This window comes from Nicotiana tabacum, chromosome 4 (genome assembly GCF_000715075.1).
Source record: "Nicotiana tabacum cultivar K326 chromosome 4, ASM71507v2, whole genome shotgun sequence".
Classification (NCBI taxonomy): Eukaryota; Viridiplantae; Streptophyta; class Magnoliopsida; order Solanales; family Solanaceae; genus Nicotiana; species Nicotiana tabacum.
Genome location: NC_134083.1, coordinates 136,585,287 through 136,657,375, shown reverse-complemented (window position 1 = coordinate 136,657,375; position 72,089 = coordinate 136,585,287). Strand labels below are relative to the sequence as shown.

The 72,089-nt window shown below is 39.1% G+C and overlaps 1 long non-coding RNA gene across 1 annotated transcript; it reads right to left on the bottom strand.

Annotated features, from left to right (window-relative positions):
- Positions 1-30,545: 30,545 nt before the first annotated feature.
- LOC142180231 (uncharacterized) lies at positions 30,546-54,870 on the bottom strand. The gene is made up of 2 exons (XR_012708399.1): positions 54,722-54,870; positions 30,546-30,793 (listed from the first exon to the last, which is right to left on the bottom strand). It is a non-coding gene; the product is annotated as an uncharacterized LOC142180231 (long non-coding RNA).
- Between the last annotated feature and the right edge of the window lie 17,219 nt (positions 54,871-72,089).

Below are 72,089 nucleotides of genomic sequence, written 5' to 3'. Positions count from 1 at the left end.
CATCTTTTAATTCTCAAACCCAAATTCTCAATTCAAGTTAAATCATGCCCCGTGCTTCTAGAGTGCGCTCATATGTATGGGAACACTTTGAGGTGGTATAAGAAAATGAATTAGTTCACAAAGTAAAGTGCAAGAACTATGGTCGAGTCTTAAATTTTCGTCGAAAGTGGGAGGGCACAGGCTGATTAAGGAGGCATATGAAGAGTTGTCTTGAGCGTCCTCCAGAAATTCGTATTTAAGTTGATTTGAGACAATTTATGTTATTTTAAAATTATTAGACTTATTTAAGATTAATGTTTTAGTTTGTTAGATTAATTTGAAGTATTATTATGCAATAAAAATTTGAAATGAAACTATGAAAGCCTTTGAAGTTTGATCCTTACATATCAAGTTATTAACACTCCAGTGTCCAATATGACATTTATACTATAAGTTATATTTTTTTCATGTTCATTGTATTATCTTAAATTCGTAATAAATTTTTCAAATATAACGCTTTTAAAGCCTTTGAAATTTATTCAAGCATTCTTTTTATACGTTAGTTTTTAATGTTTTATATTTTTACCTTATCTTAATATAAATTGCGATTGTTATACAATATATGAAAAAGAAATTAAATAAGCCCGGCCCATTAGGCCTGGAACCGTTTCGGTTAAATTTTGCACTGGGGAAGCCCAGAACCGGTAAACCCGGTAAAAAATAATCGAAACCGGCCCGGTAATGAAATCGGCCAGTTCCCTTTTCCTCTACCCCTGACCGACCAGGCCCCTTGACACCTATAATATTACCTAGGGTGACTCGAACAAGGCATCAAGACAAAGAGCAAAGGAAAAATGAAGAGTCAAATGCGTGGATCAACCTCACCCCTCCCCCCCCTCCGGATAAAACTCACGATTTTTCTTTGGATGCACGCTTAATGGACATAACAAGCACGTCCAAAATACATAACATGAATGCTACATTCATCGGCAGAAGTCACCAAGTACAAACGCGTCAAGTTATGGACCACTTCCCCTCTCACATTTAATTGTTGCTTTCTTTGCATAGGGCTAAGCACTGCCCTCATTATCGCATAAGGCTAAATAGGGCCTTTCTATGCATAGGGTTAGGCATTGCCCTCACTACATTGCATAGGGCTAAGCACTACTTCCATTATCGCATAAGGCTAAGCACTGCCTTCCTTGCATGAGACTAAGTACCGTCTCCATCACATTGCATGAGTCTAAGCATTGCCTCCACTATTGCATAAGGCTAGACACCACCTTCCTCCGCATGAGACTAAACACTGTCTCCATTACATTGCATGAGGCTAAGCACTGCTTCCATTATTGCATAAGGCTAAGCACGACCTTCTTATTCATGAGACTAAGCAGTGTCTCCATTACATTACATGAGGCTAAGCATTGCCTCCATTATTGCATAAGGCTAAATACTGCCTTTCCTTGCATGAGACTACACACTGTCTCCATTACATTTGCATGAGGCTAAGCACCGCCTCCACTATTGCATAAGGCTAAACGCTGCCTTTCTCTGCATAAGGCTAAGCACTGCCCTCATCACATACAAGGCTAAGCGCTACCTTGTTTCATTATCTCATATGATTAAGCACCACTTGTTCCCTATATCAAATGATCAAGATCACCACATCTTTGCATTTCATGGGCTGAACATCGCCACTTGTCTGAAGGCGTGATAGTCTGAAAGCATCATCCTCATAGCCTGGAGACATCATGCCATGGCATGAGGATCTCTCAAAACTACATATCATTATTCAAAGGCGTCATAGTCTAGAGGCACCATTCTCATGGCCCGAGGACACCATTTCATGGCCTGCGAATCCCTTATCATACGCTTCATGGCCCAGGACGTCATGGTCTAAGGACATCATCCTCATCACCCGAAGACAACTCTCATGGTCCGAAGGGAGTTTGCATCATGTTTAAATTTTCGCAGTAACCCTATATATTATTCGTGTGCATAGTATTTTAAGTTTTGTAGGTAACTCGGGAGGTAACCGTTCTACAAACGGGAGAAATTCTCGCTCTGATTTATGTTCTCAATGTCCACATCCTTTGATTATCTCAAATGTAGCCGACAATCAACAATTGTTTACTCTTTTCCCCGTAATCGCCCAAACATTCACCTCGAATATCTGTAACATTCAAATTTACATTCGTATCTCCACCTGAAATTATCCGTTACTCATGACATAATCCTATAAAAAAGATCTTTCCTCGAAACAGCCTATAATAACTCCATCTGTTTCGTTCGTCGTTGGATCCAGAACTACACACGGCCTAATTTCTATAACACCAGGGATATGCAGGCAAATCAGGAACCATGGTTCGACCTTTTCAAAACACATCATCCTCACTCATTTTGGACAAAATTGGTCATTATTTGCTTTACCCGATAACTCTTTCATCATTCTCGGGTAAAGAGGGCAGCTGTTGATACCCAATTTTGCCCTCATATTTTATAAAATATTATAAAAATACTTACAAAATATTATTTTGCATTATAACCCAATTTACAAGAGCCATATAAGCATTTTCTATATTATTTCCATAACTTTTAAAGCTTTAAAATTGATATTTTTGCATTTAAATTGTTCAAATATTTATTTAATTATCCTTTCAAATTATTTTGTGATGACTTAATCATCCAAATTTATTATTTACACCCACATATATGTTTTATAATATTTTTTACTTCATTTCACGTAATTATATTTGTATTTTTTAGCTATTTATATAATTTTATAATAATAGCCTATATTCTGTACATAATTACGTTATTTACATTGTTTATACTAAAATAGAATTTTTATATTGTTATAATGTTAAGCTATTATTTTTAATTATTTTACTACATAAGTAATATATTTATTATTTATAAATTACTTTTTATAATTATTTTAAATAAATTTTGTATATTTAATTTTATAGCCCAATGAATGGCTAATGTTCGGACCAAAACAGGCCCAAGACATCAGACCCATTCCCTTTGACCTCTTAGCAGCCCAACCAAACGACCTGTTATATTTGACCCACCCCATTTCCTATTCAATCTTGGCCGTTGATCTTAAATGATCAATGACCCATAATAAACCACCCCTTCTCCTTATATCCTTCACCTCTAAACCCTAGAGACATTTCCCCTAAATAGCCGCCCCCAAATCCTCATCTTCTTTCTTCAGAAACCCTAGTCGCCTCCCCCAATCTTCTCCGAATCCGATCAAATCATGGATTCCTTCTGTGATTTACTTCCATTTTACGCGTTACCTCGTTGTTACTTACAGGATTATGGTGTTACTTAGTACTTGCCCCATTTTTGGAAAATACCAATCTCGAAATCAAGGCAAATCGGCTTCGCCCTTCGATATTTGGACAATATTTCGTCTGTATACATCCATGGCAAGGCTGTGAGGGTTCGATTTACCATGATCTACGACCAATTTCTGACCTTTGTCAAACTAGGGTTTACCTGGTTTCTTCTCCTAATCCAATTTTAAAATGATTTTGCATGTTCTTCTTTCCTTTTTTATGTTCGATTGAATATATTTTCTTATTTGTGTGTTGATCTTTACTACTATATAAACCCCCTTTTCTCGTGCCTCTCTAAGGCTGAACAATCACTGAAACCACTGCTATTCTCTCCCTCTCACTTGTCTTATACTACTCTGAGGCTTAATCTCTTGGCTGGTTGAAAGCCAAGGCCACCAGAATTCAATTATTGGACCTTTTTCAGTATGAGCACTGCCTGGGGTGCATTCGAAATCCTTGGGAACTCTGACGCACTGAGATTCCTGGGTTCTACTGCTCATCTTGCTACTGACGATTGAGATAATGATGAAATTGTTCTTCTTGCTTACTTGTTGGTCAATTAGTAACTGGTAAGTCCTTTAGCTGTTGTAATTTCATCTTTTGTTTGTGAACCAATGTGTTACCCTATTATCTCTGCTTTCAACCCTATTTGCTTCAAGATTAGCTTGAGATTCTGAACTTTTCCTAACACTGTGACTTACCTAGTTTGGTAACCTGTATTTGGATTTCTTAAGCATCTCTTACTGTTCTGTGTATTGTTGGGTACTTATTCCTACTATCTGCTGTGAGTCTATCTCCCTACCCTACTCCAGACCCTCACGAGGAACTAATTCATTCCCTTGAATAACTGTTTCCCTTAGGTCATTCATGTGTAGTTTGTTATCTTCTTCAATGATCATGTAATTTCTGAATGTCGTCACTGCCTGAATCTCTAAAATAGTATGCCATGTTTTTCTGTAATTCCATTATGTGATCTGCTCAACTCTATATTTCTAACTGTTGCCCAGGGCTTTCTAGTGCAAACTTCAATGTTTAGCCTTTTCCTATATATGATTAATTGGCACTAGGCTTGATAATTACCTATCTTGTTACCCTAGGGTTGATACTTTCATCTACCATGAATCCTAATGTCTGTTTATATTTTTAGCCTAAGGTTGACATATTCTTTTACCTACTATGAGTTCTTAAAATTCTTGTGCTACAGTTAGTGTCCATGATGTTAAGTCTCATGATCAACTAAGTATGTTTGCAAATTATGCTACTAGTATGATTTTTATGCAAGGCTTTCATGTTAAAATCCTCATATGAAAATTGTACTCTACTGTCACGACCCAAAATCCAACTAGTTGTGATGGCACCTAACCCAACCCATTAGGTAAGCCAATTACCAACTATCTAATTTTAATAATAATTATTAAAGCAATTTAAGTGAATAAAGGTCTTAATCGTGTACAATCCCCAAGAACTGGTAGTACAAATCATGAGCTTCTAAGAATAGAGTATACAAAGCGTAAATGAAATAAATATATAGTCTGTTTGAATAATACATAAATAGAGATTTTATAAATCTAAGGCTACCCTGAACAAGAGTCAGCTACAACAGGAACGCAGGTACATGTTTAAGTCCCGCAACCATCGAGCACAACAACAACAACAACCAACATCTCCAAGCAATGTGCAAAAGTGTAGTATCAGTACAACCGACCCCATGTACTGAGTAAGTAACAAACCTAGTCGTAAGTTGAAAGTAATGACGAGCTTCCACCAAGGTCGAGTCCATAACCAATAGTCCACAACAGTCCATAATAACATAAAGCAAATAATACCAGAAGTAACTCAGAGACAAAATGCTCAGCCAAATCACGATTTCAAAAATAATAGTTCTTCCTTTCAAATACATCAGTGAAAACCCAAATCGTTTGCCGAAGTTGCCAATAATATGAATAGTTTGAAAATGATAAATTTCTCCAATAATCTTCTCAATAATAAATAATATGTTTCATTTTCATTCCGGATAACCCATGTAAAAAACATGCATCACTATGCCCATCTGTCAAAAATGTGTGAGAAATCATGAGGAAAAATACATCTCTATGCCTGTATGTCATGTGTGCATGCCAATGCGATGCAATTCAGTGATAAAAATCATAAATAGCCCCTCGGGAAGAACATCATTCATATACAGCCCCTCGGGCAAACCTCACAGTCACTCGTGCCACTCGGGCATACCTCACAATCACTCTTGTCACTCGGGCATACCTCACAATCACTCTTGCCACTCGGGCAAACCTCAAAATCACTCATGCCTCCCAGTCACTCAGCACTCGGCACTCGCACTCAGTAGGTACCTGCGCTCACTGGGGGTGTGTACAGACTCCGGAGGGGCTCCTTCAGCCCAAGCGCTATAATCTGCACGGACAACTCACGTGCTGCACGGACAACTCATGTGCTATAATAATAAAGTATGCTGCAGGCGGGCAACCCCGATCCACACTCATCCTCACAATCAGGCCCTCGACCGATATCAACATGCTGCGGTGTGCAGCCCGATCCCATAAATATCCTCACAAATCAGGCCCTCGGCCTCACTCAGTCATAACCCTCTCAAGCCACTCGGGCATTTCAGTAAAACATGGCATTCGGCCCAAAATATTTATATGCATCAAAATAGAGTCATAAAGCTGAGTTATGATATGCAATGAAATGAATATGACTGAGTATGAATTTTCAATTTAACACAATAATTCACAGCAATATGACCTCTGTGGGTCCAATAATACTGGCACATAGCCTCAACATGATTTTTAATATACTTTTCAGCTCAATTTCTTTAACACATAAAACCGCTGGGAAAATGCCAAGGTTATTTAACTATAAAATTCCACAGAAACAATTATGTCACAATTTCTATAGTGCACGCCCACACGCCCGTCACCTAGCATGTGCATCACCTCCCAAAAATTCACAAAATACATATATTCAGGGTTCATACCCTCAATTCCAAGATTAGAAGAGTTACTTACCTCGAACAAGCCAAATACAATGTCGAGGAAACTAAACAATGCTGCAGAAATCCCATTATGCGCGTATCAACTCCCGAACGCCTCAAATCTACCACAATTAATTTGATTCAGTCCACACAATTCATAGGAATTAATTCCATATCAAAATGCTAATATTTTCCACAAAATCCAAAATTACGCCCCAAAACTCACTCGTGAGGCCCACGTCTTGAAATCCGACGAAACTCACAAAATACGACAACTCATCCAATTACAAGTTCAACCATACTAATTTCACTCAAATCCGACTCCAAATCGGTATTCAAACTTGAAAAATTAGTTTTGTGACATTATAGAAAATTTCTTCTATTTCTCTTGAAGATTCAATAATCTTACACCAAAATGAAGATTAATTCATGATATATATTCACAAGGGAGTTAAGAACACTTACTCCAAGTTGTGTGGAAAATTTACTCTCCAAAATCGCCCAACCCGAGCTCCAAAATTCGAAAAATGGGTGAAAATGTTGAACCCTCGAATTTTAAGGTTCTGCCCCAGCGATTTTCGCATCTGCGGACAAAATTTGCGCACCTGCGCATCCGCTTGTGCGAGCAAAACGTCGCATTTTTGGACTCCACTCACCTGCCCAGTTTTCGCTTCTGCGTGCATTCGTCTGCATCTGTGCTCACGCAGGTGCGGAAGTTTCCCTCGCACCTGCGACCAATGCCTCACAACCCTCTGCCCGCATCTGCGCTCCTTCTCGTGCAGGTGCGATTCTGCACCTGCGAAGCATCTTCCGCACATGCGCACCTCGCTTCAGCGCACCCCTACTCGCACTTTCGAGCTCGCACCTACGACTACTTTTCCGCAGGTTCGATTACACTAGAAGGATTCAGTTCCAGCAGTCTTCCAAATTCAAAAATCAATCCGTTAACCATCCGAAACTCACCCGAGGCCCTCGGGTCTCCGTCCGAACATTCCAACAAGTTCGATAACATAACACAGACCTACTCAAGGCCTCAAATCATACCTAACAACCTCAAAAGTACGAACTACACACATATTCAAGCCTAATAAATTTCCAAATTTCCAAATTCTACAAACGACGCATAACCTATCAAATCACGTCCGATTGACCTCAAATTTTGCACACAAGTCACATTTCACATTACAGACCTATTCAAATTTCCAGAGTCGGATTCTGACCCCAATATCAAAAAGTCAAACCCTTGATCAAACTTTCCAAAAATTTAACTTTCAGCAATTCAAGCCAAATGCTACTACGGACCTCCAAATAATTTTCCAGATACGCTCCTAAGTCCAAAATCACCATACAGAGCTATTGGAATCATCAAAATTAGAATCCGATTTCGTTTACACATAAGTCCGCATCCAGTCACTATTTTAACTTAAGTTTTAAATCTTGGAACTAAGTGTTCTAATTCCTTCCAAAATCTCACTGGACCCGAACCAATTACCCCGGCAATTCACACAACAACTGTAAAGTATAATTTGAGAAGTAAATGGGGAAACAAGGTTGTAATACTCAAAACGACCGCCGGGTCATTACATTCTTCCCCACTTAAACAATATAACTCGGAGCCACAATGCGTGCCATCCGTGCACTAATACACAACAATTCAAATATACCCAGTCATCGAAAATGACTCAAATGAGAGAACTGCCCCGCCAGATTAACAAGTACTTCCACAACGAAACGCTGAAATTTCATCATACACCGTAGAATCATAACCCGATTCTAAAACGAGGTTCATATTATATACTCCGAGCCACCCTGCTCCGAATCAATAACCACGAAGAGGCAAATGAAAAAAAAAGTGCCACACAAAAACCTGAAAGAACATAACCATTACGCAATCGATCATGCAATACCCAAATACTCATCACGCTCAACTTCCACTATAAAGCTCAAATAGAACCGCACCATTTGTGCACATAACCAATGAATCACAACTCCTCGTAGCATAAAGGAGTAACTCACAGATCATTTGAGAACACGAATAAGTGCAACATCAACCAAATGACACATCCCTCAAAAATAGCAGTATGGAGCCAACCATTCTGGCTCGGTGTAGAATACACATCTTAATTGGGCCTACCTATGGACCACCAAATCAACTCGGGTTACCCAAAAATAGATAAAAATTCTTCCGAAAATCCATAATGACTGAATCATAACATATTCTATCATCTGGCTAGCTCCGGCCACAACTTCACAGTCCACAACCATGAAACAATCTGCTCCTGGGAACTCCCAATCTCCGAATCCATATAACAATCAAATCACCATATTTGATTCCATCTCCACCGCCCGAATGCCTAATACTTCTCTCATACAGGATCATCCCACGAGAAATACTTTAAAATTTCTTCTGTGCCAATTGACAAAATTTAAATATCAGCAGTCTATCAACCATGTGAGTACTACAATACTAATTTGTACATCCGTAAGTAAAAATACAATGTGCCTTCTGAAGTCCGCTCCTTTCTCATACAACACCAAGTAGTAATAGTATTCATCTAGTTATTTGAAACCGTCCATGTTGTCCAACATTCGTTACCTTCTCTTCAAGACTGTACTGCCACCTTGTACATGAAAATCTAGCTTTCGTACAACACATAACATCTATCTTGCCATCATGTGAAAAGCACAAGAATCTTATTATCAACTTTGAGTCACCAATAATTTACATACCATTTTAGTTAGAAACCTTTCTCTTGCTTCTTTCCAAGAGGAAATCACAACTCACAACACGTTCTCCATACCGGTAGAAATCATCAAGAATACTTTGGAATCCATTTGCACGTAATCAAGCCCTTAAAACTAAATTCCTCTAACTCGACCAAGCCACGCAAGTCGCCAAGTCTAGGTGTATTTCCACAAAGCACCTGTAGAAAACCCCCATATCATATGCACCCAAGGAACCGATCTTATCCATTACCAAATTGATCCAACCTACTACCCAGTTGTCCTATTTTTCTCCGAGCCCCTTCCGAATTTGTCTTCAGATTGATACTTCTTCTTGCTAAAATACCATGATCTTTAACCACAACTTACCCCACAAACCTTAGCATAGAACCACAATGCCCTACGGCCCATAAGCAACTGTATTCTTCTTAAGCACCTTCAAAAATACTACAACTATAATACTCACTCTATGAATACATTATGTGAATTTGAAATTGTTCTTCTTACCTCCCTTACACAAAATGTAGAATCCATAGTCTTATAGAATTTCCGCAAGTCCAGGCACCATCAAACGTAAATCTCTGATTTTTATCCACACATAAGTCCGAAAACATTCTCAATTGTTATATAAAATTCTCAAACCCACTGAAATGTTTCTCGGGAGTCACCCACTTTGCTCAAATCTAATTGCACCGCCCAAATGGGCCAAAAGACATGTGCCCATTAGCACAACAACACTCAAAGAAGTAACTCTACTTTAACACCACATATCAAATTCATACTCCGTGCACACTACATCATTCACCAATAACAACTCACTCATCCCGCGAATTTCATTTACTCATACGTGCAATATAATCCTTAACCAGGAATTTCCTTATTCGAGTCATCCTCGATCTCAACTTCTGCAAGTCATACCTAACCCACAAGTATGCCTCAGACCAAAACTAAAATTTAATATATAACTATGAAATTAAGCCGTCTGCAGTAGGCTCCCCCACTTGGCTCAAAGCCATAAATTGTATCACTCCATAACTCACAATATCCACACTCTACTACTGCCCTAATACTTCCGTCAGTCCAACGAAGAATTCTTCTCAAGCTCATACAACGCCAACCATAAAAATACCCCAAATCATCTGCTAAGCTCGCAATCCTTCTCTTGACACTCAAGTCAAATTTCTCAGCCAGATTCAAATTCAACTCTCCATACATACGCCCCACTGGCAGAAAAGAAACCCTCCACTCACATTATAAGGAACACACCTACATGGATTACTCTCCGGGAGATAACCTACCTCCCTAGCCTCAAAATGGCATCTTGTTATGTATTTTCGCAGCCACAGTTTCTACGCAATCACTAAATCTTTCCAAGTCCAAACTTATTAACAAGACATGAGAATTTGGTCTGTCCCAAAATCTAATAATGTGAAAGATCCTTCAAAATATTCGTATTCGAGACTGTACGTCACATCAAATCAAAAATCAAGCATCCAATGGACTTCCCTTTACACATAAAGGAAATACTTCTCGTTATGTTCAAATCGTTATAACACATCCCGCGGTCACATCACATCTATCATACTGCCATTTCACCACTCATCGAGCCACAAATTTCACTGTAGGGTCATCACCGGACATATGAGTCCAATTGTACAAATTACAACTGAAGCTACCGAGCTTAAGTTGCGATCTAAACTTAGCCTCAAGTCCTCCAGACTGGCCCCTTCACCCATACATAGAATACTCATCCCGAACTTCATTCATGGAATCACAAGCCGACGATGCACAGCTGATACTGAGCGCTCATGTGCGCATACGAATACGTGGAAGGAATTCAAAGAGTTATGTCTTAAGCTGAATCAATCTCGCACGATAAGGAAAGAAATATGGGAAGTACATATCCTAAATGCCCTGTAGCCTCTCGAAAATAAGTATGGACGTCATCATACCGATCCGCAAGACTCTACTAGACATTTGCTCATGACTTGTAGAACCTATGAACCTAGAGCTCTGATACCACCTTGTCACGACCCAAAATCCAACTAGTCGTGATGGCACCTAATCCAACCCATTAGGTAAGCCAATTACCAACTATCCAATTTCAATAATAATTATTAAAGCAATTTAAGTGAATAAAGGTCTTAATCGTGTATAATCCCCAAGAACTGGTAGTACAAATCATGAGCTTCTAAGAATAGAGTATGCAAAGCGAAAATGAAATAAATATATACTCTTTTTAAATAATACATAAACAGAGGTTTTATAAATCTAAGGCTACCCTGAACAAGAGGCAGCTATAACAGGAACGCAGGTACATCTTCAAGTCCCGCAACCATCGAGCACAGCAACAACAACTGCCAACATCTGCACGCAATGTGCAGAAGTGTAGTGTCAGTACAACCGACCCCATGTACGGAGTAAGTAACAAACCTAACCGTAGGTTGAAAGTAGTGACGAGCTTCCACCAAGGTCGGGTCCATAACCAATAGTCCACAACAATCCATAATAATATAAAGAAAATAATACCAGAAGTAACTCAGAGATAAAATGCTCAGCCAAATCATGATTTCAAAAATAATAGTTCTTCCTTTCAAATACATCAGTAAAAACACAAACCGTTTGCCGAAGTTGCCAACAATATGAATAGTTTGAAAATGACAAATTTCTCCAAAAATCTTCTCAATAATAAATAATATGTTACATTTTCATTCCGGATAACCGTGTAAAACAAATGCATCACTATGCCCATCTGTCAAAAATGTGTGAGAAATCATGAATGATGTGATGTTGTATAGCATGAGAAAAAATACATCTCTATACATGTATGTCATGTTTGCATGCCAATGCGATGCAATTCAGTGATAAAAATCATAAAAAGCCCCTCGGGCAGAACATCACTCATATACAGCCCCTCGGGCAAACCTCACAGTCACTCGTGCCACTCGAGCATACCTCACATTCACTCTTGCCACTTGGGCATACCTCACAATCACTCTTGCCACTCGGGCATACCTCACAATCACTCATGCCTCCCAGTCACTCAGCACTCGGCACTCACACTCAGTAGGTACCTGCGCTCACTGGGGGTGTGTACAGACTCCGGAAGGGCTCCTTCATGCCAAGCGCTATAATCTTCACGGACAACTCACGTGCTGCACAGACAACTCACGTGCTATAATAATAAAGTATGCTACAGGCAGGCAGCCCCGATCCACACTCATCTTCACAATCAGGCCCTCGACTGATATCAACATGTTGTGGCATGCAGCCCGATCCCATAAATATCCTCACAAATCAGGCCCTCGGCCTCATTCAGTCATAAACCTCTCAAGCCACTCGGGCATTTCAGTAAAACAGTGCATTCGGCCCAAAACATTTATATGCATCAAAATAGAGTCATAAAACTGAGTTATTATATGCAATTAAATGAATATGACTGAGCATGAATTTTTAATTTAACACAATAATTCACAGCAATATGACCTTTGTGGGTGCTAATAATACTGGCACATAGCCTCAACATGATTTTTAATATGCTTTTCAGCTCAATTTCTTTAACATATAAAACCACATGGAAAATGCCAAGGTTATTTAACTATAAAATTCCACAGAAACAATTATGTCACAATTTTTATAGTGCATGCCCACACACCCGTCACCTAGCATGTGCGTCACCTCCCAACAATTCACAAAATACATATATTCAGGGTTCATACCCTCAACCCCAAGATTAGAAGAGTTACTTACCTCGAACAAGCCGAATCCAATATCGAGCAAGCTAAACAATGCTCCAGAAATCCCATTATGCACGTATCAACTCCCAAACGGCTCGAATCTACCACAATTAATTTGATTCAGTCCACACAATTCATATTATTTAATTCCATATCAAAATGCTAATATTTTCCACAAAATCCGAAATTACGCCCCAAAAGTTACCCGTGGGGCACACATCTCAAAATCCGACGAAACTCATAAAATACGATAACTCATTCAATTACAAGTTCAACCATATTAATTTCACTCAAATCCAACTCCAAATCGATATTCAAACTTGAAAAATTCGTTTTGTGACATTATAGAAATTTCCTTCTATTTCTCTTGAAGATTCAATAATCTTACACCAAAATGAAGATTAATTCATGGAATATAATCACAAGGGAGTTAAGAACACTTACCCCAAGTTGTGTTGAAAATTTCCTCTCCAAAATCCGAAAAAAGGGTGAAAATGTTGAACCCTCGAATTTTAAGGTTCTTCCCCAACGATTTCCACATCTGCGGACAAAATTTGTGCACCTGCACATCCGCTTGTGCGAGCAAAACATCGCATTTGCGGACTCCACTCGCCTGCCCAGTTTTCGCTTCTGCGTGCATTCGTTCGCATCTGCGCTCATGCAGGTGCGGAATTTTCCCTTGCACCTACGACCAATGCCTCACAGCCCTCTGCTCACATCTGCGCTCCTTCTCGTAATGGTGAGATTCCGCACCTGCGAAGCATCTTTCGCACATGCGCACCTCGCTTCAGCACACCCCTGCTCGCACTTGCGAGCTCGCACCTGCGACTACTTTTCCGCAGGTGCAATTACACCAGAAGGCTTCACTACCAGCAGTCTTCCAAATTCAAAAATCAATCTGTTAACCATCCGAAACTCACCCGAGGCCCTCGGGTCCCCGTCCGAACATACCAACAAGTTCCATAACATAACACGGACCTTCTCGAGGCCTCAAATCATACCTAACAACCTCAAAAATACGAACTACACACGGATTCAAGCCTAATAAATTTTTCAAATTTCTAAATTCTACAAACGATGCCGAAACCTATCAAATCACGTCCGATTGACCTCAAATTTTTGCACACAAGTCACATTACACATTACGGACCTATTCAAATTTCCAAAATCAGATTCCGACTCCGACATCAAAAAGTCATACCCTCGGTCAAACTTCTTAAAAATTCAACTTTTGGCATTTCAAGCCAAATTCCACCACGGGCCTCCAAATAATTTTATGGACACGTTCTTAAGTCCAAAATCACCATACGGAGCTATTGGAATCATCAAAATTCGAATCCGATATCGTTTACATATAAGTCCGCATCCGGTGACTATTTAAACTTAAGCTTTAAACCTTGGAACTAAATATTCCAATTCCTTCCAAAACCTCACTGGACCCGAACCAATTACCCCGGAAATTCACACAACAACTGTAAAGTATAATTTGAGAAGTAAATGGAGAAACAGGGTTGTAATACTCAAAATGACCGTCCGGGTCGTTATATCCACCTTCTTCTTGTCTATGATTCTGCTAAGTTGTCATCTGAAGCTCTTTGAGTTGGTTCTATTTTGAAACACTGTTTGCAGTGGTTTGTTAGTTTATGATATCCTACCTTGTCACTGTTAATCCTGTTTTTCTGGAATTACTTGCCCGTATGTGTGTTTGATGCCTTTCAACTTAGCGTGTCCCTGTCTATTGGCTAAAACTGTAGTTTTTTCAGTTGTAAAAACTAAGTGTTTAAGTTATCCCATGAGTAGTTCTATTATTGGTATGACTGAATTTTGCATCCATTAGCTTAATTACTGGAATCGTTTGGGCCTGCCTTTGGTATCAGGGGTTCGAAGTATACTGTCTACACCTGGAGTTTGGGCATGCTGTCCGCGTGAAGGCCTAGATGTATTACTGGGTTATTTTATATTTATAATTGGGTATATAATTATTTAAATGATCTATAATAGAGATTAAAACTGAATGATGGGGAAATTAGTGAAAATGGGGCTGGGGTATTCTAATTCTTGCATGAGCGTGTTCCGAAGGAACTGGAGTTACATCTCTTTTCCATTCAAGAGTTCTTATGCGTTTCCACACCCCTTTGAGACCCTGAAAAATGGAAAACCTATCCATAGGATTTAATTGCCTTGTGTGACCTTTGTTTGACGTGCTTTGATTCTACACAATAATAGAAATCACGCCTATAGGAATCACACACTTCACTTAACTTGTCTAATACTTGTACGCTATTCAAAGCATGTTAGTTTAAATAATTGCTATACTTGTTTCCATGTCTACTACTGTGCGCTCTTAGACAATATGTCTATAGGGACCAAACGCCTTGCTTAATTATTAGACAACGTGCCTATAGGATGCAATAATACATGCCTCTGCTAATATTCATCTAGAAACCATGACTATAGTGTTTAAACTAATTAATCAAGGTGCTTAGGTTACTTTCAATATACTTCCCTACCTAGATGACGTGCATATATGGATAAAGTATTATAAAATCAAGTCCGAATGCCAATTGTTAGAACTCCTGCCTATAAGATACTCACACTCGCCTAGAAAGCCTGTCTATAAAATCAACACTGGTAATTTTGAATCCTCGAACTGTTTCACTACCTTGTTGCTCAAATCATTTAGAGATCATGCCTATAGGATTTAAAATACCTATAATCTGCAAATGCATTAGTCTAAAGTTGCAGTACTGCTTGTACGATACTGGAAATTTGAATCACATAGAAACCATGTCTATAGGACTTAACGACTCTCATGCATTTTAACTCTAAAACTGTCTATTGCCTAATATGCCCGCGTGTATTTGTTGCTTATGTATGATGACCCGATAGGTCATATTTAAATTTAATAATTTTTTTTTGTGTTCTAAACCTCAAATAGCACCATTCAGCTTTTCTCGACTTGTATGCGTAGTCCGAATTTTTTTTCGGAAAGTTGTTATGTGAATTATTTTTGATTAAAATGTGAAATAGAGCTTTACAACACTTAAGTTGACTTTGGTCAACATTTTGAGTAAACAGACCGGATTAGTGTTTTGACAGTTCCAATAGGTCCGTATCGTAAATTGAGACTTAGGCTTATGCCCGGAATTTAATTTAGAGGTCCTTAGATTGAGTTATCGCCATTTATTTAAAATTTGAAGCTTAAAGGCTTAAAGATTCAAATGTTTGACCACAAATTGACTTTTATTGATATCGAGGTCAGAATCCAGTTCTAAAAATTTTCATAGGTCCGTTATGTCATTTATGACTTGTGTGCAAAATTTGAGGTCAATCGGACTTGATTTGGTAGGTTTCGACATCGAATGTAGAAGTTGGAATTTCTTAGTTTTATTAGGCTTGAATCGGGGTATAATTCGTGTTTTAGAGTTGTTTGATGTGATTTGAGGCTTCGACTAAGTTCGTATAATATTTTAGGACTTGCTAGTGTATTTGATTGAGGTCCCGGAGGCCTCGGGCGAGTTTCGGATGGTTAACAGATCAAATATGAACTTAGAACAATTGAAACTTGCTGCTGCCTACTGATGCAGTCGTACCTGCAGAAATTGGCTCACAGGTGAGAGCTCGCAGAAGCGTGAGGTCTGAAAAAACGGACGATACCTTGCCGAAGAGCGATTGCAGAAGCGACACATCCATCGCAGAAGTGGAAAAGGGGAAGGGCCAGCCTCGTCGCAGAAGCGAACGTTTCATCGCAGAAGCAGACTTCTCGTGCATAGAAGCGAAGGCAGTCGCAGAAGCGGTTAAGTGTCCACTGGTGCGAAAGCACTGGACATATTACAAAAACAGAGGGTTCCGACATTTTTGTCATTTTGGACATTTTCAACACGGGTTGAGGAAAATTTTGAGCGAGAATACATGGGAAAACTTGAGGTAAGTCACTTGTGATCATTGTTAGTCAATAATATTGAATTATCCTCGATTATTCCGACTATATTACGTATTTTGAGGTGAAATTCGAGGATTTGGGCCTAGGGATTTGAAAATAAGATTTGGGGATTTGAAGGTCAAGTTGATGTCAGAATTTGGTAAAATTTGTATGGCTGGACTCGTGGTTGAATGGGCGTTCTCACTTTGTAACTTTTGTCAGGTTCTGAGATGTTATGTTTGAGTTAAATTTTGGATTTTAATTGGTAAATTTAGTATTTTTCTATAATCCGTGTTGAGTATATTGAATTGTTTGTGACTAGATTCGAGGCATTCAGACACCAATTCGCGAGGCAAATGTGTAACGACCTGACCAGTCATTTTGGGAATTTACGCTCCTTTCTACTATTTGAAGTCTTGAATAGCTTCATATGATGTATTATGTCTTGTGTAAATTGTCGGTTTTCGTTGTCAGGTATTTCAGAGTTGGTTTGGAAGAATGAAATTCAAGGTTTAAAGCTTAACTTGAAAAAGGTTGATCGGATATTGACTTATGTGTAAAGAACCCCAGAATCGAGTTTCGATGATTCTAATAGCTCCGTATGGTGATTTCGGACTTAGGAGCGTGTCCCGAATATTATTTGGAGGCACGTAGCTAAATTAGGCTTGAAATGGCTAAAATAGAAATTTAAGTTTGGAAGTTTGACCGGGGAGTTAACTTTTTAATATCGGCATCAAAATCCGATTCTGGAAATTGGAATAGGTCCGTTATGTCATTTATGATATGTGTGCAAAATTTGAGGTCAATCGGACTTGATTTTATAGGTTTCGGCATCGAATGTAGAATTTGGAATTCGTTAGTTTTCATTAAGCTTGAATTAGGGTGCGAGTCATTGTTTCGGTGTTGTTTGATGTGATTTGAGGTCTTAACTAAGTCCGTAATATGTTTTGAGACTTGTTGGTATGTTCGGACGGGGTCCCGAGGGGCTCGGATAAGTTTCAGAGTGGTTTCGGACCATTTTTAGGCCATTTTCAACTGCTAATTTTTGGGTACAGCAATGTGCATCGCAGAAATTACTGCTACACAGAGCTGACTTTGGAAGCTTATATCTCCTAATCTGTAAGGAATTTGAAGATGATCGAAAAATGAAAGTAGTAGCCCTTTGAGTCTTGTTTCCAGAAATATAAACCATTCATCATTTGGGCATTTGTTATGATCGATTAACTGAAGCCTGGTACTGCAGTTGTTTTGCCTGGCAGTGTGCATCGCAGAAATTTTTGCTGTACATAACTGACTTTGGAAGCTCCAAGTTGCTGCAGGTGCGAAAACCTCTGGGCAGTACAAAAACAGAGGGGTTCCGAGCTTTTTCCATTTTTGAGCATTTCAAGCTCGGGTTGGGCAATTTTGAGCAAGGTTTTCACGGGAAAACTTGAGGTAAGTCCCTTGTGATCATTTCTACTCCATAATATTAAATTATCATCGAATAATCCGACTAGATTACATATTTTTGAGGTGTAAATCGGGGGTTTTGAACTTAGGGATTTCAAATAAGATTTGATGATTTGGAGGTCGAGTTGATGTCGGATTTTGGTAAAATTAGTATGGTTAGACTCTTAGTGGAATGAGCTTTCGGATTTTGTAACTTTTTTCGGGTTCCGAGATGTGGGCCCCACGGGCAATTTTTGAGCTAATTCCAGATTTTTATGGAAAATTATTCTTTTCTTATGGAATTAATTTCAATGAATTTTATTGACTGAAACGAATTATTTATGACCAGATTCGAGGCGATTGGAGACCAATTCATGAGGAAAGGACATTGCGGAATAAGAATTTCACGGCTTGAAGTAAGCAATAGTTTTAAATCTGATCCTGAGGGTATTAAACCCCGAATTTTGGTATCATGTGATTATTTTGGAGGTGACGCACATGCTAGGTGACGAGCGTGTGGGCGTGCACCGAGGGGATTGTGACTTGGTCCGTCCCGAAAAACTATAAAGTTGAATAATTTGTTGTTAGCTATATGCCCTCTATGTGTTGATAAAATTTGACTGTAAATCATGTTAGAAATCATGCTTAGGCTATGTGATAGTACTGTTGGGACCCACAGAGGTCGTGTACTTGTTGAATTGCCTGCTAAATGCTATATTTACTCAGTCTCAGTTTTTACTTGCACATTTTATCTCAGTCTCTGTTATTATTATTGATACATCATATCATTGTTGTTTGGGCTGATTTCATGATTATTGAGAGCACGAGAGACTGGAGAGATTTATGACCGAGAGAGGCCGAGGGCCTGATTGTGAGGATATAATATGGATCGTGGCTGCCCGCCTGCTGCAGGCCTTATTGGCTTATTATTGCACGTGAGTTGGCCGTGCAACACGTGGGTTGGCCGTGTGGATCCTTATATTATTATTGCACGTGAGTTGGCCATGCTGATCCAGATATTTATATTATGACACGTGAGTTGTCCGTGCAGCATGTGAGTTGTTCATGCTTATAGCACTTGGGCTGTAGGAGCCCCTACGGAGTCTGTACACCCCCAGTGAGCGCGGGTACCCATTGAGAGTGAGTGATGAGGGCTGGGAGCCCAGTGAGTGATTGTTGTCCTAAGAGGTTGAACTTGATTTTCATTTGTTGTTGCACTTAGTTGATATCTGTTATTATTGTAAAATCTCTGAAAGATTGTTGATATACGGAATGCATGAACAGGAACTGTATAAAAATTGATTTGACATTAAACTGCCAGATTTGATAGCATGTCTATTCTTTTGCTGGAATTACTGGAAATGAACCATAAATGTGTAGCTCGTTTCTATCTTCAGTTCCTTATTTATTATTGTTACTTGCTGAGTTGGTTGTACTCATACTACACCCTGCACTTCGTGTGCAGATCCAGGTATTCTCGAACATAGCGGGTGTTGATCCTTTCGCGCTGTTCATTTTTAGGAGATTTTGAGGTAGCTGCCGTGTTCTGCAGACCTTGTCTCTCCTTCTCTATCTCTTTGTTCACTGTATTTGGTCTCAGACTATTATAGACTATATTTTCTAGACTTGTATTCATAATTAGATGCTCATTTACTCAGTGACACTAGGTTTTGGGGAGTGTTTGTATTGTATTTAAATATTATATTTTCAATCTTGAGAGAAATTATGGTTTATTGAGATTTTCGGCTTGCCTAGTATTGAGATAGGCTCCATCATGACGGGTGAGATTTTGGATCGTGACAAGTTGGTATCAGAACCTAGGTTACATAGGTATCACAATCATGAGCAGGTTTAGTAGAGTCTTGCGGATCGGTACGGAGACGTCTGTACTTATCTTCGAGAGGCTGCAGAACCCTTAGGAAAATTTCACTTTCTTGTATTCTGTCGTGCGAATTTGTTGATTCTGGAAACTAAATTTTTTCTATTCTATTCTCTCACAAATGGTGAGGACACGTACTACCGGATCGACGGTGAGCCACCAGTGCCACCAATTAGGGCCGCGAGAGGCCGAGGCTGTGGTAGAGGCCGAGACCGAGGTAGAGGTCGAGGTTTAGCTCGTACCCCAGTTGGGATAGCACCTATAGTACCACCAGTTGTTCCAGCATAGGAGCAGATTCCAGATATAGTTGAGCTGACCGGGTCAGCTCAGGCATCAACTGTGCCCATTTAGATTGCAGGCATTCAGGAGACTTTGGCCCAGTTATTGGCAGCCTGCACTGGTCTTGCTCAGGTGGTTTCGGCTCAGGCCGCACCTGCCACTTCTCAGGCTGGGGAAGGTACTCATACCCCCATTGCCCTTACTCCAGACCAGGTAATACAGGGACTTCAGATACCGGGGGCACTACTAGCCCAGCCGGTTGCAGCTCCTCTGGCCCCGATAGTTCCTGTTATGGCAGATGATAAGCAGAGGAAACTTGAGAGATTTGAGAGGCTTCGACCTCCACCATTTAGCGGTACTGAGTCAGAGGATACTCAGGATTTTCTGGATAGGTGTCAACAGATGCTTCAGATAGCGGGTATTCTGGAGACTAGTGAGGTCTCATTCACTACTTTTCTGTTTTCTTGGCCTGCACTCAGATGGTCGGAGACTTACGAGGGGTGTAGGCCTATTGGCGCAACACCCCTTACTTGGCATCAGTTCTCCGTGGTCTTTTTGGAGAAGTTCGTACCACAGTCCTACAGAGAAGAGCTGCGCAGACAGTTTGAGCAGCTTTGCCAGGGTGATATGTCCGTGATGCGATACGAGATGACATTTTTTGAGTTGGCTCGTCACGCAGTCTGGTTGGTTCCCACTGATAGGGAGAGGATTAAGAGGTTCATTGATGGCCTCACATATCAGCTGCGATTACTTATGACTAGGGAGAGAGTATCTGGTGCTACTTTTGATGAGGTAGTGGACATTGCTCGGCAGATAGAGATGGTTCGTAGCCAGGAACGTGGAGAGAGAGAGAGGCTAAGAGGCCTTGTGGTCCGAGTGATTACATCGGTGTTCCTTCAGGAGGTCAGTTTTACCGTGGTAGGGGCCGTTCTTACAGACACGCTCAGACGGGTCGTCCAGCTCATCATGGTGCATCAGCTAGCCATGGTTCTTACAGTGCTCACTCAGGCCAGTCTTCATTCAGTGCACTACCAGTGCAGAGTTCTCATCATACTCCGTACGTACAGGATTCTGCAGGTCATTCCTTGGGTTATCAGGAGCAGCAGTTCCGTCAGAGGAGGGGTTGTTTCGAGTGCGGAGAATTTGGTCATTTCAAGAGAGAGTGTCCTAGGCTGTTGAGTGGGGTTTCACAGCAGAGTTCTCGACCGACGGCACTAGCACCAGTAGTTACACCACTCGCCCTGCCATCTCGGGGTAGGGGTCAGGCAGCTAGGGGTCACCTAAGAGGGGGAGACCGATCAGGTGGCGGGTAGGCTCAATTTTATGCTTTTCCTACCAGGCCAGATGCTGTTGCCTCTGACGCAGTGATCACATGTATTGTTTTAGTGTGCCACATGGAGGCTTCTATATTATTTGACCCTGGTTCCACTTATTCATATGTATCATCATATTTTGCTCATTATCTGGATATGCCCCTGTGAGTCCTTAGTTTCACCTGTTTGTGTATCTACATCGGTGGGCGATATTATTACTGTGGATCATGTGTATTGGTCGTGTGTGGTAACTATTGGGGAATTAGAGACTAGATTTTATCTCTTATTACTCGGTATGGTTGATTTCGATGTAATCCTGGGTATGAATTGGTTGTCTCCATGTCATGCTATTCTGGACTATCACGCAAAAATTGTGACGTTGACGATGCCGGGGTTGCCAAAGGTTGAATGGAGGGGTTCTCTAGATCTTGTTCCTAGCAGGGTAATTTCTTATTTAAAGGCCCAACGTATGGTTGGAAAGGGATGCTTGTCATATTTGGCCTTTGTGAGAGATGTTGATGCAGATATTCCTATTATTGATACAGTACCGGTCGTGTGAGACTTTTCAGATGTATTTCCTGCAGACTTGCCGGGTATGCCACCCGACAGGGATATTGATTTTGGTATTGACTTAGTACAGGGCACTCAGCCCATTTCTATTCCTCCGTATCGTATGGCACTAGCTGAGTTAAAAGAATTGAAAGAGAAACTTTAGGAACTCCTTGAAAGGGGGTTTATTAGGCCTAGTGTGTCACCTTGGGGTGCATCGGTTCTGTTTGTGAAAAAGAAAGATGGTACTATGCGGATATGCATTGATTATAGGCAGTTGAACAAAGTTACAATCAAGAATAAATATCCATTGCCGGTATTGATGATTTATTTGATCAGCTTCAGGGAGCGAGGGTGTTCTCCAAAATTGATTTGAGGTCTCGGTATCACCAATTAAAAATTCGGGATTCGGATATTCTAAAAACGGCATTCAGGACTCGTTATGGCCACAATGAATTTCTTGTGATGTCTTTTGGGCTAACCAATGTCCCAGCAACATTTATGCATTTGATGAATAGTGTATTTCGGCCATATCTTGATTTATTTGTCGTGGTATTCATTGATGATATTCTGGTGTACTCATGTAGCCAGGAGGAGCATGCACAACACTTGGGTATTGTATTACAGAGGCTGAGAGAGGAGAAACTTTATGCCAAATTCTCTAAGTGTGGGTTCTGGCTTAGTTCAATGGCATTCTTGGGACATATAGTGTCCAGTGAAGGAATTAAGGTGGATCCGAAGAAAATAGAGGCAGTTCAAAATTGGCCCAGACCATCCTCAGTTACTGATATTTGGAGTTTTCTCGGCTTGACCGATTATTATCGTCGTTTTGTGGAGGGTTTCTCGTCTATTGCATCGCCTATGACTAAATTGACCTAGAAAGGTACTCCGTTCAGGTGGTCGAATGAATGTGAAGAAAGCTTTCAGAAGCTCAAGACAGCTTTGACTATAGCTCCAGTATTGGTGTTGCCTACAGGTTCAGAGTCTTATACTGTGTATTGTGAGGCGTCGCGGAGTGGTCTTAGTGCAGTACTTATGCAAGACGGTAGGGTGATTGCCTATGCGTCCAGATAGTTAAAGGTACATGAGAAGAATTATCCAGTCCATGATCTTGAGTTAGCAGCTATTGTTCATGCCTTGAAAATTTGGCGACATTACTTGTACGGTATCCAGTGTGAGGTATATACAGATCATCGGAGTCTACAACATTTGTTTAAACAGAAGGATCTTAACTTGCGGCAGCGAAGGTGGTTGGAGTTGCTTAAGGATTATGATATCACCATTCTCTATCATCCCGGAAAGGCCAATGTAGTGGCCGATGCCTTGAGTCGTAAGGCGGAGAGTTTGGGCAGCTTAGCATACTTACTGGTAGCAGAGAGGCCTTTAGCCTTGGGTGTTCAGGCCTTGGCTAATCAGTTTGTTAGATTGGATGTTTCCGAGCCGAATCGAGTTTTAGCCTGTGTAGTTTCTCAGTCTTCTTTATATGATCGCATCAGAGAGCGCCAGTATGATGATCCCCATCTGCTTGTCCTTAAGGACACGGTTCAGCACGGTGATGCCAAGGAAGTCACTGTTGAACGGGGCGTTAATTCTTAAAATGACAAGTCAGGTCGTTACAAATGTAGATAGTTTGTGTGAGCTGATTCTCCAGGAAGCTTATAGTTTGCGGTACTCTATTCATCCAGGCGCCGCGAAGATGTATCAGGATTTGAGGCAGCACTATTGGTGGAGGCGGATGAAGAAAGATATAGTTGGGTTTGTATCTCGATGTTTAAATTGTCAACAAGTAAAGTACGAGCATCAGAGACCGGGCAGATTGCTTCAGAGACTTGAAATTTCGGAGTGAAAGTGGGAGCGTATTACCATGGACTTCGTAGTTGGACTCCCACGGACTTTGATAGAGTTTGATGCTGTTTGGGTGATAGTAGATCGGTTGACCAAATCTGTGCATTTTATTCCAGTTGGTTCTAATTATTCTTCGGAGCGGTTGACTGGGATTTATATTCGCGAGATTGTTCGCCTACACGGTGTGCCGGTGTCCATTATTTCAGATCGGGGTACGCAGTTTACCTCGCAGTTTTGGAGGGCAGTGCAGCGAGAATTGGGCACACAGGTTCAATTGAGTACAACATTTCACCCTCAGATGGACGGACAATCCGAGCGCACTATTCAGATATTGGAGGATATGCTACGCGCTTGTGTCATTGATTTTGGGGGTTCTTGGGATCAATTTCTGCCACTCGCAAAGTTTGCTTATAATAATAGCTACCAGTCAAGCATTCAGATGGCTCCGTATAAAGCTTTATATGGGAGACAGTGTCGGTCTTTGGTGGGTTGGTTTGAGCCTGGTGAGGTTAGACTATTGGGTACTGACTTGGTTCAGGATGCTTTAGAGAAGGTCAAAGTAATTCAGGCTTTGCACGACACAGTTTAGACAGAAGAGTTATGCCGACAGAAAGGTTCGTGATGTTGTACACATGGTTGGGGAGGAGGTTTTGCTCAAGATTTCACCCATGAAGGGTGTGTTGAGGTTCGGGAAAAAGGGGAAGTTGTACCCTCGGTATATTGGGCCTTTTGAGATACTTAAGAAAATTGGGGAGGTGGCTTATGAACTTGCTTTGCCATCTAGTCTATCAGGTGTTCATCCAGTGTTCCATGTATCCATGCTCCGAAAGTATGTCGAGGATTCGTCTCACATTCTTGATTTCAGTACAGTACAACTGGACGGTAATTTGACTTATGATGTAGAGCCGGTGGCTATTTTAGACCGGAAGGTTCGCAAGCTGAGGTCAAAGAACATAACATCAGTGAAGGTGCAGTGGAGAGGCCAGCCAGTCGGAGAAGCTACTTGGGAGACTCAGCAGGAGATGCAGAACAAATATCCACACTTATTTGAGACTCATGGTATTATTCTAAACCCGTTCGAGGACGAACGTTTGTTTAAGAGGGGGAGAATATAACGACCCGACCGGTCATTTTGAATATTATAACCCCGTTCCCCTATTTACTGCTCAAATTATGTCTTGCAATTGATTTATGACTTATCAGGTTAGTTGGTTCGGGTCCAGAAGGAATTCGGAATGAAATAAGACACTTAGTCTCATAATTAAAAATTTAAGTTAGAAAATAAATGGACCGGATATGGACCTATGTGTAAACGACCTCGGATTTGAATTTTGATAATTCCAATAGCTTCGTATGGTGATTTTGGACTTAGGAGCGTGTCGGGAATATTATTTGGAAGTCCATAGTGGAATTAGGCTTGAAATGCCGAAAGATACATTTTTGGAAAGTTTGACCGGGGGGTTGACTTTTTGATATCGGGGTCGAAATCCGATTCTGAAAATTTGAATACCTCCATTATGTCATTTATGACTTGTGTGCAAATTTTGAGGTCAATCGGACGTGATTTGATAGGTTTCGAAGTCGTTTGTAGAAATTGGAAAATTCAAAGTTCATTAGGCTTGAATCTATGTGTGATTCGTGTTTTAGTGTTGTTGGATGTGATTTGAAGGCTCGACTAAGTTCGTATGATGTTTTAGGACTTGTTGGTATATTTGGTTGAGATCCCGGGGGCCTCGGGTGAGTCTCGGATGGTTAACGAATTAAATTCGGACTTAGAAAAAATAGCAGAAGTTTCTGCCCTCTGCTGCAATTGCACCTGCGGAAATTCCATCGCAGGTGCGAGCTCGCAGAAGCGAGCCTGGCAAGCAAAGATGCGTAATTGGACTGTGGGGCAGTGGTTGCAGGTGCGAGGGAAATTCCGCACCTGTGTGAGCGCAGATGCGGAGGGACGCACGCAGAAGCGACTTGCGCAGGAGCGCAAATAGGCGCGCAGATGCGGGACTTTTTCCGCACTTGCGGTTGGCGCAGAAGCGGCCAAGTTGCCGCAAGTGCGAAAACCTCTGGGGCAGTACAAAACAGAGGGGTTCCGAGCTTTTGCCATTTTTGGGCATTTCAAGCTCGGGTTGGGCGATTTTGAGCAAGATTTTCACGGGAAAACTTGAGGTAAGTCCCTTGTGATCATTTCTACTCCATAATATTGAATTATCATCGAATAATCCGACTAGATTACATGTTTTTGAGGTGTAAATCGGGGGTTTTGAACTTAGGAATTTCAAATAAGATTTGATGATTTGGAGGTCGAGTTGATGTTGGATGTTGGTAAAATTAGTATGGTTAGACTCGTGGTGGAATGAGCTTTCAGATTTTGTAACTTTTGTCGGGTTCCGAGACATGGGCCCCACAGGCGAATTTTGAGCTAATTTTTGGATTTTTATGGAAAATCATTATTTTCTTATGGAATTAATTCCAATAAATTTTATTGACTGAAATGAATTATTTATGACCAGATTCGAGGTGTTTGGAGACCAATTCATGGGGAAAGGACATTGCGGAATAAGAATTTCACGGCTTGAAGTAAGTAACCGTTTTAAATCTGGTCCTGAGGGTATTAAACCCCGGATTTTGGTATCATGTGATTATTTTGAAGGTGACGCACATGCTAGGTGACGAGCGTGTGGGCGTGCACTGAGGGGATTATGACTTGGTCCGTCCCGGAAAACTGTAAAGTTAAATAATTTGTTGTTAGCTATATGCCCTCTATGTGTTGATAAAATTTGATCGTAAATCATGTTAGAAATCATGCTTAGGCTATGTGATAGTACTGTTGGGATCCACAGAGGTCGTGTACTTGTTGAATTGCCTGCTAAATGCTATATTTACTCAGTCTCAGTTTTTACTTGCATATTTTATCTCAGTCTCTGTTATTATTATTGATACATTATATCATTGTTGTTTGGGCTAATTTCATGATTATTGAGAGCCCAAGAGACTGGAGAGATTTATGACTGAGGGAGGCCGAGGGCCTGATTGTGAGAATATTTTATGGATCGGGGCTGCCCGCCTACAGCAGGCCTTATTGGCTTATTATTGCACGTGAGTTGGCCGTACGGATCCTTATATTATTATTGCACGTGAGTTGGCCGTGCGGATTCAGATATTTATATTATGGCATGTGAGTTGTCCGTGCAGCACGTGAGTTGTCCGTGCTTATAGCGCTTGGGGTTGGGAGCCCTGTGAGTGATGAGGGCTGGGAGCCCAGGGAGTGATGAGGGCTGGGAGCCCAGTGAGTGATTGTTGTCCTAAGAGGTTGTACTTGATTTTCATTTGTTGTTGCACTTAGTTGCTATCTGTCATTGTTGTAAAATCTCTGAAAGATTGTTGATATACGGATTACATGAACAAGAACTATATAAAAATTGATTTGACATTAAACTGCCAGATTTTATAGCATGTCTATTCTTTTGCTGGAATTACTGGAAATGAACCATAACTGTGTAGCTCGTTACTATCTTCAGTTCCTTATTTATTATTGTTACTTGCTGAGTTGGTTGTACTCATACTACACCCTGCACTTCGTGTGCAGATCCAGGTCTTTTCGGACATAGCGGGTGTTGATCCTTTCGCGTGGTTGATTTTCAGGAGATTTTGAGGTAGATGCCGTGTTCCGCAGACCTTGTCTCTTCTTCTTTATCTCTTTGTTCACTGTATTTGGTCTCAGACTATTATAGACTATTTTTTCCAGACTTGTATTCATAATTAGATGCTCATGTACCCAGTGACACCAGGTTTTGGGGAGTGTTTGTATTGTATTTAAATATTATATTTTCAATCTTGAGAGAAATTATGGTTTATTGAGATTTTCAGCTTGCCTAGTATTGAGATAGGCGCCATCACGACGGGTGAGATTTTGGGTCGTGACATAACACTTCTAAACTTGGTTCTGAGGGTATGAATCCCCGAATTTTGTGTTATATAAATTGTTTGGAGGTGACGCACATGCTAGGTGACGGGCGTGTGGGCCTGCACCATAGAAATTGTGACTTGAATAAATTTTGTGGAGTTGTAAAATTAAAGAATCATGTTATTATCTGTATATCCTCCACGTGCTAGAGAAATTGAGTTAAGACTCGTATTAAAGATCGTGTTTAGGCTACGTGCCGATATTTTTGGGACCCATAGGGTCGTATTGCTGTTGAATTTAATTATTTTTAAAATGTACATTTCATACTCATTCATGTCCATCCATTGTGGCGATATTTATGGGATCGGGACTGCCACCTGTAGCAGGCCATATTGGCTCTTTATATATATATATATATATATATATATATATATATATATATATATATATATATTATGGATCGGGTTGCCCGCCTGCAGCATGCCATATCGGCTTTATTATTATATGGATCGGGGCTGCCCCGCCTGCAGCAGGCCATATCGGCTTTATATCACGCTTGGGCTGAAGGAGCCCCTCTGGAGTCTACACCCCCCACAGTGAGCGTAGATGATTTATATTGAGGGATGGATCTTCCCTGGACATGATTTGTACTACCTGTCCTTGGGGAGTGTATTAGAGTCAGTTAAATATTAATTGAATCGAATTGTGTTATTTGGCTTACCTAGCGGGTGAGGTTAGGTGCCATCACGGCTAGTTAGATTTTGGGTCGTGACAAAAGATTTATTGAAATCTTGAGTTGGTTGCAAATCGAGGTAAATGTCGTGGTTAACCTTGACTTGAGGGAGTAAGACTTGTTTCTCTATTTGCTACTTGATTTAATGTGCGGGTACAACGTATATGTGAGGTGACGAGTATTTATGCGTTGTGGTTGAGTCAAAGCATGCTGGAGGAATTTGTTTATTTTGGTTAATTGCCTATTTAATTAAGATATTCCATCTTAAGTTTATTATTGATTATTTGATCATTATTCATGAAATTATTATTAATTTAGTTTTTGTTGAATATTGTGGAAGAGTGTAAAAGCATGAAGGGCGATGCCGTGCCATTTATATTATTTATATTAGTTTCTGGACACGTGCGTTGCACGTGTATTCCATATCAATAAGTACAAACTTTTTAAATTGCATAAATATTATTAAAACATGTGCCTGATGATTAAGTTCAAATCTGAAAGGAAAAAATACAAGTTCAAAATGATAAATGAGAGTGAGTAATTTCTTCATATGTGGAAGAAAAAGAAGAGAGAAACAAATAACTGTATTTAATTTAGCTTTATCACTGAACTTATGGGTGCTAATAAAAATTGTACTCTATAGGCCGGTCCCAAACACCACACTTTTAAATTGTGGCTGTAAGTTCTTTCTATCATACCAATATAGTTTCTGGAAAAGAATATGATAATAATTAGTTTAAGCGATATATTTCTTTTAATTATTAGTGTTAAGAAAGCCATGGCACTAAGTCATTTATCCAATTGAAACCAAATTAGTTCCGAAGTTTGGTAAATCCTATAGCTACTATATATAGCCTTAAAAAGTGCTTCTCTAGCTAGATTGCACATTCAACATTATAAAAGTTAAAATTATGAGATTATAGAAATAATCTTTTCATTTGCTCTCAAGTTTAGATATATAACTCACTATCAAACCAAAATGAAGTGCCTCGAGAGACTTGACTCTTTGTAATTCCCATTATTCAACCTCAGTGATAAGATTATTATAGTAGTCTTTTTATTTTTTTTCAAGGTTAGATTAACAGCACTTATTTTTGAACTTCATGCTTTAAAGAGTGAATTAATGATTGGTAATGGAAGAGACTCCCTTGCATTATCACAATTATTGTTATCGTCATGAAATGTCTCTTTTACGATTTTAGGTACGGTTTCAAAACTCAATTATTTATTTGAATATATTTTTGTACTCTTTGCAATATACTCCATTCACACAGACACCGTTTCACAATATATATTTAAAATAAGTAAATATGATAATTGAATATCAAATAAATATATAACAAAAAATACATATGAACAATGGAAAAATTAATTTGAATAAATGCATCGCATGATTTCTTGTACATTTATAAATAACAGAGTTCTTGATTAACGACCCTCTAAATTGGGGAAGGATAAGCTAACATTCATTTTGTAGAGAAAAATGTAACATAAGTCGTCTAGCGTCCCTTCCTATTTAAAGGTTGTTATAAACAATGGATTACTAATTATTGTAAATACTATATTTATTAGTGATTTTATTTTGATTTAATGTTCCTCATAATTGGAGACTTTTGGTCTTATCTCAGTCCTCTCGCCTTCCATTCCTGTATAACTTTTATTCATAGATATTAAATATTATTCTGAACAGAATTATTAGTAAGTATATTAACAGACTCTTGGATGGAAAGTCGAGAAATTGATATAAGGGAAATGAAAATTATGTTTGGAGAAATAAGGAAATTTAGAGACTTAGGTACAATGAATCATGAAATTTACCATAATATTATTATTTCACATATGATATTTAATGTTGTTCAATTGGAGACATTTTGTCAAATTTTAAAGACTTAATAGAATGAATCATTGAATTTGCCGTCATAGTATTGTTTCAAAAATAATATTTGTTATTGCAAATAGTATCTATTAGTAACAATATCTAGACACTTTTGAAATTTAAAAGAAATGGTAAATGAAAAATAAGAAAAACAAAGAACAAACAGGAAAAATTATGTTTGTTAGTTCATAAGATGTGCCGCTTAAACGTTTTCAGAAAAAACGAAAAAGAGAAAACAAAATAAGAAAGGAAAAAATTATCGATCACCACCATTATTTCAGAGACATATTACCTGCAAAAAGCAAGAATTTTTATGTCATCAGATATTGGTGCTGCAAAGTTAAGACATAACATTAGTACAGTAACAATAACAAAACAAAAAAAGGAGAGAAAGTAGGGACCAATAGAGATCGACAAAAGCTAGGAACGATGGCAAATATGAGAAACTTATTCAGTTCAAAATATTGATTTGACTTGCATGATAATAAACAAGTGCAAAGTGGTGTATGGAAGACAAACAATGCTTTCATTTGTGGAAAAACTTGAAGTTTCTTTTAAGGAAGAAACGGTTGTTTATATTAGGCTGTCCAACGGGATGGGCCGGCCCATCCCGCGTCCTGTCCCATCCCATCCCGTCCCGTCTCATCCCATCCCATTTAGTTATAAACGGGATGGGTCCATGTTAAACGGGACACGGGATGAGACGTGATGGCCATTTCGTCCCGTTTAACCCGTCTCATTTCGTCCCGTCCTGTCCCGCCTATCCCGCTTCGTCCCGTCCCGTCCCGTCCCGCATCCTTCTTTATTTTTGGGTTAATTTTTGTATTTACTTTACGTGTTCTATTTTCGTATTTCATTTGTGTTTTTAATTTTTGTGTTAACTTTTTAAATTTAATTTCGTATTTAAATTATGGCACCTAAGAATGTATTTGGCATATTTAAAAAAACTAGTAAAAAAAGTAGTAAAGGTGAAAGTAGTAGTAATCCTAATCCTAGTCCTAATCCTAGCCCTTCTCCTAGAATTAGAAAACATATAAATGAAATGACTCATGTTGATGAAACTTCATTTTACCAACTCCACATGTTATAATATTAATTTCAGAGAACAACTAGATCATGAAACTTTACATAGACAATTTGGCAATGATATTTTTATTGAGGACGAAGAAAATAAGGATGAAGAAAATGAGGAAGAAAAATTAGATGAAACACCCACTAGTCCCGCAACATTGCCAATTCCAGAACAATTTCTGAGAGAAATTAAAGATAAGTTACAACAAAGTTATATAGGAGCTTACAAATATTAGTATGATAATTTGTAATTGGCTACTAAGAGGTCTAGTTCAAACAGAACCCTTCCTAGAAGGTGGCTGCGTGGATTAGGTGCTCTTCAAAAGAATTATATTTGTATGTGAGATTTGAAAGTTATATTAATAAAATAAAAGGCTCTAAGCGTTGAATGTTTTGTATGAATTGTCTTACACTCTTACTTAGTTACTTAATGACTTAAAATTATTTTAAATAAACTATAACTCTATTATAAATTTATAATTACTAGAATATTTCATTACAAGTCTTTTGCTTTAATATTTTATAATTCTTTACTTAGTTTTCTAATTTTCGTTTAATTTTTAAATTAAATAAGTAAAAAAAATTAGCCGTTGCAAACTTTAAAAACTTAGTCATTGTAAAAAAAATAGTCGTTGCCAAACTTAATGCTTAAATATTTTTTTTTTAAAAAACGGCACTTAAGGCTCGCGAACCCGTCCCGTCCCGTCTCATCCCGTTTGTTAGAGGGACGGGATGGGCCTACCGTTTCGTCCCGTTTGTCCCGTCCCGTTTTGTCCCGTCCCGCCACCGTCCTAGCTAAATGTCGTCCCATCTCGTCCCGTTAATTTTGTCCCGTCCCGTTGGACAAACATAGTTTATAATGTGGCCATTGGGTTCTCTTTAGGAAAGAAATGATTGTTTATTAATAGAGATGACTTTTTGGATTTTTAATCGGATGATTCTATTTTATTATACGATATTTATATCTAATACGGTACCATTTATTAGAATAAAAAATTACAATTTTGTACAAAAACATTAATAGGAGTAATATTTAATATAGTATGATTATCCTTGTCATGGTGAGAAAGAGTGAAAAAGCACGAAGGGTGATGTCGTGCCATTTTCAAAGAATGTAAAAACACGAAGGGTGATGCCGTGCCAGAAGAGAGTTAAAGCACGAAGGGTGATGCCGTACCAAATATTTATCAATTCATGGCAAGAAAGAGAGCTAAAGCACGAAGGGTGATGCCGTGCCAATCTTATTATTTATTTATCAATTTATGGGAAGAATGAGAGTAAAAGCACGAATAATGGTGTCGTGCCATTTTTATATTAGCAGCTGCTCATTTTATTGTTGATGAATTAATTGGCTGCTACGTGACACTTCTCCTTCTGAAATTATTATATCATCCCCCTTCGCATGTTCCCTCCCAAATTTATAAATTGTTATTTATTGTGTTATTATTGATTCGTATTTGTATATACTTGTACAAGTTGTTTACGTACGTGTCTTGTCATAGCCTCGTCACTATTTCGTCGAGGTTAGGCTCGACACTTACGGAGTACATGGGGTCGGTTGTACTCATACTACACTCTGCACTTCTTGTGCAGATTTTGGAGTTGGTCCCAGCGGCGTACCATACACTTGCTCAGATTCAGCTACTCAGAGGAGACTTGAGGTATAACTACACATCGTCCGCAGTTATGAAGTCCCCTTCTATCTTATCTTAGCAGTGTATTATCTTTCAAACTACTTGAATTTTATTCAGACCTTTATTTGTATTATTCTAGTAGCTCGTGCACTTGTGACACCAGATTCGGAGATGTATTTTGATGATTCGGTAGTTATGGTCTTCCGTACTTTATTTCAGTAATTGACTTCTGTTTAATTTAATTTGTTTAAAAATGGTTACGTTTATTCTAACGTTGGCTTGCCTAGCAAGTGAAATATTAGGCGCCATCACGGTTTCGAAGGTGGGAATTTTGGGTCGTGACAAGTTGGTATGAGAGCACTAGGTTACTTAGGTCTCACAACTCACGAGCAAGATTAGTAGAGTCTGAAGGATCGGTACGACGTCTGTACTTATCATCCAGAGGCTATGAAGTTTAGGAACAATATTACTTCTTTCTTATTCTGTCGTGTGATTTTATTCTATCATCGTTGATTGAACCATTCTATTCTTATTCTCTCGCAGATGGCGAGAAGACGTAATACATCTAACGACAGACAGAGGCTAGAGCCCCAGGTGGCAACTATGACCAGGGGTAGAGGTCGAGGCCGAGGTCATGCCAGAGGCAGAGGCAGAGCTCAAGAAGCAACACCCGTAGTGGAGCCTCAGGTGGATCTTCAGGAGGAGGTTCCAGTTTAGACTACACCCGTTGGGCCAGTTTCAGGTCCCAGAAGGATTCATAGCTACTCCAGTTTTAGTGGCCCAGAATGCTACATTTCCAGTGGCACCAGCTGTCTCACAGGCTGGGGGATGAGCACAGACTCCCACTACTCCCGCTCCAGAGCAGATGGCTCCCAGTATCACGCTCCAGCAGTCCCGCCAGTTGGGGTAGTTCAGCCAAGTGTTGCGGCACATGCCAGTGATAGACCCGCCATATCTTCTGAGGCTTTATTGAGATTGGACAAGTTTATTAGGCTATTTCGAGTTCACTTCAGTGGTACACCTTCTGAGGACCCATGGGATTATCTTGACCGCTTCCATGAGGTGCTGCGGAACATAGGTATAGTTGAGACCAATGAGGTCGATTTTGCTGTATTTCAGATGACGGGTTCCGCCAAGAGGTGGTGGAGAGATTTTATGTTGACCAGAACAGCTGGGTCGCCTGCACTGACTTGGGAGCAGTTCGCATGGGTATTTATAGAGAAGTTCCTCCCTATCATATTGAGAGAGGATTACCGCATGCAATTTGAGCGTCTCCAGTAGGGCAGTATGACTGTTACTCAGTACGAGCCCCGTTTTGTGGATCAAGCCCGTCATGCTCTCCTTTTACTTCCTACTGAGGGAGAGAGAGTGAAGAGGTTTATTGATGGACTCACTCACCCTATCAACCTTTAGATGGCCAAGGAGACCGAAAGTGAGATTCCCTTTCAGGCGACTACTAATGTTGCTAGGAGGATCTAGATGGTTCTTGCACAAGAGAGATGGCAGGGGTCTGATAAGAGGCCTCGTCAGTTCGGTTGATTCTGTGGTGCCTCGTCTGGAGGCAGGGGTAATTTTGGTGGAGGCCATCCTTCCAAGCCGTTTCATTCAGTGCTCTAGGGATCCCATAGTGCTTCAGGTGGTCACGACCCTCATGTGTCTCATTCTGACCAGCTAGCTTACAGTGCACCACCATCTCCTATTAGTTCACCTCCGATCCGGAGTCATCAGAGTGGTTATCCAAGTCGACATGGCCAGTTCCAGGGTCAGCAGTCACAACAGCCGAGATCCTGTTATACTTGTGATGATCCGAGGAACATTGCTAGATTTTGCCCTAGGTCTCAGGGCAACATGCATCAACAGGGTTCTCATGCTATGATTCCAGCACCAACTGTTTCGCCACCTGCCCAACCAGCTAGGGACAGGGGTCAGACAGCTAGAGGTAGAGGTCAGGTCGTTAGAGGTGGAGGCCAGCTAGTTAGAGGCCGTCCCAGGGACGCGATTCAAAGTGGTAGGGCCCAACCCCATTTTATGCTTTTCCAACTTGGCATGAGGCCGAGTTATCCGATGTCGTGATCACCTGTATTGTTCCAATTTGCCATGGAGATGCTTCAGTTCTATTTGATCCAGGATCTACTTATTCCTATGCGTCCTCCTATTTTTTTTCATATCTGGTTGTGCCTCGTGATTCTCTGGGTGGTTCTCTGTGTGTGTCCACACCGGTGGGAGATTCTGTTGTGGTAGATCATGTCTATCGTTCGTGTGTGGTTACTATTGGGAGTCTTGAGACTAGCGTGTATCTTTTACTTCTTGATATGGTAGATTCTGATGTCATCTTGGGTATGGATTGGATGCCACCTTATCATGATATATTGGATTGTCACGCCAAAACGGTGACCTTAGCCATGCCGGGGTTGCCTCAATTAGAGTGGAAAGGGATTCCTGGCCATTCTACCAGTAGGGTTATCTCTTATCTGAAGGCTCGATGTATGGTCGAGAAAGATTGTCTAGCTTATTTGGCTCATATTCGCGACTCTAGTGCGGATGTTCCTTCTATGGATTCGGTCCCAGTTGTCTATGAGTTTCCGGATGTATTTCCTGCATATTTACCAGGGATGCCACCCGACAGAGATATCGACTTATGTATTGATTTGGCTCTGGGAACCCAACCCATTTCTATTACACCATACCGTATGGCCCGACTAGAGTTGAAGGAATAAAAAGAATAATTATAAGAATTGCTTGATAAGGGCTTCGTTAGACCTTGTGTCTCGCTCTGGGGTGCGCCCATGTTATCCGTGAAGAAGAAAGATGGGTCGATGAGAATGTGTATAGATTATTGGCAGTTGAACAAGGTCACTATCAAGAACAAGTATCCGTTGTCGAGAATTGAGGACTTATTCGATTAGCTTCAAGGTGCCAAGGTATTTTCAAAGATTGATTTGAGTTATGGTTACCATCCGTTGAAGATTAGGGCATCCGATGTCCCTAAGATAACTTTTCGGACTCGGTATGTGCATTACGAATTCCTAGTGATATTATTTGGGCTGACAAATGCCCCAGCGACATTTATAGATGTGATGAATCGGGTATTAAAGCCCTATTTGGATTCTTTTGTGTTTGTATTCATTGATGATATCTTGATTTACTCATAGCAGTCGAGAGGAGCATGGGCAACATCTTCGGATTGTGCTTCAGACTTTGAAAAATAATCAGTTATATGCCAAATTTTCGAAATGCGAGTTTTGGTTAGACTCAGTTGCCTTTTTGGGGCATGTAGTATCGACTGAAGGCATAAAAGTGGATCCTATAAAGATTGAGGCAGTTCAGAATTGGCCTAGACCTACTTCATCTATAGAGATCCAGAGTTTCCTGGGTTTGGCAGGATATTATCGCCGATTTATGGAGGGATTTTCGACTATAGCATCTCCATTGACCAAATTAACCCAGAAAGGTGCCTCATTTAGATGGTCAGACGAGTGTGAGTTGAGCTTTCAGAAGCTCAAGACCTCATTGACTACAACGCCTGTGTTGGTATCACCCATAGGTTCAAGATATTATACGGTGTATTGTGATGCATCTCGCGTTGGGCTTGGTGCAGTATTGATGCAAGATGGAAGGGTAATTGCATATGCGTCGCGGCAGGTAAAAGTTCACGAGAAGAATTGTCCTGTTCATGACATAGAATTGGTAGCCATTGTTCATGCACTGAAGATTTTGAGGCATTAGCTTTACGGTATCTCGTGTGAGGTATTTATTGATCATCGTAGCCTACAATATCTGCTCAAACAAAAAGATCTCAATTTGAGGCAGAGAAGATGGTTGGATTTGTTGAAATACTATGATATCACCATTTTGTATCACCCCGGAAAGGCCAATGTGGTGGTCGATGCTTTGAGTAGAAAGGCTGTGAGTATGGGAAGTCTTGCGTATATTCCGGTTGGTGAGAGGCCGTTAGCTGCAGATGTTCAGACTTTGGCCAATCAATTCGTGAGGTTAGATATTTCAGAGCCCAGTCGGGTTCTAGCTTGCACAGTAGCTCGGTCTTCTTTATATGAGCGTATCAGAGAGCGACAGTATGACGATCCTCATTTGCTTGTCCTTAAGGACACGGTGCGGCACGGTGGTGCCAAGCAGGTTACTGAGGGGGAAGATGGAGTTTTGCGGATGCATGGTCGTATTTGTGTGCCTAGTATGGATGGGCTTCGTGAATTAATTCTTGAAAAGGTCCACAGTTCCCGGTATTCTATTCATCCAGGTACCGCCAAAATGTATCAAGATTTGCGGGATCATTATTGGTGGAGGAGAATGAAGAAGGATATAGTTGCATATGTATTTCGGTGTTTAAATTGTCAGCAAGTCAAGTACGAGCATCAGCGACCTAGTGGTTTGCTTCAGAAGTTAGAAATTCCTGAGTGAAAGTGGGAACATATCACTATGGATTTTGTTTTTAGACTTCCACGGACTCAGAGATAGTTCGATGCATTATGGGTCATTGTGGACATGTTGACTAGGTCAGCCCACTTCATTCCAGTAGTAGTTACCTATTCTTGTTAGCAGAGATATACATCCGCGAGATTGTCCGCTTTCACGGTGTGCCCGTGTCTATCATTTCTTATCGAGGTACAAAATTCACCTCGCAATTCTGGAGGGCTGTACAATGTGAGTTAGGCACACGGGTTGAGTTGAGTACATCATTTCATCCATAGACGGACGGACAGTCCGAGCGCATTATTCAGATATTGGAAGTCGAGCATTCAGATGGCTCTATATGAAGCATTATACGGGAGGCGATGTCATTCGCCAGTTGGCTGGTTTGAACCGGGAGAGGCTCGGTTGCTGGGTACCGATTTGGTACAAGATGCCTTGGATAAGGTCAAGATTATTCAGGATCGACTTCGCACTGCTCAGTCTAGGCAAAAAAGTTATGCCGACCGTAAAGTTTGTGACGTTGCATTCATGGCAGGAGAAAGTGTATTACTCCGGGTTTCACCTATAAAAGGTGTAATGAGATTCGGAAAGAAGGGCAAGTTGAGTCCTAGATATATTGAACCCTTCAAAATTCTTGAAAGGGTGAGTAAAGTAGCCTACAAGCTTGCATTACCACCTAGTTTATCAACAGTTCATCCGGTGTTTCATGTGTCTACGCTCCAAAAATATCATGGTGATCCGTCCCATGTGTTAGATCTCAGCTCAGTCCAATTGGACAAGGATTTGACTTATGAGGATGAGTCAGTAGCTATTCTAGCCCAACATGTCTGATAGTTGAGGTCTAAGAGTTATCCTTCAGTTCGGGTGCAATGGAGAGGTCAGTCGATTGAGGCAGCTACTTGGGAGTCCGAGTCGTTCATGCGAAGTAGATATCCACACCTTTTCACCAGCCCAGGTACTTTTCTAATTCCGTTCGAGGACGAACTTTTGTTTTAGAGGTGGAGAATGGGATGACCCTATAGGTCATCTTTAAAATTAATAATTTTTTGTGTTCTAAAACCTTAAATAGCACCATTCAGGTTTCCTCGACTTGCTTGCGCAGTCTATAAATCTTTCTGGAAAGTTGTTATGTGAAAAAACAAATTGATTAAAATGTGAAATGGAACTTTAAAACTCACTTAAGTTGACTTTGGTCAACATTTTGAGCAAATCGAATCAGTGTTTTGACAGTTTTGGTAGGTCCGTATCGTAAATTGGGACTTGGGCGTATGCCCAGAATTTAATTTGGAGGTCCCTAGCTTGAGTTATCGCCATTTATTGAAAATTTGATGCTTAAAAGCTTAAAGATTTCAAATGTTTGACCACAAATTGTCTTTCATTGATATAGGGGTCGGAATCCAATTCTGAAAATTTTTATAGGTCTGTTATGTCATTTATGACTTGTATTTAAAATTTGAGGTCAATCGGACTTGATTTGATAGGTTTCGGGCATCCATAATAGAAGTTGGAATTTTTTAGTTTAATTAGGTTTGAATCGGGGTATAATTCGTGTTTTACCGTTGTTTGATGTGATTTGTGGCTCTACTAAGTTTGTATGATATTTTAGGACTTGTTAGTGTATTTGGTTGAGGTCCCGTGGGCCTCAGGTGAGTTTTCAGATGGTGAACAATTGAAACTTGCTGCTGCCTACTGATGCAATCGCACCTGCGAAAATTGGCTCGCAGGTGAGAGCTCGCAGAAGCGAGCCTGGCATCGCAGAAGTAGATGATTCCTCGCTGAAGCGCGACTGCAGAAGCGGCACATCCATCACAGAAGTGGAAAAGGGGAATGGGCAGCCTCGTCACAAAAGAGGACGCTTCATCGTAGAAGCGAGTCCGTAGAAGTGGATGCGGTTAAATGTCCGCAGGTGCGAAAGCACTGGACAGATTACAAAAACAGAGGGTTCCGACATTTTTGTCATTTTGGAAATTTCCAACACGGGTTGAGGCAATTTTTGAGCGAGAATTCACGGTAAAACTTGAGGTAAGTCACTTGTCATCATTGTTAGTCAATAATATTGAATTATCATCGATTATTCCTACTAGATTACGTATTTTTGAGGTGAAATTCGAGGATTTGGGGCTAGGGATTTGAAAATAAGATTTGGGGATTTGAAGGTCGAGTTGTTGTCGGAATTTGATAAAATTTGTATGGTTGGACTCGTGGTTGAATGTGAGTTCTCATTTTGTAACTTTTGTCGGGTTCCGAGACGTGTTCCCCAAGAGCGATTTTTGAGTTAAATTTCGGATTTTAATTGGAAAATTTAGTATTTTCATATAGAATTTATTTCAATAATTCATGTTGAGTATATTGAATTATTTGTGACTATATTTGAGGCATTCAGACACCAATTCACGAGCCAAAGGTTTATTGGAATCTTGAGTTGGTTGCAAATTGAGGTAAGTGTCGTGGTTAGCCTTGACTTGAGGGAGTATGACTTGTTTGTCTATTTTCTACTTGATTTAATGTGTGGGTACAACATATATGTGAGGTGGCAAGTACTTATGAGTTGTGGTTGAGTCAAAGCATGCTGGAGGAATTTGTTCATTTTGATTAATTGCCTATTTAATTAAGATATTCCATCCTAAGTTTATTATTGATTATTTGATCATTATTCTTGAAATTATTGTTAATTTAATTATTGTTGAATATTGTCGAAGAGTGTAAAAGCACGAAGGGTGATGCCGTGCCATTTATATTCCTTGTCATGGTGAGAAAGAGTGTAAAATCACGAAGGGTGATGCGTGCCATTTTCATTGAGTGTAAAAGTACGAGGGTGATGCCGTGCCAGAAGAGAGTTAAAGCACGAAGGGTGATGTCGTACCAATTATTATTATTTATTTATCAATTCATGGCAAGAAAGAGAGCTAAATCACGAAGGGTGATGATGTGCCAATCTTATTATTTATTTATCAATTTATGGGAAGAATGAGAGTAAAAGCACGAAGAGTGGTGCCGTGCCATTTTCATATTATCAGCTGCTCATTTTATTGTTGATGAATTAATTGGCTGCTACGTGACACTTCTTCTGCTGAAATTATTATATCATCCCCCTTCGCATGTTCCCTCCCAAATTTATAAATTGTTATTTATTGTGTTACTGTTGCTTCGTATTTGTATATACTTGTACAAGTTGTTTATGTACGTGTCTTGTCATAGCCTCGTCACTACTTCATCGAGGTTAGGCTCGATACTTACAGAGTACATGGGGTTAGTTGTACTCATACTACACTCTGTACTTCTTGTGCAGAATTTGGAGTTGGTCCCAGTGGCATACCATAGAGTTTCTCGGATACAGCTACCCAAAGGAGACTTGAGGTATAACTGCACAACGTCCGCAATTTTGAAGTCCCCTTTAATCTTATCTTAGTTGTGTATTATCTTTCAAACAACTTGATTTTTATTCATACCTTTATTTGTATTAATCTAGTAGCTCGTGCACTTGTGCCACCAGATGCGGGGATGTATTTTGATGATTCGGTAGTTATGGTCTTCCACACTTTATTTCAGCAATTGACTTCCGTTTAATTTAATTTATTTAAAAATAGTTAAGATTATTCTAATGTTGACTTCCCTAGCAAGTGAAATGTTAGGCGCCATCACGGTCCCGAAGGTGAGAATTTCAGGTCATGACATTATGTGTTGAGGCTAACTTGAACCCTTGATTGTATTTATGTGAAGTCCTATATGTTTTGAATGTGCACCTAGTTTTTATTATTTTGAGCACCCTAAGTGAAGTCTAGAACCACCAAAATAGTATGTCCAAATCCTCCTGGACCATAGGTGTATTGACCCGACCTGTTGTTTTGAGAGTAATGACCCTAATTCCCTATTTACTGCTTTTCTCGTATCTTTTTCTGCTTATGTGACTTGTTGGGAGGTTCCGTTTTTAGTTTCGGAGTGTTTTGGGATATTTAGTCCCGAAAACGAAAGCTTAAGTTCTTGGATTTTTTACTATAGTTGGAACTGTGTGAAGACAACTCCGGAATGGAGTTCTGTCGGTTCGGTTGGCTCTGTTGGGTGATTTTGGACTTAGGAGCGTGTCCGGAATGTAAATTAGAGGTCTGTAGCTGATTTAGGCTTGAAATGGCAAAAATCGATTTTTTGGGAAGTTTGACCGAAAGTGGACATTTTGATATCGGGGTCCGATTCCGATTCCAGAAGTTGGAATAGGTCCGTAATGTTGAGTATGACTTGTGTGCAAAATTTGAGGTCAATTGGACATGATTTGATAGGTTCCGGCATCGGTTGTAGAAGTTTGAAGTTTCAAAACTCCTTAAGTTTGAATTGGAGAGTGATTTGTATTTTTAGAGTTGTTTGATGTGATTTGAGGGCTCGACTAGGTTCGTATGGTGTTTTAGAACTTGTTGGTATGTTTGGTTGAGGTCCCAGGGGCTTCAGATGAGTTTCAGATGCTTAACGGATCGAAATTTGGACTTGTGTAGCTGCTGAAATGTTTCAACTTCTGGTGTCATCGCACTTGCGGTAGGGTTGGCCGCAGGTGCGGACAAGCATGTGCGAATGGAGGATCGCAGAGGCGAATTTGGGCAGCCCAGGATGGGTTTGCAGGTGCGTAAAGATTTACTCAGAAGCGGCCTCGTTTCTGCGGTGGGAATGTGCGCAGGAGTGATGAGGCCGCATGTGCAGCTCCTTGGTCGCAGGAGCGCATCCGCATGTGCGCTCTCCTCTCGTAGATGCGGACCCAGGAGACTTAAGTCAAGTCCGCACCTACGATGGAATTTCCGTAGGTGCGGCATCGCAGGTGCGACTGGACCCGCAGAAGCGAAATCGCTAGGCAGAAAAGGCTAAGTTCAAGGGTTTTATTCCATTTTAAATTTTGGGTCTTTGAGAGCTCGGATTGAGGCGATAATTCAAGGGGTTTTCAGAGAAAGCTATTAGGTAACGATTCCTAACTCATTTATGGTTATACTCCATTAATCTATAGTTGAATTCATCATTTAATTAAGGAATTTGGTTGAGAAATTTGGGGAAAAGTTGGAAAGTTCTTCAAATATATTTTTGAGTTTTGATTCGGATTTTGATAATTTTGGTACGCGTTAACTTGTGGTTGATTGTGTGTTCGTATTTTGTGACTTTTACCCGATTCCGAGATGTGGGCTCAAGTCGACTTTTTTGGACGAATTTCGAAATTTTTGTTAAAGTCTTGATTTCATTAATTAGATTAGTCTATTATAGTTGTATTTATGATATGTAATTATTTTTGGCTAGATTTGGGCCATTCAGTGTCGAAAAATCAAGAAAATGGCATTCTTACTGATTGAATGAGCTTGGTTCGAGGTAAGTGGCTTGCCTAACCTTGTGTGGCAGAAATTCCCTAAGGATTTGGTACTGTTATGATATGTGAGCATCGTGTACATGAGGTGACGAGTGCGTACACATGCTATTTGTTGTAAAACCCGACCTTTACTAAGTAGAAACTGTTTTCATCTTAATTGAGTAATAACAACATGCGTAGTTATCCTGTGTAGCCTAATATCGCATGTCTACGTGCTTTAACTGCTTATTTGAACTCTGTGCAGCATGCCTAGTTAAGATCCTGTTCTTCCTTGATCTTTATCAGTCTTAACTGTAGAATTCTTGCTGTTAACTATTGTATTTATCGGTTGAGCTGTGTGTTTACTTTTGAGACTACGAGGCGGTACCTCGGGAGTTCTCCCTGCATATTTAATTTTGAGACTACGAGACGGTACCTCGGGATTTCTCCCTGAATATTTACCTTTGAGACTACGAGGCGGTACCTCGGGAGATCTCTTCGCATATTTACTTTTGGGACTACGAGACGGTATCTCGGGAGAACCCCTGTTGTTATCTCATTGTGATGTGTTGTTATTTCTATGTGAATTATTTTGGTTAAATTCTCTGTTTTGCTTCATTTTTACTATATCATCTGTCTTGTTAGTATATCCTAGTAGGGCCCGGACCTTACCTCATCACTACTCTACCGAGGTAAGGCTTGTCACTTACATGGTACCGTTGTGGTGTACTCATGTTACTCTTCTACACATGTTTGTATGCAGATTCAGGTACTTCTTATCAGCCCCGCTACTAGCTGAGAGTGCTTGCTGTTGTACGTAGACTTCAAGGTACGTTTACCGCGTCCGTAGACATCGGAGTCCTCCTCTATTCTCTCCTATGTCATTTACCTTACGTACTTCTTTTATTAGACTCTGGTGTATAGAGATACTAGTTTCCTTCTGTAGCTTGTGACTTATGATGTTCCGGGTTTTGGAAATACTGTGTATTACTAGAGTGTTGCTTATTATAAATGCCGAGCGGCATTGTTACCAGTTATTTAGTTATGTGTTGCCGTTAGTTGTTAAGTTTTGCTTCCATTTTTGATATTTCTGCTTTTTGTTAGGCTTACCTAGTCGTAGAGACTAGGTGCCGTCACGACGTCTTACGGAGGGAGAATTGGGTCGTGACAATAGGCATGGGATGGGTAGTGCATGCATAGGAGACGATATACAATTGAATTAGAGCGCTTTAAATAAACAACCTTAACATTGTAATCGGGTAGCAGGAGATGATAGTCTGTACCCGCTGAATAATATGAGCTACCCCTACCCTAAGGGAGTTGCGAAGTATTATTTATGTTACACGGGGTGATCCTTTAGGCTAAAAAACTTAGGACCCCCCCTGTTCTTTATATGTTATTATTAGATCTAAATAATTGTGGAACAATTAAGTTGTACCTTGTAACCTCTAAAGACTTGTTCGCTATTATCTATATAGTTTAATTATTGTCCAATTCTCTTTACACTTGTTCATAATAGAACCTTTAAAACCTTTAAATTCCTTGTCTTTCCTCACATATATGATCACATAGGACAATTATAATTCGATAATCCCACATAGTATAAACGTCGACCGAGACCCACATTTGTGGACCTCGTAGAGTGCCTAACACCTTATCTTTGAGGTAATTTGAGCCCTTACCCGATCTTTGGTGATGTAGACTAATTAAATAGAGTTATTTACAAATATGTGCCTTAACGTACCTTAAAAATCGTAAGGTGGCGACTCTTCTCTTTTAGTGCCCGCTTAAGAGAATTATCACATGTCGAAACCCGCTTTCGTGAGAAAAAGGGGAGCGACAGTTGTGACATGCCGTTATTAATTAATATTATCCCTAAGCTTATACTTTCTTCATTCACTTTTACTTGTCCACTATACTAAAAATGTATTTTCACTTTTACTTGTCCATTAAGAGAAAGACAATCGTTTTTTCTGTTTTACCCCTATCATTAACTACTTATTCCCCAAATTATTTCCAAAGACTTTTGAAAACACTATCATTATTATGGGTAAAATTATAAAATTTATACTTTCTTTATTTTTTCTAAGAGGGAGTACAAAATCTCAAGTGAACAACTAAAAGTGAACCGAAGAAGTAGTAATTAAGAACTAGTCGCTCCTATTTCACCAAATTACCTAAATTTAGTAGAGTTGGTAATGGTCAGTCGGTTATAATTATTTTTGAAGACAACGTAAGCTTAATTCTAAGTTATGGGTGTTTACCGGACGGTCTGGACATGGGAAAAAATAGCCCGTCCGGTTATTGGGGCGGGCTGAGATCCGGGCTGATTTTGGTGGGCCCATTCGGGTTCGGGCTTATCGGGTCCGGATCGGGACGGGTTAATTTTGTTTAGTGTATTATGTTTTCTTGTTCAATGTAATTGTTACTTAAGTGTTTGCAAACTTTTAAATGATAAAATATGTATTTTAAGGCATAAAATTAAACTTTTAAAGTTTAAAGTTTTAAATTTAAAATTTAAATTTTAAAATTTAAAAATTGAAATTAAGTGGCTACATAAAATTATTTAATAAGGCCAATATGTAAGGATCAAACTTCAAAGGCTTTCATTTCATATTTTTATTGCATAATAATACTTCAAATTAACTTGTCTTATAAACTAACACATTAAACTTAAATAAGTCTAACAAATTCAAAATAACCCAAATTCTCTCAAATCAACTTAAATACGAATTCCTGGAGGACGCACAAGACAACCCTTGATATGCCTCCTTAAACCAGTTGTGCCCTCCCACTTTCGATGAACATTAAAGACTCGACCACAATTCTTGCAGTCTACTTTGCGAACTTTTTTATTTTTTATACCACCTCAAAGTGTTCCCAAATATGTGAACGCACTCTAGAAGCACGGGGGATGATTTAACTTGAACCTAACAAAAATTATAACCACACTTCACTTGATAATTATAATTTTATAGTGGCTACCGTAAATAATTGATAAAATTTAAAATATTAATTAATTGAGAACTTGAGAGCAATAAGTAATTCAATAATCAAAAGGGAATTGAGAGAGAATTAGAGTAGAATAAGAGACCAAGTTTTGAAAAAATAAAGAAGAGGGGGGCTATTTATAGTTATTAGAAGGCTAAGAATGTAATTTATCAATTATTAGGGGGTGTAGGGGCTATTTTAGTAAGGGGATAGGTCGAAATGGCTAAAAGTACAAAAAATGGCTGTTTCCCAACGGTAAATAATGACCGTTCAGAATTTAAAAATAAAATAAAATTACAACATAAATCGGGCTGGACCTGGCTGGAAGGGTTAGCGGGCTAGCCGGGTTTCGGTGCACCGGTAGCCAAAAAAGGCCCGACCTCGTCCGGCACAAGCCCCCACCCTACCCAACCCGTCCCATCCCTTACCGAACCGGACGTACCCGGGCTGAACCGAGTCAAACCGGGTTGTTAGTGGGCCGATCCGGTCCGATTAACACCCTCATTCTAAGTGCTTACCCATTTAACTATTTCCTAGCGATATGGCATGATTTATAATTAGAAGTTATAAATCATGCACACATACACACCATTCCCTATATACATACGTACACGCACATTTTTGTGTTTGTAATTATGATATGCATTTGCATATTAAAATATTTAAATAAATTCGTTCACTGATAGGGTTGTTCAAAATCGAATCGAAACCGTTAACCGAATCGAACCGATGACTTATTGGCTTATTGGTATCGGATTATCGGAGTAATGAATGGTGAACGGATTGAGATTTTATAATTAACGGCTTAACGGTTTGGGGGTGGATTACTCAATTTTCTTATCGGGTAAACCGTTAACCCGTTAACAATTTTTATATTTACACTTTTACACCTATATATATAAAGTACTATTGAAACCCTTATGTATTTACACTTTGTTTGACCAAAATAGGCTTGATGTCGATTTCTATCTACCATATGTACTTAAGAATGCATTATATATTAGATGGAAAATGCCAAGACTTGTATCAGTTGGACATCTTCCCTCGCAGAACAGACGGAAGAGGAATTCAAATGAAAGGTTATTACTAAGGGGGCTGAAGTATGATGATCCTTTCTCGGACAATTCTTTGTCATGCAACTTAGCAAGTGTGGACAGCTGGTGGCCATTATATGTTCAAATACTTTTGTTAGATGAATAGGATGATGATTGATGAGTTTTGTGGAATTGATCAATGTTCATATTGTAGTGCAATGAACTAGAAGTACTTGACTGGATTGTCTCCTTTTTTAAAATCTGCTTTTGTAGAAGAACGAATGTCTTTTTTTGACTTGAAAAGAATGAATGTTTGATTGATTTCTGAACTTGGTTAATACGTGTATGAGTAGTCCTGAAGATTCTTCAAAATGTTTGATAATTGTTAATCCGATACCAATCTACCTGTTGTCTTATTGGATAGCTAGCGGATTACTGTATTTATAATCCGATAACCGTTAAGCCAAACCGTTAGGCGTAATTATCCGCCCTCTCCGCCCGATAAGCACCCCTATTCACTGATCATTAATTATTATATCATTAATATCTTTTATTCTTGAATGTTCTTGATTCCATAAAAGGGAAATAATTATTAAAGAAATGAATTAAGTATCGTCTTCCGATCCTCTTTCTTCAGGTATGGGATGGTATGGATCTAAGTCTAAGAACTAGATATGTCAACGTTCACAAATCAGAGAGTAATTAAATATGGCACATCCAATATATGAAACTATAAAAGCATTAAAGTTGGATTTCGGGTTAAGTGCACAGATAGTCATTCTCCGGGATGTTATTTAGATATTAGTCATTACTTATTACGTCCTAAATATATAAACTAAAAGTCTTAATTCAGGACAATTCAGAACATTTGTCCTGAAAAATTAAACTGAAAAACTAAAATCCAGGACGCACTTGCCAATTCCAAAATAACAGTCCTTTAGAGTAGCTGCCTGTCATTTCTACTCGAAAATTTCTTCCTAATTTGGAGCCCATCGCACGAGGGGTAGGCCCAAGCTTGTTCCAACCCAAAATGATAGAGCAAAATGCAAAATTGGCTAGTAAACTTCTCAATTATAGGCGCCATCATGACCATGGTTAGATTTTGGGACGTGACATTTATTGAATTTAAATTCAATAATATAATTTGGACTATATTTAAATATATTAGTCCGAATTAATATTATGGGTTAATATGATTGGATTAATTACTTAAGTCCAATAATATTGATTGGCCTAGCCCATTTAATTAGGCTACAAGTGATGAGCACACTTCATTAGGCCCAAGATGTCATCTTCCTAGAGGCCCAATGCCATGTGTCAAATGACGTGGCGCGCCAAGTCAAATGGAAGAGCCAATAGGATCATGCCATGTGTCAAAATGACAAGGCATGCCAAGTCACATTAGAAGGCCAATGAAACCGTGCCACATGTGCAAGTGACATGTTCTGGCCAATCAAATGCGGCCTTGTCACTCTTCAATCTGATTGGTCAGAAAGAGTTTGTTCTTATCATAACACTTTCCTCCCACAACTATAAATAGGGGTCTTCATAACCCAAAAAATACACCAGAAGTTATAGCAAGAAAGAGCTCGTGGATCAAATGCCGCAAGTTTCTCTACAAGTTTCAAGCTTCAAGCAATCAAGTTCAAGTTCAAGAAATCAAGTTCAAACTCAAGAATGAAGAACTCCAAGCTCAAGAACGAAGAATAAGTCAAGATTCAAGGAGTACGAGTTTAAATCAAAGTTCGTGCTAGTTGAAGTCAAGATCATCGTTCGTGAAAACAAATATAGATTCAAGATCAAGCTCAAAAGCCCTTGAATTTATTTACTATTGGAAAGAATATTTAGAGGATTCATAGAGATTATACACTCAAATATTTGAAATAAAATACTACGATTGTTGTAATATTTTTCGGCTTTATTTTATTTTCTCGACGCAATTTATTGTCTACAAATTCTGGCACGCCCAGTGGGACAATCTCTACCTCTCATCTCAACTTTTCAATCACCAAAGTTCAAGAACATTGAAATGGCTTCAAAGAAAATCAACTCCGGTTCAACTTCCACCAAGGCTGCTAATTCCAGGTTCTATGCTGATGTGAAAAGCATCCTCGATGTTACCTTTGGAAGCTTTGGACCAGTTACGAGGAGTAAAGAAAGCTCATTAGGACAACAAGCACCCCAAGTGCCGTCCGCATCAACCCCTATTTTCGGATCTTCATCCTCAAAAGGAGCAAGATCTTTCACAAACGCACCCGCAGGAGGAAGCGATGTTGCTGAAAAGATCAAGAAAACTCTTGCTCTGCTTGACCTCTCTAGATCCAAGCACTCTGCTATGAAGGAAGAAGATGATGCTTCAAGTGATGGATCCTCCCTACTTACACCACATAGCGTGATCCAATCATGGATCAATCTGTGTGAAAATCCATACTACTCTCCATCGTCCACGATAATCATGCAAGCCATGATGACAAACACTTCATCTGTGGAGGAGCAGTTGGCAAACTTGACGGGAGCAATCGCTGGCTTGACCAAGTGCATGTAAAATCAAGATGCTAGAATCGACAAGCTAACAGATAGGGTGGGAATCTTGATGGAAGTAGAATCCACCCATTAACCTAGCAATCTCCCAGAAGTTCAAGAGATTGATCCTCCCCCACGACAAGTTGCATCCACTAAGGAAATTCCAGTCTCTTCGAAGGGATGATTCCAATCAATCAACTAAAGGAGTTTATTGAAGGGATTATAAAAAACAAATATGAAGTCGCTTCTAGGTCCTCCTTTACCTACGCAAAGTCGTACACTTCAAGGATCAATATGTTGAAGATGCCTGCTAGCTATCAACCTCCAAAATTTCAACAGTTTGATGGCAAAGAAAATCCAAAGCAACATGTGGCGCACTTTGTCGAGACATGCAACAATGCTGGGACTTATGGTGATTACCTCGTCAAGCAGTTTGTCCGCTCATTAAAAGAAAATGCTTTTGATTGGTACACAGACCTCGATGCTGGATCTATTGATAGCTGGGATCAACTAGAGCAAGAATTCTTTAATCGTTTTTATAGCACGAGATGTACTGTGAGTATGATAGAACTTACAAATACTCGACAATGAAAGGGTGAACCAGTTATCGACTTTATCAATCATTGGAGGAATGCAAGCTTCAACTGCAAAGACATGCTTAGTGAAGCTTCGGGCATAGAGATGTGTATCCAAGGCCTGCATTGGGGATTGCACTACATCTTGCAAGGTATCAAGCCTAGCACATTTGAAGAACTTGTAACTCGTGCCCATGACATGGAATTTAGCATGGCCTCTGCTGGAAACAAAAGGCTGCCCATCTATGAACCTCGCAAAGGGGAATGACAAGCAAGAAGTCAGGAAGTGGGGCAAGTTCGTACCCAAGCCTGAAAGCAAAGAAGCTATGAATGTCAATACATCACCTGTAAAGTTCACGACGAAGGTGAGCAAGAAGCAGAGTATGAAATCCACTCCTTTTCAAGATAAGCCAAGTGAAAAGTTGACTCTAAAAGAAATGCAAGAGAAAGAGTACCCATTTCTGGATTCTGATGTGCCCGCTATTTTTAAAGAACTCCTCGAGTTAAATCTCATTGAGCTTCCGGAGATGAAGCGACCAAATGAAGCTGGGAAAACAAATGACCCAAATTACTGCAAATACCATCGACTTGTGAGCCACCCTATGGAGAAGTGCTTTGTCTTCAAGGACAAATTTATGGACTTGGCCCGTCTCTATCACCTTTGTCTTCAAGATGAGAAAGCAAGTGCAAACCAAGTCTCTATCACCTTTGGCTCATTTAGTCCAGATGAATTATATTGTTTTAAAGAAAGTAAAGATGGAAAATTAGTGGAGAACAATAAAGTTGAAGTCAATCAACCTAATGACGATGAAGGTTGGACGTTGGTGACTCATCGTAGGCGCCACAAAAGGAGCCCATGAAAAGAATCAGTAGAACAACCAACAAGGAAAATGATGGTAAAAAGACCAAGGAGATGGAATCCGGTTAAGCACTTAAAGAAAGCAAAAGTGGAGGTGCACCACTCTCAAAAGCCACGAAATCCAGTGAGCTTGGAGGAGTTTTTACCAAGTTGGTTCCGCATGAAGATTTCTCATGGGGGTATCGATGCCTCTTGTTGCCATACAGACGAAGGGAAAGAAAAGAGTGATGACCTACCATTGGCACCATCTTCGGAAAAGCTCAACGAGTCCACTTCTCAAGAAGTTAATGCTTGCGAGGAAAAAGTCACGTTCACAAATGACGATCTTCTGCTAGGTGACACTTTTCATAACCGCCCATTGTACCTGGTTGTCTATATGTGTGATGAAAGGGTAAATCGAACAGAGGATTCTCAGTGAATATTTTGCCAATTCGCACTGTGAAAGAACTTTGTATTATCATGAACGAACTCTTAGAAAGTCATGTGATGATCCAAGGATTCAACCAAGGGGGGCAAAGAGCCATAGGTGCGATCAGGTTGGGAATCACTATTGAAGATATGCAATCAAGTGCATGGCTGCATGTGATCGATGCAAAGACTTCATACAACGTCTTGCTCAAAAGGCCTTGGATACATGAGAATAAAGTGGTTCCATCTACCTACCATCAATGTTTGAAGTACTACAAGGGTGAAGTCAAGAAGAAAATAGTTGCTGATGATGAGCCATTCACCGAGGCGGAGTCACACTTCGCCGATGCAAAGTTCTATTTGAAGAACCGCATTGTGAAGGAGCTAAAAACTGATGATAACATGAAAAGTAAGAATGACGAGCCCACAACTAAAAGAGCTGGGGTGATTGCTGGTAGAGCCAAAGCTATTACTGTGGAGGTACAACTCAACGCGAATAAATCTCATAGAGGGGATATTATGTCTTATGGCAAGAAAGTAAGTCATGCACTCCAATATGTCCCTAAAAGAAATAAAGAAGAAGGCGAATAATCTAATATCCAAACTAACATGCTAAAGGAGTTAACTCTTTCAGTAAAATGAATTAAGGCAATAAAGTTGCCCTCAAAGCCACTTGCTGGTTTGTAGCCCAAAATCGTTTGCAGAATGTGGCACTTCCTACAAAGCGAACAGATGAAGGTTTTGATCCTAATGCTTATAGGCTATATGCAAAAGCTGGATACAATCATAATGAGCCGTCAAAGTTAGGGAAGCTCCCATCAGAAGATGCGACGAGGCAACCACGTGAAGGTTTGGGATACAAGCAACCGTCACCAATGCGAATCTCCATAAGAAGTTCGAGCAACAATTATATCACTGTAGAAGACGAATCTGCTGCTTCTAACAGGCCTTCTGTGTTTGATCGACTTGGAAAATCAACTGTGAGAACTTCTGTATTTGAGAGATTGGGTCCATTAAAGAAGGGGAATAAGTTCTAGAGAAATTATCGAAATACAAAAATAGTCGCTTTGCCCAAAATTCAGAAGATCTCTAAAGATTTCCCAAGTGTGGTTCCTTCTAGAATGAAACGACAAATAAAAGTCATGGTTTCGTGTGATGAGGTACTGAAGATGAAGTCATACACTGTGGTCTACACTAAAGAACATGATGAAGACGAAGAAAGTATAGGTTCTTCGTATCATGTTACTGCATAAGGCGAGCATGGTGTTTTATCTCTAATGGAGGATGACGAGAGATTGGACGATGTTTCACCGTGTTATCACATATCCTTCAACGATGGGGACCCTCAAGAAGATGAAGATGCAAAAGATGCTCCGCCGAAACTTGAAGAAGGGGTGAAGGCAACGATTGATACCTGAAAAGAAGTTAACCTTGGAACTAATGAAAAACCAAGACCCACCTACCTAAGTGCTTTACAAGAAGTTGATGAAGAAAGCACTTATATTGAGTTACTCAAGAAGTTTAGGGATGTCTTTCTTGGAGTTACAAAGAAATGCCTGGCTTGGACCCTAAAGTAGTAGTCCATCACCTTGTAGTCAAGAATGGTGCTCGTCCTGTTAAGCAAGCTCAAAGGCGCTTTAGGCCGGACTTGGTTCCTTTGATCGAAACCGAAGTTAACAAACTCATTGAAGCTAGATTTATCTGGGAAGTTAAATACCCAACATGGGTTTCAAGTATTGTTCCTGTAAGGAAGAAGAATGGCCAGATTTGATTATGCATTGACTTCAGGGATCTCAACAATACATGTCCCAAAGATGAATTCCTACTCCCTATTCCAGAGCTGATGATCGATGCTACTACTTGTTACGAGGAAATGTCTTTCATGGACAGTTCATCGGGCTATAACCAAATTCGCATGGCACCAAAAGATAAAAAGCTTACTGCATTCCGCACCCCCAAGGGTATTTATTGCTACAAGGTAATGCCTTTTGGCTTGAAGAACGCTGGTGCTACTTACCAAAGGGCTATGCAGAATATTTTTGACGATCTTCTCCACAAGAATGTTGAATGCTATATTGACGACTTAGTGGTAAAATCAAGAGAGAAGGGCGACCACTTGAAAGACTTGAGAATGGTGTTTGAGTTGCTCCGGAGGTACCAACTTAGGATGAATCCATTGAAATACACCTTTGGAGTTACTTCCGGAAAGTTTCTTGGTTTCATTTTTCGACATCGAGGGATTGAAATTGATCAAGCCAAAGTAGATGTTATCTAGAAAATTCCTGAGCCTCGGGATATTCACGAATTGAAAAGGTTTGCAAGGAAAGTTAGCGTATCTTAGGAGAGTCATATAAAATCTAGCTGGGAGGTGCCAAGCATTCAGTCGCCTTATGAAGAAAGGTGTCCCTTCCAAATGGGACTAAGCGTTGTCACACCTCCTTTTTCCCGAAGGGGTATGATAGAGAGTTTTTCCAATTAAAGTAACATTAATCGAAATGGGATTATTTATTTATTTCAGAGTCGCCACTTGGAATAATTTATGGTGTCCCAAGTCACCGGTTTATTTTAAATCCCAAATCGAGGAAATTGACTCTTATTTATGGTCTGCGAACACAGAAGACCGAGTAAGAAATTCTGTTAATCCGGGAGAAGGTGTGAGGCACTCCCGAGTTCCGTGGTTTTAGCACGGTTGCTTAACTATTAATACTTGGCTTAATTATCTGATTTATTACCTGTTTTAAACCTATTGTGCATTTTACTTTTTAACCGCTTTTAATTATTTATGAAATTATTTTTGGAACAAGTCACGATGTCGTACACTTGTCATTTTGATACATATTGTAAACCGCGCCACATGAAATGCACCCGCAATTTACGACATGTTTATTTTTATTATTATTCGAAGTTATAGTCGGGTCAGATGAAATGCACACCCGAATTGGGGATTACGTATCATGACTATGCCACGGGAACCGTACCCATAATCACGATAATTTATTAGTCGCGCCTAAAGCAAACTAAGATGTTCGGATATTATTCAATTGAAGCTAGCATCAATTAACAACCCCATTTACACTAGTATTTCCAAGGTCTCAAAAACAGGAAATCAAATCTATACAAGGTCTTATGAGATTACTAAGCTTAGACACTCAAGTTCGAAATTAAAAGAGCAAAATAACAAACAGAGGACCTAACACATTTTGAATTCATCCAAACTCCATCACAGAAAATTTACTAAAAGAAATTATGGAAGACAATAACTGAAAGCCATAAACCAAACCAATATGAATCAACCAAACATTAACCAATCTTAAAATGCCTCTTCCAATGCTTATATTCATCATAAATAACCATAAACAAGATAGAAAAAGGGAGAGGTGAACCTGGGAAAGAGCAAATCTCTTCAATAGCGATGAAAAAAAATCGGCGGATGATGTTCTCTACTTTTCTGTGTGGTCCCTCCGTCCTTTTTTATCATGTGGGGTGAATATATGGGGATAAAATGAAGGAGTGTGGATAGAATATTTTTCCAAAAAACTGAAACGGCCAAAATGCCCATGTGATGCCATGAGCATTTTGGATAAAAAGGAATCAAACTTTGTTATGAAACTTTGTCATTTTGTGTTGAGGTGGCATAATCTCATTTGCTCACTTTTTTTTGGTTGATTTTCTTTTTTTGATAATAACTAAGAAAAAGAAGAGAAAAAAAACATACTCCTACTAAACTAAAAAAATAGCAAGGTAAAATTACTACATACTTAATATCTTATTTATTAAAGCATCTAACTTAGAAATTAAATTAATACAGATGTTAAAAATAATTTTTTTAAAACTTTTTTTTTTTTTGCAAATGAAGATAAAACCTATAGTAAAAAATGTGATTCTTTTTTTTAATTTATTATTGTTTTCAATTTTCTTAAGTAATATATATAAAAGGATAAATAAGAGTTAAAATATGCAGATTAAACTTAAAATATATTTACATACTAAAAAGTGATGAAAAACTCAAATATAGTCAAAAATTAGGTGCTCACAAGCGTGTAGCAATGCCTTTGAGAGCATTAAATCCTACTTGATGAAGCCTCCAGTTTTGGCAACCCCTATGCTTGGAAAGTTGCTGATACTATACATTTCAGCACAAGAAAGGTCTGTTGGAGCGCTATTGGCCCAAGAAAATATGGAAGGGAAAGAAAACTCCATTTACTACTTAAGCAGGATGATGACACCAAACGAGCTGAATTATTCGCCAATTTAAAAATTATGTTTGGCGCTAGTCTTCTCAATTCAAAAGTTGAAGCACTACTTTCAAGCTCATATTGTCCTTCTTGTTTCTAAGGATAATCCCATCAAGTTCATGATGTCAAAACCTATTTTTAGTGATCGACTAGCGAGATGGTACCTCCAATTTCAACAATTCGAGATTTTGTATATCCCTCAAAAGGCTGTAAAAGGACAAGCATTGCCAGACTTCTTGGCAGATCATCCGATACCTGATGATTGGGAGCTAACTGACGAACTACCTGATGAGGACGCAATGGTCATTGAAGTTCAACCTCAATGGAAGATGTACTTTGATGGTGTTGCGCATCGTGGAGGAGCTGGTGCTGGCGTAGTATTTGTTACTTCCTAAGGTGAAGTCTTGCCCTACTCCTTCACCTTGACACAACTCTGTTCCAACAATGTTGCTGAGTATCAAGCATTAATACTTGGGCTTGAAATGGCCGTTGATATGAAGCAATTGCAATTGCAAGTCTTTGGTGACTCCCAGTTAGTGGTCAATCAACTTTTAGGTAGTTACGAGGTCAAGAAGCTTGAACTACGCCCATATCATGATTACCCAAAATAATTAATGGGGTGGCTCGGTGATGTATTTAGCATGTGCCAGGAAAAGAAAATAAGATGGCTGATGCTTTAGCTGCCTTAGCTTCATCGTTAACCCTGCCTGATCTAGGGCAAGTTACTGTCTGCCAAAAATGGGTAGTACCACCGCCAAATGAGGTTGAAGGTGGAGAAAATGAACTTAAGTATCTTATTGATGTTTCTGAAGTTGAGAAAAAAGAATGGCGACAACCCATTATCGACTATTTATGCTATGGGATACTTCTAGAAAATCCGAGGAGAAGGACTGAAATCCGTCATCGACTCACTTCCTTTACTACAAAGATTCTCTATACAGAAGGTCATCCGAGGGAGTACTCTTGCGATGCTTAGGGGAAGAAGAAGCACTCCAAGCTTTGCAAGAGGCATATTCTGGGGTATGTGGGTCACACCAGTCTGGACCAAAGCTCCACTTCCATATAAAAAGGATGGGATATTATTGGCCAATGATTGTAAAAGATTGCTTGGACTACACTCGAAGATGCAAGGTTTGTCAATTCCATACGAGTTTTATTCATCAACCTCCTGAAGTGTTGCACCCGACTGTGGCATCCTGTCCATTTGACGCTTGGGGATTGGATGTTGTTGGACCACTGCTAAAGTCCTCTAGTGGGCACCTATACATCTTGGCAGCAACTGACCACTTCTTAAAATGGGCTGAAGTTATTGCTCTTAGGAGGTAAAGAAGGAAAATGTTGCAAGTTTCATTCGAGTAAACATAATCTATCGCTTTGGCATTTCTCGTTACATAATAACGGATAATGGAAAGCCATTCGATAATAGGTTGATGAACAAGATTTGTGATCTCTTTGGCTTCAAGCAACGTAACTCTTCGATGTACAATGCTGCCGCCAATGGTCTAGCTGAGGCATTCAACAAAACTCTATGCAACTTGTTAAAGAAAGTCGTCTCCAAATCCAAACGAGATTGGAATGACCGTATGGAAGAAGCTCTATGGGCATATAGGACGACTCACCGCATGCCAACACAAGCGACTCATTATTTACTCGTTTATGGAGTCGAAGACGTCTTGCCACTCGAGCGTCAAATACCTTCATTACGACTAGCTATTCAAGAAGGGATCACTGATGAAGAAAATGCTCTACTTTGATTAGCAGAGTTGGAGGCTCTTGACGAGAAGAGGTTGGAAGCTCAACAGAGTCTTGAATGTTATCAAGCTCGATTGTCTCGCGCCTTCAATAAAAAAGTTCGTCCGAGATCCTTTCAAGTAGGAGATCAAGTCCTTGCCATACGAAGACCCATAATTACTTCCCAAAAACCTGTAGGGAATTTCACTTCAAAATGGGATGGGCCATATGTCGTAAAAGAAGCTTATTCAAGTGGGGCTTACAAGCTAGTTGATGCAGATGGCATGAGAATCGACCTTATCAATGGCAAGTTTTTGAAGAAGTATTATCCTTGAAGATGCAACGCTCCTTGACGCATGAGCCTAAACTGCATGTTCCTATACTCTTGGCCCGTATGAGTCTAAACTGTGTACGACTCACCAAAAAAAAAGAAGAAAAATCTGTTAGGTTGAAAACCTCGAAAGGGGCAGCCTAGGCAAAAATTAGGACATAAAAAAAAAAGAAAAAAAGAGGAAAGTCCGCCAGGTTGAAAACCTCGAAAGGGCGGCCTAGGTAAAAGTAAGGACATAAAAAATAAAAATAAAAAGTCCGCCAGGTTGAAAACCTCGAAAGGGGCGGCCTAAGCAAAAGTTAGGAAATAAAAAAATAAAAATAAAAATAAAAAAATAAAAAAATATCCACCCATTCTAAACTACGGTATGACTTGAACCTCTTCACCGAGGTACGTAGGCAGTTTAGAGTTTCATTTTGAGTTCAGTCACATAAGTTCAAAAGATACATATTGCCCTAGTCGTTGTCCAAATGAAGTATGATGGAAGTAATTCATTCAAACAACACTTGAAAATCAGGCTGAAATTTTATTATTCTTTTGAACTTTGGATCCCATTTGATTTAAATGGGGCAAGCCGCTATGGTAAATTGGTGTCTGCAATGGAATGATTAATACCTTCTAGGGGGCTGCCAAGCATTTGCATTGAAGTCCGAGAATTCGTTATGCCTTCATGTTATCCAAACCTTCAAGTTGTTTTTTTAGCAAGCCTTTACGACGTTTCAAATTCAGTGAGACTTGAACCCAAGACATTTGATGAGAATGAAGCTCTTGAATTTAAACTTCTGGCAATTAAAAAGTTCTTGCGATCTCGAGGCTTCCCACACCAAGATACAAAAAAATTGGTGAAGTCGCACTAATTTGGAACTGTCAGCATATTAGAAACCAAAGTCGACTTTGAACTATCATCTGAAACTATCCTTAAGGTATTAAATTTTATATTTTGGATATGTCTTAGATTTTGAAGTTTAGTTTCCAATAGATTAAACGGTTCATGATTTCGACATTCCTACATCAAGATACAAAAGTTTTGATGAAGTTGCACAAATCTGAAATCGTCGCCATGTCAGAATTTAGTATTGAATTCAAACTATCATATGAAACTATAATTAAGGTATTAAATTTTATATTTTAGATATGTTTTAGATTTTGAATTTTACTTTCCAATAGATTAAACGGTTCATGATTTTGACATTCCTACATCAAGATACAAAAGTTTTAGTGAAGTCGCGCAAATCTGAAATCGACGCCGTGTCAGAATTTAGTATTGAATTCAAACTATTATCTGAAACCATACTTATGGCATTAAGTTTTTAATTTTGGATATGTTATATATCTTTAAGTTAAATTTCCAAAAAATTAAACGGTTCGTGATTCTGACTTTCCTACACAAAGATATGATTTTATTTGTGAGACTGCGCAAGTCTGAAATTTTCTACGTGGTGGAATCTAAAGTTGGTTTCAAAATATTATCTGGGTCGATTCTGAAGGTGTTTGATTCTAAGTTTTGGACATATTTTAGATATTGAAGTCTAATTTTTGAGAAATTAAACGGTTCATTATTTGGACTCTCCCACAACAAGATATGAAGCTTTCGTTACAAGCTCGTAAAGATAAAAATTATGCAACTAAGATAAATATCGGGCAATGTAAAGCAAAAGAGAAGCAATCTTATTTAATATGAAATAAATATCCACTAGGTCAATCTAACATAAAGATAAAAGGGGAGATAATGCTAATATCTTAATCTAAACAAAACTTGTAGTTGATCAATTCTTGACAGCTAGTCTCCAGGTTCTTCTTCTCCTCCTCCAAATTGGCTGAATCTTCATCAGTCAGCAAATTTACGTTGTCATATGAAGAGATCTCAGTCTCGGCAGCTGAAACTTTTGCCTGAATATCTTCAACCTCCTTTTGAGTCACTTCTATAACACCTTCGAGGTTCTCCCTCTCTTGTTGTAATGTCTGCAACTTCTTCACAACTCTCTTCAGTTTCTTTTCACTAGAGGAAACTTTCTTGACTTTCTCACTTGCTTCAAGTTTAAACGATTCAAGACGCTCCTTAGCTTTCAAAATCAGCTCCAGCTTCTCATTTTGACTCGTCTTATCAGCCAAATTGGATCACTCTTGGTTATATGAAGTAGCAAGCTCGTAAAAAGAATCCAGTAAACACTCTAATGGAGAAAGATCTAAAATATTCGCCTTTTTCATATGCTCGAAAATCTCAGTGACTTGCTCCCTATAAGATGAGAGCAGTTTTGCACGAGTTTTGGAGAGTCTGTTGCAAATATCCTCCCAAAGTCCTAAGATGAATTCCTTTTTGCGATTAAAGACAATACTCTTTCCTTCAAAAATAGATATTGTTGTATTTGTCATTGGTGGAATGCGAGTTATCTCATTTAGAGTTTGTCCTTTTAAGGATTCGTCATGAGGAAGAGATGATGCCTTTGAAGACGACTCCACTTTAGATGTAGGCCCTCCAATAGATTCATTACTCACTTGCGGCTTATCACATGGGGATACCACCGGATGCCCAATGGCATTTAACTGCATAAGGAAAAGGCAAAGAAAGTGAATAATTTTTTAGTGAAGCTATTCGTTCGATTAAAAATAAAAAGAAAGGTCAAGGTAATTGTATTTTTACCTCCTTGTTACAAGCCGTATGCGTTTTTGAGGGACTATCGACACTTGGAACCTCTACGATCTCTACTGGGATATGCCGTTTCCTTTTCCAATTTTGATCTTCATTGGTACTGTGGCTTGAATCTTGAGGAACTTGCTTGCTAAATGGAAGAACTGGAGGGTGTTTCTCTATATCTGTTGAAGTGCACACCACCTCTTTCAAAGTTGCCTTTGAGGATTTAAGCTTCCTTTTCTTATGTTGTGTAACTACTTTTGGGATCGGAGTAGGTATTTCTTTGACTTTTGAGAGTGTCTTTCCAACACCTTGATCTTCACCTCCTAAAGGAGTAGTAGATTTTAGCCCAACATTGTCTACCAAAACTTGTAAATTATTCTCGAGAAACTTTCCATGCGCTTTCTCCCACCAAGACAAATAGTTGGTGGAGAAAGGCTTCTCCACAGGATCTCCCGTTGGGGGAAAAGCCGCACGTGACATAGACCGATAAAGTATGAAAATCCTCAAAAATCTGAGTCCTTCATCTAGAGAGGCGCTACAGATATCATTTTTTTAAAAACTGGGGACGTTCTGGTAAAACATAAATTGACGACCAAACCGATGTGGGCTATATGGCTCGATGATGAATGAGTTACCATACCTCAAAGAGAGGTAATTAAAATGTAAGCTCATGAAGTAATTTGACTCCAACTCTTGAGGGGCATCGTTATCCACATAATAATAAGGACGAGAATTGGTTAACATTATTGGTGTCCAAACTATTTCCTCCCCATTGTGGATGCGTTCTCGTCAAAGTACCTCGCAGCTCCCTCTCCTGAGTATGCCACCATCAAAGGGACGGACAGACCCTTAGCAAGTGGATAATGGGTTTTGAAGTAATATGCAAGCAAGCCATAAACATAATGGCTGGGAAAACAAACTTTGACCTGATCAAGTTGGGAAGAACACGAAATGTTATTCAAACCATGATAAATACTCGCCAAAACTGGGACCGCAAGGCTAATCTTTCGCTCGCTTGCCATCTTAAAAGTCTCTGGACGAATTAAGTTTTTTGCCTTGGGAAACACAAAGGCACATAGCCAAATCGATAAGAATGCTGCTATATATATTTCATCTTTCTTGTCAGACCTCACCCTAAGCTTGGAGAATATATATTCTTGATCACTCGACCACCTAGTTATCTCGGGAATAACTCCGTTAGGATTATGTGTCGACTTTAGGTGTGCGAACTTCTTTTCCTTTCGCAGTGGGGCAAGTTTATAAATTAAAGATTTTTTATACCAAACATTTGTCCACTTGCTCAAGGAGACCTTTTGGTTAACACTCGTTCCTTCCTTCAGGTGATGGAAGGCATCAAATAAATAGGCGCAAGATCGAGGAATAAATCTTATCTGTTTTTTGTCCAAACCGATGAGTTCTCTTGTCTCAGGTACCACTTCTTCGTACGGAGAACCCGCAATGGGCAGACCTCCAAGGATATGTAAGTCCCAAATAGAGATAGATAGTTCCCCGACTGATGTAAGAAGCATGTTCGTCTTGGGGTACCAAGCCTCACAAAATGCTTGCAAAATGTTTAAGTTCCGATCATAAGTGAAAAATGACGCATAGACAGTATCGTAAATCTTTGTTGTACTAAGGGTTTGTTGGCTTCCACTAAGTACATCTTCAGTCCATTCCCAATATCCCGAAATATGACGATACTCGCCCTCGATTGTTGTTGTGTTTCCCCAATGTACTTCGCCTTGAATTATGCGACGTCCTAAGTTTGGAAGGGTGCTAGAAATATTTATATGGAGATGGATTGGCGCTTGAAGAGACCACATATTGGACAATGGATTAGAAGTTCATTTGTGCTCCAAGGTCCAGTTTTCTACATGAAGGAATTCCTCAAAGAAGGCCATGAGGCTGCATACCGGCCAACTTGTGAGGTGTGAACCAAAATATTGGTTTGTTCTATGCCGTCTTCCGTCTCGATTATGAGATATCTAAGTTTGGAGAAAGGTGAGGTATAGTCTCTGAAATTTGCCATCTCTTCGGGCTAAAAAAAAAGGGGTCATCAAAGTCCAAATCAAGAATATTAGAATAGGCACAAAGGTCTAAATAGATGAAATGGCTTCCGATAGTCGAGCCACATCGAGAGTAATATCTCCGATAGTCGGGCCACATTGAGAGTAATCTCTCTAATAGTCGGGCCACATTGAGAGTAATATCTCCGATAGTCGAGTCATTTTGAAAGTAATCTCTCCGGTAGTCGAGCCACATTGAGAGTAATCTCTCTGATAGTCGGGGTCATTTTGAGAGTAATCTCTCCAGTAGTCGGGCCACATTGAGAGTAATCTCTCCGATAGTCGGGTTATTTTGAGAGTAATCTCTCCGGTAGTCGAGTCACATTGAGAGTAATCTCTCCGATAGTCGGGTCATTTTGAGAGTAATCTCTCCGATAGTCGAGCCATATTGTGAGTAATCTCTAGTAATCTCTCCGATATTCGGGTGGAGATGAATGCAAATCCTTTCACACCATAAAATCTTCTTCTTCATGCATGAATCATCTCGTTAAACAAGAACACATCCTTCTTATCTGACCTACAAAAAAAGAAAAAAAAAAGCAACAAAGGAAGAAAAGCACAAGAAAAGAAGAAGAAATTACCTTCGCGTTAATGCTTCCGAATCCACAAAATTAGACTCAAGTGGCTTGTGAAGATTGCGAATTGATGCTCAACAATTACGAGCACATGGATTTATTTATAAAAGATGGCATGGAAGGTTTTTTCTCGATGTGGGATCAATAGTTAAGGCGGCTATGATAATTGTTACCTTCATGGACGCAATAACATTCTTTAGAAAGGAATCATAACATCTCCTAAAAGAATTTGGATTAGGATGAGGTCAAGGGATAAGAGAATGCCAAGTTGAATTCTTGCCAAAGAAGGATTTAAAGGCCCCCCAAAAGACAAACGTTGGCATTATTCCACGTTAAAAGATTCATGCAAACATAATTTCATTGCGTAAGTTCCAAACTTGTTTGGCTACTGCGGCTTCATAAAATCAAAGCTACAAACTTGTAAGCATGCTCAAAGTCATATCAAGGAAGAAAATATCAATTTCTTTATAAATAATAAAAAGGGGTTGGTTATTTTGCAGTTACTTCAAGTCTAATCTTTGATGTTTGACAAGTCTACACCTCGATAAGTCTTGGAATAGGGGCATTTGTAGGCATGAAACATTTATTGAATTTAAATTCAATAATATAATTTAGACTATATTTAAATGTATTAGTTTGAATTAATATTATGGGTTAATATGATTGGATTATTTACTGAAGTCTAATAAATATTGATTGGGCTAGCCCATTCAATTAGGCTACAAGTGATGAGCCCATTTCATTAGGGCCAAGATGTCATCTTCCTAGAGGCCCAATGCCATGTGTCAAATGACGTGGCGCGCCAAGTCAAACGGAAGAGCCAATAGGATCATGCCACGTGTCAAAATGACAAGGCATGCCAAGTCACATTAGAAGGCCAATGAAACCGTGCCACATGTGCAAGTGACATGTTCTGGCCAATCAAATGCGGCCTTGTCACTCTTCAATCTGATTGGTCAGAAAGAGTTTGTTCTTATCATAACACTTCCCTCCCACAACTATAAATAGGGGTCTTCATAACCCAAAAAATACACCAGAAGTTATAGCAAGAAAGAGCTCGTGGATCAAATGCCGCAAGTTTCTCTACAAGTTTCAAGCTTCAAGCAATCAAGTTCAAGTTCAAGAAATCAAGTTCAAACTCAAGAATGAAGAACTTCAAGCTCAAGAACGAAGAATAAGTCAAGATTCAAGGAGTACGAGTTTAAATCAAAGTTCGTGCTAGTTGAATTCAAGATTATCGTTCGTGAAAATAAATATAGATTCAAGATCAAGCTCAAAAGCCCTTGAATTTATTTACTATTGGAAAGAAGAATCAGAGGATTCATAGGGATTGTATACTCAAATATTTGAAAAAAATACTACGATTGTTGAAATATTTTTCGGCCTGATTTTATTTTCTCGACGCAATTTATTGTCTACACATATATTATATAAAAAATATATATGTTGGCTATTATTTTTAGGAGTGCTAAATATGTACATTTTTCAAAATGTACATAGTAAAATTGGGCTAAAATTCACAAACTAGCCAAATTTCGGTCTATGTAATTGAAAAATAGCCACTGTCATAGCTTTTTACTTGTGGAATTTGAAACTCCAAAGTGACTATTTTGCATTTACGGGGCTAAAAATTGGCTAGCTCGGGCTATTACCATTTTAGTACTATAAGTTTTGCTAAATCAGTTATCTGCAACTTATTAGTAATTGATTGACCTGCTTTTTCTCTTTGAAAAATGTAATTTTGATAATTTAGTGTTACATAAGTATACTTATTTCTTTCACCTTCTTTGAATATGAAAAGTTCCTGAACATGATCAGGTGAATATCTGCTAGACATTTTTCATTATAGTACTTGAAAACTCTTAGCCAAGTGAGTGAATGATAGATTATTATGTATGTGGCCCAATAACATTAAGTTCATAATTAATATTTAATAAAGAATAAAGTCGGTTACTTGATGAACATACGAGATTAAGTGCCCGTTTGGCAGTTTGTATTTGGCCAATTCATTGAGTAGTACTTGTTGCAAACAAATTATGTTTGGCCAATTATTTCAAAAAGTACTTTTGAGTATCAAATTATAAAGAAGGACTATAAAGGTTTAGTTTACAATTAGTATTATTTAAAGGAGATAAAAGAATTTACATATTTATTATAATGAATTAAATTTTTTAATCAATATAAAATATAGTTATTCCAAAATAATAATATTGGACTTCTAGTATTACTTATTATTTACATGATAATTTAAATATATCAAAATACATCACTTAATATAAATTAAAATATACTCTTATAAATCACTATTTATAGTAGAGAGAATATTCAGAGAGAAATAGGAGAAAGAGAATAAAAATACAATAGAATAAAAAAGAGAAGAAATGTACGGTAAAAAGAGAAAAGGAAAATAAAAATGATAAATTAATGAGAGATAATTTCAAAAATATAAATTTAATGTAAGGATATTTTTTTCTTGAATAAATTAATTTTCTGTTTCTGCTTCTTGAAAGAAGTCAGAATTTGTACATTCTCTCCAAAAGCAGAAAACTTGCTTCTGCTTCTGCTCAAAATCACTTTTTTGTTTTGGCCAAACATCTCAAATTTTTTAAAAAGTACTTATTATTTGACAAAAATAAGTACTTTTTTCTTCCCAGAAGCTTGGCCAAACAGGCTCTAAGTCTTAATCTCTATAAATTGTCCCGTCCTCCACCCGTTAGGGTTATCACACATACTCTCTGCACATCCCATCAATAACTGTTGGCCCAAGTGAAGTTTTGTTTTGATGATTGACAAAGGAACTGGTGCATGAACCAGGTCCATACATAGTATACACACACACGGGCAGATTCGAGCATAAGGAATACACGTGAAAGAGATAAGCTTAAGTTGTTATATCTGATATCTCCTAGTCGAAAAATATTACATAAATGATAAGGAGAATGACTCCTTACTTGAAGAGAACTTTATCCAAGATAAGGGAGGAGTTAGAAGTTGAAGATAACTAGACCTCTTCTACCAAGGAAGAGTAGCATTAGAACTCTAGTTATGTTTTATTCTACTAACTCTATACATTGCAGGAAGTTCTCATTTTACAGGTACGCACAAACGCTGAAGTTAAACGTGAGTTGAGAGAAAAATAACAAGGCATTTTGCAAGCAATTTTTGTGTGATTCAAGTGTGAGAACCTGAAGCTACATGAACAAGATAGAAGAACCAGTTTCAAGCGTATGTCTTTTATTCTAGTTCAATTGTAGTAGGTATTTTCAATTTGTACCCTTCAGCTTTATCTAGGAGAAATTGTATTAGGTACTCTGAGTATTCAAGTTAGAGTTAACTTGAAGTTGTTGCAACAGTTAGAGGCTGGTTGCCACAATGGGATTAAAGTTAATCCTTAGGTTTACAAAGAGTTTTATAAATGCTATTTTTTCTTAGTGATTTAGTGAAGTGTTGGGGAAACTCCTACTGAGTAGTAGGTCGTGATTTTTCACCTTTTGAGCCGGGTATTTTTCATGTAAAAATACTTGTGTTCTTTACTTTCCACATTTACTATTTCTGCAACAGTAGTATAAGGAAAACATAGAAGAACCGGGTCCTTCTATAATCAGTGCACATAAAAATTGGACACCACACAAATTACCCCCTCCCCTCTTGTGTGACATTGAAGTATAAAATATCAATTGGTATTAGAGCGGGTTATCCTTGAAGAGGATAACACCTTAGGAGAAGATCAAGTTGAGTGCACCACATGGAAACTGGGAAGGGCAATCTACTGCTAGACCACCATTCTTTAATGGCCAGTACTACTATTGGTGGAAAAACAGGATGAGAGATCACATTATAGGAGAGGACTATGAGCTATGGGACATTGTCATCGATGGTCCACTGGCTACCTTGAAGATAAATTCTGAAGGAGTAGAGGTGCCAAAGACAAGAGCGGATTGCACTGTTGAGGATTTGAAGAAATGGGAGAAGAATGCTAAAGCCAAGAAATGGCTTGTTTGCGGGCTTGGTCCAGATGAGTACAACAGAATCCAAAGTTGAACCACTGCTAAGAAAATTTGGGACACATTGCAAGTGGCTCATGAAGGAACACCTCAGGTGAAGAGATCCAGAGGAACTCTACTGTATTCTCAGTATGAGAACTTTGCTATGAAGGAAGGATAAACCATCCAAAAGATGTACACAAGGTTCACTACACTGACAAATGAACTAAAGTTTCTTGGAAGGATTATTCGTGAAGAAGATAGATCGGAAAAGATACTGACTAGGGTTTCACCTATCACTTGGGAGAGAAAAATCACTGCCATTCAGGAATCAAAGAATATTGCCACTCTCCCACTGGATGAATTAATTGGAAATCTCACTGCCTATGAACTTAGGAGACAAACCATAAAAATGGATATAGCTAAGAAGGAAAGAAGCTTGGCACTCAGAATCACTGAAGGTTTTGACCTAGAAGATGATGAAATATCTATGATCACCAAGGACTTCAAGAAGTACCTGAGGAGAGGAAAATGCTCTTCAATAAGTGGAAACTATAGCAAGTCAAAATCTCCAGAGAAGCAAACCAATGATGGATGCTACAAGTGTGGAAAGACAGATCACCACATCAAGAACTGTCCTTTATGGGAAATTGAATGGAAGAAGGAAAGAGCTGAACGAAAGAACACAAAGAAGGAACAGGTTCAACCCAAGAAAAGCAAAAACAATGGATCAACCAAGGCTGTGGTCGCTGCTTGGGGAGAAAGCTCAGATAAAAGCTCAGACGATGATGAGGATGAACAAGCACTTATGGCAATCGGAGAATCTGATGAAGAAACTGAGGTAAGTATAATTCATCTCAAAGACAAAATTAAGTTGTTGTCTAAAGAAAGGTTGTCTGGGTTACTTCTAGAACTAATTGATGAATCTGAGGATGTAAACAATGAAAAGGAACAGTTGTCTAAAGAATGTGTGATTTTGAAGGCTACGTGCAAAAACCTGGAACTTAGGGTTAGTGAAACTGTAAGTGAAAGCACTATGTTGAAGAACCAGGTTCATGCACTTGACTCAACTGTCCTAGAGCTTAGATCTGAAAATCTAAAACTGAAATTAGGAACATGTAAAAATATAGTTGATCACACACAACTCACTCTAGAAGAAAACGTAGGAAAAATGAAAGATGAGTTGTATAAAAGGGATGAACAGGTAAGAATCCTAAAGGAGGATCTAAGCAAGGTCAAGCATGAGCTAGACAAAACTTGTAAATGGAATAGGTCCTCCTGTGCACTTTCAGGCTACAAGAACACCATAGTAGCAACAGAAGAGGACTTGGCTTTGGGAACCTGGCACCTAAGTGGGATCCAAAAGGCAAGTACCTCACACTTCCTGAGAACAAGATTTGCACACACTGTGGTAAAACAGGTCACTATAAAAGTGAATGCACTGCCAAAGAAAAGGCTAGTCAAAAGAATAAAGAATTTATCCAAGGGAAAAATAGTCTACCAAGTTGGGCTAAAAAGAATTTGATTCATCCTTTTGCCTATAGAAAGGGACCCAAACTAGTTTGAGTTTCTAAGACTAACCCCTGATTTCCTTTTACAGGTCCAAGTGAAGGGGAACAACCAAATATGGTATATGGATAGTGGATGCTCAAAGCACATGACAGAAAGCAAAAACCAGTTCCTTTCACTTGAGGACCTTAAAGGAGGTAATGTCTCCTTTGAAATTGGGAAGAAAGGTGAGATCATTGGGGTTGGAAAGGTAGGTAAGACTGATTCTCACTCTATTGAGAACGTCTTCTTGATAGAAGGACCGAAGTACAGTCTAATAAGTGTATCACAATTGTGTGATAGAGGTAATATGGTAGTATTCACCTCTACAAAATGCTTTATGATTAATCTTACCACTGAGAAGATAGTTTTGCAGGGAAAAAGAGTGAACAACATATATTTTGTAGATCCGTCCACACTTTCAGATAATGAACCCACTTGCTTAAGTGTGTTGGATAATGATCCCCTCATTTGGCACAAATGACTTGGACATGCCAGTCTAAGTCAACTCAACAAACTAGTCTCCAAGGACTTGGTGATAGGGCTGCATAATATTAAGTTCAAGGAAGATAAAGTGTGTGAGGCTTGTGCAAGGGGGAAGCAGGTAAGCTCCTCTTTCAAAAGCAAGAAAGTGGTAAGCATCACCAGAACGATGGAACTGGTCCATATGGATCTTTGTGGACCAATAAGAATATTGAGCATATGTGGTAAGAGATATGTGATGGTGCTTGTTGATGATTACTCTAGGTTTACTTGGATCTTTGACATGTTCACTTCTTTTGTTAAAAAAACTCATAAACAACTAGGTAATCAACTTGCATCAATTAGGTCTGATCATAGTACTGAATTTGAGAATACTAAATTTGCTGAATTTTATGATGAGCATGGCATAAATGATAATTTTTCTGCTCCTAGGACTCCACAACAAAATGGAGTAGTTGAAAGAAAGAATAGGACATTGGAAGAAATGGTTGGGACTATGCTTCTTTCTAGTAAACTACCACATAGTTTCTGGGCAGAAGTTATGAACACTGCATGTTACACCATAAATAGGTGCATGACTAGACCTCTTATTGAGAAGACTCCATATGAGTTACTTAAAGGGAGAAAGCCAAACATATCCCATATTAGGGCATTTGGATGCAAGTGCTTTGTGCATAATAATGGTAAAGACTCCTTAGGTAAGTTTGATCCCAGAAGTGATGAGGGAGTATTCTTGGGATATTCTTCACATAGTAAAGCTTATAAGATCTATAACAAAAGAACTATGTGTGTAGAAGAAAGTATACATGTGGTTTTATATGAAACTAACATTCTTTCTGAGAGGTAGGAACATGATAATGAAGCAATTGGGCTGGTAAGAAACTCAAATGAAATCACAACCCAGACTGAAGCTGCACCAGAGGAAGGAACATATGATGGAACAAGTCCTTCTACCCATGGAAACTTGACAGGGAGAACTGAACAAAGAGGAAGTGATCCTCAAATCTCGAGGGAACCTGTCCATGAACCTATTCCTCAGCAACAAAACACTGAAGGAACATCTAGGGGAAACCAGTTGGTTGTGAAACCTTACAAGTATCAAAGTTCCCATCCCATTGAGAACATAATTACTGATTCAACCTCTGAAATCAAAACCAGATCTTCGTTGAAGAATCTTTGTGCTTTTGATTCTTTTCTATCTCTTATTGAACCTAAAAATATTGTTGAAGCTTTGCAGGATGCAGACTGGGTGAATGCAATGCAAGATGAACTCAACTAATTTGAGAGAATTAAAGTTTGGCATCTGGTACCAAGACCCAAGGACAGATCAGTAATTGGCACAAAATTGGTCTTTAGAAACAAACTTGATGAAGACGGAACAGTTACAAGGAACAAGGCAAGATTGGTGGTTCAAGGATATAGTCAAGAGGAGGGCATAGACTATGATGAGACTTTTGCTCCAGTTGCAAGATTGGAGGCAGTTAGACTCCTTATAGCCTTTGCTGCTTATATGGAATTCACTCTCCATCATATGGATGTCAAGAGTGCTTTCCTCAATGGCTATCTAAAGGAAAAAGTGTTTGTCAAGCAACCTTCGAGCTTTGAAAGCAAGGAATGTCCTGATCATGTGTGCAAGCTTGACAAGGCACTTTATGGGCTCAAGCAGGCTCCAAGAGCATGGTATGAAACATTATCAAAATTTTTGCTTGAGCATGGCTACAAGAGAGGTAAAATTGACAATACTTTATTCCTGAAAGAAAAAGGTAAAGATCTCTTGGTAGTTCAAATATATGTCGATGATATAATTTTTGGAGCAACTACATATAAGTTAAGTAAAGAATTTGCTAAACTAATGGGGAGTAAATTTGATATGAGTATGATGGGTGAGCTTAATTTCTTTTTAGGCTTATAAATTAAACAAAATTCAAATGGAACTATGATCCATTACCAGAAGTATGTGAAAGAGTTACTTAAAAGGTTTAAAATGGAAGATTCCAAAGAAATTGACACTCATATAGCAACAACCACAAAATTGGATATAGATGAACCTGGTTCATCTGTTGATCAGAAGTTGTATAGGGGAATGATTGGCTCCTTGTTATATCTCACTGCTAGAAGACCTGACATTGTTTTCAGTATAGGCCTTTGTGCTAGATTTCAGGCAAGTCCAAAGGAGTCTCACTTGACTTCTGTTAAGAGGATCTTGAGATACCTAAAAGGCACCACTCACCTTTGTCTATGGTATCCAAAAGGTAGTAATTTCAACTTAGTGGGATATGTTGATTATGCAGGTTTTCTTGTGGATAGAAAGAGCACCTCAGGTATGGCACATTTTCTTGGCTCATGTCTTGTGTCTTGGGCCACTAAACAGCAAAATTATGTGGCCTTATCTATTGCTGAAGCTGAGTATGTTGTTGATGCCTCATGTTGTGCTCAATTGTTGTGGATCAAATAGCAATTAATGGGCTTTGGAATTGATGTAGGTTGTATCCACATCTTTCGTGACAACACTAGTGCAATTAGTATGACCAAGAACCCGGTTCATCACAAGATAACTAAGCATATAGATGTTAGGCACCATTATTTAAGGGACAACTATGAGAAGGGTTTAATCACTGTGGAAATTTTTGCTACTGATAAGCAAATAGCTGAAATCTTCACAAAAGCTCTAAGTAGAGATCACTTTGAAAGGAATAGGTTATAATTAGGGATGATTAAGATCACCTAAAAGGAACCAGTTTTAACTCAAAAAAATTGGTTAGAGAAATTGTGAATTTTTTGTACATAATTAAATTAGATTTTGCTCAGTCTTATACTTTCATCGGTATACTCTTATGCCATGTGCTAAAGTGACTCATTAATCTCTAATGATATTATCTCTATTGTTTTGGAACATTCAGACTTACACAAGAGATTTCTCAGTGAAGAACCTGGTTCATAAAGATTACATCGTAGGTATTCTCCACTCTGCATATTTTGAAATAATTATATTTGGATTATGTTTAAGAGGAGAGTCCCATTTAATCCTAACCTCCTTAAGATTATCCATTAAGAAATGAACCAGTTTCATTCAAAAGAGTCCAAAAATGTAATAAATGCCTAGATTCTAGGAAAAGTCACAAACGACTCCTCAAACTGACTCGCAGGTTGATTAGACCTCTGAA